The sequence below is a fragment of the Callospermophilus lateralis genome, unplaced genomic scaffold, assembly GCF_048772815.1.
Source record: "Callospermophilus lateralis isolate mCalLat2 unplaced genomic scaffold, mCalLat2.hap1 Scaffold_63, whole genome shotgun sequence".
NCBI lineage: Eukaryota > Metazoa > Chordata > Mammalia > Rodentia > Sciuridae > Callospermophilus > Callospermophilus lateralis.
In genome coordinates, this window is record NW_027514713.1 from 4,701,250 (window position 1) to 4,773,338 (window position 72,089).

The window sequence follows — 72,089 nt, forward strand, 5'->3', positions numbered from 1 at the left end:
CACCAGTAATCATACTATATAATTAAATTGAAATTAGATTTTATTTTAAATCAAACAAATTGGCTGAATTTGAAAAAGATTATGCTCATCTCTGTCATTATGACGGTCAGAATATTATACTCTGCATAACAAGTATAAATTTGCATTTCATATTTTAGAAAAACAATTGACTAGTATAGCAATAGCCTCAAAATATTCAAATTTTATCCAAGCTTTTTCTCTTAACAATTTTTTCCAAAGAAATAATCCATTTCATTAAAAGGCCTATGTTCATAGATATCCATTTAAAAAATATGAAATAATTCACAGAAAGGGCTGATAGTATTAGCCTAAATACTGTAGAGGGTATTAAGAAAAATTATTATGAAACTTGAAAATAAGGTAAATAAAAGACTGCATGTCCTTTCAATGATATAGTGGAGTGTTGTCTAACAATCCATCTCAGAAATTATCCAACACTCTAGAATAATACATTTATAAACTATTTATTGAATGATGTTAAGTTGTAAAACAAATAACCTTTTGTTGAATGAATAAGTTACAAATGGCTTTTTGTTCAGGAGCAATATGTATAGTTTTTGTGCAGTAAGAAAGATGACCCAAAATGTTTGGTTTTATTTTCATGTATAATATCAACTGATATCATAATATGTAAAAATTTTATCTCAGCAATCTGTCTTCATTATCTAACTATAATATCTCCTTTGGACTAGCTTTACAGTTGTTGGATCCTTCCTTAATAAGTTAATTTTTTGACACTTTTCTACTATATATTTGCATAAAATTCATACATGTGAGCTTTTTGGAAATTGCACATTGAAAACTATGAGAATATTTCCATCCTTTATGAGCCAATAGGAAGTCTTTCTAAAATGATAATGATAATTCAGCTATATAATTCCTACATTCCCTAAAACAAAATGTTTTTAAACGGGTTTGATGACAGAATATGATTAGAATGTCCTTTTGCTCGTCTCTGAGTATGAAGTTCATCCAAAGAGGTAGAAAATATATATTCCTTTACATATTTAGCTTAACATTTGAAAAATCAAAATGGAAGACAATAAATACTTAATAATGAAAAATGAACATTCTCCTTGATTAAATAAAGACTGTTTAATCTGTAGTTGAATTGGTATCAAAAACGAAATAATGTTAAAACATATTCTGACAGAAAATCCTTTAGAAGGACATACTGCCAAGAAAATAAATGTGTAAATTCTTAGACTAAGTTCATTTTTTAGAGCATATTTGTAACTTCTGTTCATATTAAGATTTGACTCCCTTTTTGACAACTAAATTTCAAAATTATTTGACCCAATCTTATGCATACACAACATGGAGCACACAATCTTAGCACAGGCTCTCACCAATTACATCATCATTTCATCCTCCTCCTTCTCTAATACATTATAAAACTAATCTTTTAACACCCCTCCTGATTACCAGTGGGATGAAATGAGGAGATGTAAACAAAGTACACAAGGCAGCCATTACATTGGTGTAGAGGTCTAATGTATAGCATGAGGACTACGGTCAGTGTATTATGTTTAGGACTTTGCCTACGAGTAGATTACATCTGCTCCTGCCACAGACCGAGAAATGGGTAACTATGAGAGATGATATGCATGTTATTTGTCCCACTTTAGTAATTGTTTTATTATATGTGTGTTAGGTGGTTGCTAGCAATGAGCAGTGAAATGCATGGCAAGGTCACAAGTGTTCTTTCAATTACTTTAGGGTCTTCTTTAAAGTAGATGAGAAAGCAAAGGATGGTAGCTAATTTGTAGAAAATAAACAGAAGTAAAGGAGCTAATGAGAAAATATGTCAAAAGCAAAGAATTAATGGGACTCACTCTTGACAAGGACTATTGATGTTGATGTGAAATTAGGCATTATGGCTATAGGTGTCTCCATTTGTCTGGGAGGGAAGATTCCTTTAGTAGCACAGGCACACTAAGGTAACATCTGAGCAGCTACTGACCCAGTGCCCACATTAACATGGGATTGACTTGTAGATGAAGCCCCCCACCTCACTAAATAGGATGGCCACTATGACAGTTCTGCAAAGAACCAATTATGCTCAAAAACTCCACCACCCAATGTGAAGGAGGAGTTGAATACGTGATTGGCAAAGACTACAGAAGGTGGTTCCAAACACCAAACAGTAATAAATTTGGAGACAGCATTGTTTCCTTTGCCTTTCTGTGCTCTGAGATGGCCCACTAGAGCGTGCTCTCTGCTTGAGCCTCCCTTTGCTATTTTTACTTTCACCTCATTTTCTCTTTCATTTATAATAAGTTCTCTTGTATGACTTTTGGTGTCTGACTTTAAATTTTATTTCATCAGAACACAAGACACGAGGTTTGGTGGTTTAGCTCCCTGCTTCGCTATAACATGTGTATCTTATGATAAAAATATTAAAGTGTCATTTTTTGTTCCCATATAAAATCCTTTTAGATTTTTTCCAAATTAAGTTACAAAGTAGTCTGGTATTCAAGGTTTTTCATTATATGGGTCTTACTGATTTTGACTGTGGCATGTACTACATCACTAAAAAAAATAATGGCACATATAGAACAGGAGTTAAAAGCAGGAGTACTGAAGCTATGTGGATGAAGGTCCACATCACAGCTCTGCCATTTCCTAGTAGAGACCTTGGGTAAATGATTTATCCTTCTGAGCCTCCACTTTCTTATCTGAGAAAGGCAGAAATAAAAAATATGAATCTTCCTTTTTTCATTAAATGTTTAAGAGGACCTTTTTTTTCAAACCTGTCTTATGTAGATATGATAATATGATGTATTCTTCTTATTAATTTCCTTTGCACATTTTAATGACTAAATTGGTTTACTAGTATATTTATCATACGCATCTGTGCTAATAGGAGCCAGTTTTCCCCAGGGCCTGCATAAAAAGAACAGCAGAGCTGCGACTCTGAGTCTTGGATTACATATGGTTACTTGACTGTGAGCCAGTTTGTCCCCAAATATGTGGTAATCTGTCAGGAAATAACAAACTAGAAAGTTTGTTAAAATCAATCGGTTTATCTGACTTACTCAAAACCCCATTTCCAATCAAAAAAAAAAATAACAAGATAAATGACCTCCTTTGTACAAAAGCGAACTCAGAAATCAGAACTGGCAAGAACGGTGGGTCCAAAACTTGTATGAAAATCTTTGAACAACCAGATGTTACAAAAGGAACAAACAGTTGTCTATATCAGAAGGTAGGGGAAAAAAAACAAAACTAAAGTTAGTGGTGAATGAATACTTCAGCTGAATCCAGAGCTCCCGATGCTGCTGCTATTACGATGTACAATGAGTATCTAACTTTTTCAGTTCCTTTTTATCTTAAATTTTCTCATGGCAAGAGAAACTGTGTCTAAAAGTTGTGATGGATGTGACTTTTAACAAAACCCTTTTAAATACTGTCTGTGTCCTGAGCTGTGAAATAACCCAAGAGATTTTAAGCATAGGAAAAATAAAGAACTTGAGTGGTCTGAGTAAAGCCCAGAAACAGAGATGCCATTTCAGTTCTAGGATTCTATGGTAGCAGTGTTTTTTTGATTCTCCATAAAGGTTTAGAATGACACTCCTAAGCTTTGTAGGACTTACATAGCCAGTGTGTCTAATTACTCATCCAGCTTCAATAGGCACTTCCACTAAAAAAGCTTCTAATTAATTAAACTCAGGATTCAAATAGCTTACTGGCTGGGTGTTGGTCAGATACCTGTGTCCTAAATAAAAGGCCATAAAAAGCCAAATTTCTTCACTTAGTAGCCACGGCTGTTATTAACTCTAATGAGATAAAAGTGACAAATCCATATAAGGCTGGCTTCTGCTAGGTTGCTCAACTACAAAGAAAGTTTTGAAAGCTGCGAAACATAGATACTTAATAAAATTAAATATGGGCATACAAGTATATAGATTCCTCTAAATATGCATTCACCTTCTGTAGTAAGTAATAAGTATGTCATGTTGTGTTTTACACAAGGCATTTCTATATGTGATATCTTATTTGATCCTGGTATGTCAGCAGGAAAGAAAATTTTATCAGAATTTTATGGTTGAGAAAATTGAGGTTGAGAGCCATGTGATGAATGAACAATTACCTAAGAAAAATCAGAGCAAAACTAGAATCAGTGGTGATTTTGCAGTTGGTAAGAAACATAGATATATTCCATGTAATTTCTTCATTATGTAAATAAAGGATGTGGGGCCCAGAGATACATGCAGTTCTTCAAGGACATGTGTTAGCATAGATGAGAACCAAGAACAGACCTGGCTGACTCCATTCATAAATCAGTTATAGTTTATTTTGAATTGAAATATAAAATAGAACAATATAAAAAACTACAGACTTGCAAGGCCTCATGTTTCTTCCAAGAACTCTGAATCCCGAAGGGAACAAATTAATTTCAAAATTTGACACAGTAATGGGTTTAGAATACAACCCTTCTGGGGCTATCCTCTCTTTTTTTTAAAAAAATTATATAACTCTCTAGGCTCAATTCATTTGTGATATTCAAATACCTGAGGTTCAAATCTCACCACTACATCATAGTTTCTAAGGAAACAATATATTTTTATTAATGTCAAGAAATTTTGATTATGGGGTAAAATATGATACCTTAATATATATGTATATAGTGTGTAATGATTTCATCAAGTTAATTAATATTCACCATATTCATCTATAATTTTTATAATCAGAATTGAAATTTACTGTTATTGTGAAATTATAATCTTTTAGTTAAAAATAGTGTTAATTAAAATGTTTATGAAACCATAAAGGACTATTTAATTTTTCTTGAACACATAGAATTCTTGAAGAGATATGTGGTATTTTATTACTAGAAATATATTTTTCTTAGTTTGTTTTATTGAAGACTAATTTTATGATTCAGGACTCTCCTTTAATAAATATACATGCATATAGAAAGCTAAAGAGATTCCATAGGTTTTCAGTCAAGATATTAAACACTATTTTAAGTAGTTCAAACTGAGAGAAATTTGCTGCACAGAATCAGAAACAAGGGTACTGGAAAGAATGTGTTGGAAACTAGAATCTATACAGTGCAGAAATAATCCAAACATTCTTCAATTCTGGACATTTAAAAGTATTACAAAGTGTTACAACCAGGACCTGTGATGCACACCTGTAATCCCAGCAGCTTGGGAGGCTGAGGCAGGAGAATTACAAATTCAAAACAAGCCTCAGCAAAATCGAGGCGCTAAGCAATTCAGTGAGATCATGTCTCTGAATAAAAATTAGAAATAGGGCTGGGGATGTGGCTCAGTGATGGAGTGCCCCTGAGTTCAATCCCTGGTACCTTCCTCCCCAACAAAAAATATTACAAAGGATTGATATTTATTGGTTTAAAACTCTAGGGGTTGCTTCTCTTATCAACACACACAAAAGAAAAACTTTACATGGAGTTTTCTTTTTTGAAATGCATCGTACAATTTGGAATTTGAAATAGGAATCTTCAGGAATTTGAAGAAAGTATGTAATGACAAATGATGATTGTTAACAAATGTTAAAGTAATTAAATTATTAGTGTTAACAAGATGCAAATAGAATCTTACTGAATTTGATGGGAAATCATTATTCTTCACCATTTATGTTTGATTCATGTTTAACAGACACATTGACTTGAGCTTAATTTATTCTTTAATACAAAAAATACTCAGTGAATATCTAGAATATGTGAGGCAATGAATTAAAAGACTGCTATTCAAAAAAGAAAAGGCACAGATCTGACTTGCAAAATCTCAGTATGAATGGGAAAAACAATTATAATATAAAATATCATTCTCTGAATCAAGCTATGTATAAAGTATAGCAGTGAGGAGGGGAGAGGGAGAAGAAATTAAACCTATCAAAGAGGGTTAAGGAAAATCACATCATTAGAAGTCATTGCCATTTTATAGATGTTAGCAATCATGTATCACATCACCTTTGAAAAACTTTTCTTTGATTATTTTGTAGGTTTGGAGAGTAAGTATGTTTGGAGTTGTTTCCCTTTTTAACCTTGTTAAAATATTTTGTGGATGTAATCCAAATTCACCACTATACCAGGTTTCTTATGATATGGAGAACATATTAGCTTCATGTGTATCAAAGCACTTAATACCATTGTTATGGACTGGATTGAGTTCTGGTCAAAATCAACATGAAGCCCTAACCCCCAGTGTGACTGCATTTGGAGAAAACAGACTTCAGGCAGTAATTATAGCTAAATAAAATCATAGGGATGAGTCTCTGATCAGATAGGGCTCTTATATCTGTGAAAAGAGAAACAGACACATGAATTCTCTTTCTCACCACTCGGACACAGATGAAAGTCCATGTAAGGATACAACCAGATGACTGCCTTCTATCTACAAGCCAGGAAGAGCGCCAGCATCACATACTGAAATTTTTAAACACTGTGATCATGGACTTCTAGCTTCCAGTACTCTAAGGAATTATTTTGTTTTAGCTACTCTGTTGTGATATTTTCTCATGATAGCCCAGGCAGACTAATACACCACCAATATGCAGCAGATGAACTTGGGCTGAGAAGTACCTTGGAGAAAGACACCAAAGTACTTTTTAACCTTTGGGAAAAGAAAAAAAAAAAGACTGACTGGCTTCTATTTTGCTCTGGGGGAAGTTATGAAGTTATACTCTGAACCACCCTCTGGAGAGGTGAAAATGGTGAGAAACTGATGTCAGTGAATACCTTAAAAAAAAAAGCTAGCTAAAGTCCTTTATGTTCCTGAAAAAATTGAACAAGTTTGTAATCAGATTTAAAATCCTTCTAAGAAATTCTGTGTCTCAGATACACCTTCCCTTGAGTTTCACTGTTATAGAATTGTGTAATAAATAGAAGTATCCTGCTAGACTGAAAAAATATATATATACTTACTAAAGATAATTCACATCACCTTTGAAAAAAATTTTTGTAGGTTTGGATGCTAAGAAAACTACAAGAATTCAAAGGTTCACAGCAAGACTCAACAGATTATTATATATATATATATATATATATATATATATATATAAATGAAATCATAGATATAAATCAATTAATATGTATATGAATTGTAGATGGACACAGGACCTTTATTTTATTTTTTTGAGACAGGTTCTTGCTGAGTTGCTGAGGATCTCACTAAGTTACTGAGGCTGGCCTTGAACTTGTGATCCTTCTGTCTCAGTCTCCGGAGTATCTCAGATTACAAACTGCTGCTACTGTGCCTGGCAAAATCTGAAAGTTTTGAGCATTATGTTGTTACAAAAAAAGTTAGGAATTCTGGAGCTTTTCAGATTTCAGCTTATCAGATTAAGGATACTCAATTTGTGTTACAATTAGGCTCACGAAATATCAAAGAAAGACAAATAAAACAACAACAAAAAAGCTCTTCTTAAACATTAATTTTTCACATTTTAAAAATGGAATAATCTCCAGTATTTACCAGTGTATATATTATTGATGGATATTGAGTTGAAAAATCTCTGTTTAGGAAACATACTGTCTTAAAAATTTAAAGCACATATGTTCTTCAATGCTTAACTTAATGCTTCCGCTAAATGAACAAAATGTATACTTTATTATTATTTGAAATGGTAAGAAAGAAATTATCTTACAAGCTCTCATTATATGTCAGGAATATTCTTAATGCTTATAGGAGACTATTAGATGGACTCATTTTTAAATCACTATTTTTTAAATAAGGCATTCTGGGAACAGGAAAGAGAATTTCCTTGAGGTCACAAATCTACTGGGAGGCTGAATAGAGATTTAAAGCTGTGCTCTTAACAATTATATAGGCTGCCTTATATATATATATATATATATATATATATATATATATATATATATATATATATAATTTTATATATATAAAATTTATAATAATATAATCTTATATATACCATGAAATCATGGATTGAACCCAGGGGTGCTTAACCACTGAGCCAAATCCCTAGCCATTTTTTACTTTTTATTTTGAGACTGGGTCTTGCTAATTTGCTTAGAGCCTCACTAAGTTGCTGAGACTGACTTTGAACTTGTGATCCTCCTGACTCAGCTTATCAAGTCACTGGGATGACAGACCTACAACACTGTGCCCAGCTAAACAAATAATTTGAATGTACTTTAATATGATAATTATTAAATAAATAATGTATTCCAATTATAGACTACTTGATATGAAGATTTAATAACATAGTTTAGACCTATGGCGAATTTAATGAATTGATAGCAGTGGTTATTTTTCTGCAAGTAAAACTATGCATCAAGAGTTGCTAACTGAAATGTCTGACAGGATAAAGCAAGTAATGCAAATGAATATGCAGACCTGGATAGCTTTAGCAGATTGTCTCTATGTGGAATGGATCTATTATTTCTAAAGATTCTTTTTTTAAAGAAAAACCCTAAAAATCTGATTTTTTAAAAAATGTGAAGACTTGATACATCAAATGAGTGGCATCAAATTACATTCCTTGAAATGGTAAAACCAAATTTAACGTTTTTTGAATGTGGAGCATCTACTGTGTTCTGGGCCAATATCTCCTTATAAATTAATAATAACTAAGGAGAGTTGTTCAAAGACACATGACAAACTTCACTGACATGATAGACAGCATTATCATATCTAAAGAAATAATGCCTTAGTCAAAGAGGCATTTGTCAGCTAGAGAAGCCTAGAAAAGTGAAGAGAAAGAGGAGACCTATCCAAGCAATTTCAGTGGAAGTATCACCCATCCTAAGAGTCATTCTGGACTATTCATATACTCCGAGAAGAATGGTTGGGAACAAGACTCTTTTTTTAATATTTATTTTTTAGTTGTAGTTAGACTCAATACCTTTATTTTATTTTTATGTGGTGCTCAGGATCAAACCCAGGGCTTCACACCTGCTAGGCAAGCACTCTAATCTACCACTGAGCCACAACTCCAGCCCCTGGGAACAGAATTCTTGAGTAGGACTCTTGTAGATTGCTCACACTTCTTCTCCACTTGAAATGCAGGCGTATAATTATACCTAATAGAGATATTTTAAGAAACTAATGGCTCAATAAATATTGGCTATCATGATTGTAAAGATAAAGCATTATGAAATTACCAGGGCCTTGTGCTAAAAACCCTTCTTACCATCTAACAGTCTTGGTGCTGATTTCATTCTCACAAAACAATTCCTGATTATAAAAAAAAAAAAACAGTAAAAGAAAACAATGTCCTGACCTAATAGTGTGAGAGCAGACACTGGGGGTTAAATATCTTAGTATAAATTAAGAAATTCCTATTATTTTTAATTTTTAAATGACAGATAAAATTTTGTGTATTCACTTCATAAAAACATACTGTTTGAGAGTATACATACATTGGGAGATGGTTAATCTAATTAATAAGCATATGCATTACTGCACATAGTTATCATATATATGGTGAGGACATTTTATATCTGCTCTTTCAGCATTTTTCAAAAATATCATGTTACTTACTATAGTCACCATGTTGTACAGTAGCTTTCTTGAACTTATTATTCCTCACTGTAATTTTGTATGCTTTGATCAGTATCTCCCAATACTACTCCCAATCCTGTAACTGCCATTTCACACATTTCTGTGAGTGATATTAACTGTTTTAGATGACACATATGAGTGAGCTCATGTAGTGAGTTCAGGTAACATAATGATGTCCAGTTCCATCCATATTGCTGCAAGTTAAGGACTTCATAGTTTTTATGACTGAATAGCATTCCATTTTGTATATACTTCACATTTTCTTTATCTATTAAACAGTTGATGGATATTTAGTTTGTTCCCATTTCTTGTAAATAGTTCTACAGTGAACATTGGAGTGCAGATATCTCTTCAACCTACTGATTTCATTTTGTTTAAATGTATCCCCTAGTGGAATTGCTGGGTCATGTGGTAGTCTTTTTTTAAGTTTTTGGTTATAGTTTTCCATAATGAGTGTGCTAATTTACATTCCCACCAACAATAGCATGCAGGGGTTCCCTTTATTCCACATCCTTCCAGCACTTATTATCTTTGATCTTTTAATGTTGGTTATTCTCACTTCAGTGAGAATAGCCAACATTAAAAGTGCTATCACATTGTGATTTTGATTTTCCTGATTTGTGATGTTTGGTAGAATTCAATAGCAAACTATCAGGTTCTGGGCTTTTCTTTGTTGGAAAAAATTTTTTTTAGTATTGATTCAATTGAATTAATCATTATTTGTACAAATGTTTTATCTCTTTCTCTTTAGTCTCTGTAGGTTTTTGTATTCCTAGGAATTTGTCCATTTCTCCTAGGCTCTCTAATCTGTTATGTATCATTGTTCATAGTAGTATAATGTCCTCTGTATTACTGTGGGATCATTTATAATGACTCCTTTTTATTTCATTTTAGTATGTGAATCTTCTCTCTTTTTTTGCCCTTAAACTCATTACAAGTTTGTTGATTTGTTTGTGTATATTTTTTAAAAAAATATTTCCTATTTTTCTAGTCTATATTCCATTTATTTCTGCTCTGATATTTATTTTTTTATCTTTCTTTCCTTCTGCTAGTATTGAGCTTAGTTTGCTCTTTTTCTCTGTTTTTGTGTGATATAATGTTAAGTTGATTATTTGGGATCTTTCTTTTTTGATCTAACTGTGTATTGCTGTGTTTTACACTTAGAAATGCTTTTCCTGTATGTCATAAGATTCCTTAGCCTTTGTCTTCATTTTTGTTAACCTCAATATTTTACAAATTTCTTTTTTAAATGACTTCTTTGGTCCATTTATTGTTAAATAGCATGTTATTTAATTAACATGCAATTTTTTATTTTCCAAAATTTCTCCTATTATTGATTTCTAGTTTCATAAAATTGTGGCTAGAAAATATCTTTGATATTATTTCAATCTGGAAATATTCTTAAATGAATGATAATGAAAGTGCAACTTAGAAATTCTAGTTGAAAACAACTATAACTATGATCTGGTAGAAATTTATTGATGTAAAGGTTAATTTTGAATAAAAAGAAAAGGTTTGTAATCCATGTTCTAAGTCTAACCTAAAGAAGAAGAAGAAAGAACAATAATTTCAATCAAAAACATTGAGGAGATAAATAATAATGATAAGAGTGAAACCAATAAAATAGATAAGAAATGATGAAGAAAATTAAGAAATACAAAAGTTGTTATTTTGAAAAGATAAATAAAACTGATATATTCCTAGCAAAAATGATCAAGAAAATAAAAAGAAAACTTAACAATATCATCAATAAAAAGAGAATGTTCTCTAAGTCCTAAAGAATTGCAGAAAATTGAAAAATATAAACAAATGCATGTTAACAAGTTTGGTTAACTTAGCTAACATAAGGAAATCATTAATAAACACTAATCACTCCAATAAGGAATACTTACTGAGACAGCATCTCCAACTGATAATTGTGACTAAATTGTCAAAATTACTAGAGAGTTTCATAGAATGGTCACACTGAAATACAAGTATTAAGATGTATGAGTTTTAACATTTTTAAAGTTTTAAACTATTCAACTTTTAAACTATTCATTACTCATGTTTTAAGTAATTTGTGGCATACCTTTACAACTTGTTTACCAACAAGGACAAAAACCATTCTCTAATTCTCCCCAAAAAACTAAAAGATCTTATGTTCCAGGTTTCTGTTTCTTTTTTTGTTATTAGTTGCTCATGACAATACAATGATCTTGACATATCATACATTTGATTCAAATGGGGTATGAATTCTCATTTTTCCAAGTGTACAGGTTGCAGAATCACATTGGTTATATGGCCACGTATTACATACATCAATACTAGTGTACATGGAGAAAGAACATCTAAAGTTTAGTAGCAAGGAGAGGGCCATCTTAAATCAGACTAAAGTGGGACTTGTTGCCTGCCTGGGTCTTATAAGTTTCTGAGTATGATTCTGTGACTTATAAACATGTTCTTCTGATTTCATAGCCAAAGAGGACAAAGAAGAAAGGAGATAATGAAGTAAAAGTTTATCTTAGATACATGATACAGAGGCCAAAAGACGTTTGTTTACTGGAAGATAGACAGCAACAGAACTTTTATGCCAAAAGCAAGATATTGCCTGGAATAAATACAACAAAGACAGACTTGTCCTAAAGGAAAGCCCCTTTTATGGTGACTAATACTTTTTGGATGTGTTCTAACTTGTTGTAAGAATGCTAGGTTAATACTACAAAAATTCACGAAGAATAAATTAAATTCTCAAAATAACGTTCTTCCCTTGGGAAGAGATGTGAGATCAGACCTATGCAGTCAGAATCAATCTGATTTAGAGTTGGAAGGTGAAGGAAATTTATAATGCACTTAAACTATGTGGACTATGTTTCTTTCTCTGGAATATGAAAGTATAAGACTAGTTTCATTAATTTCTTTTTAGTTTTAGTACCCTAGAAATAAATGGATTATAGCATTAAAAATGTAGACTAAGTCAAGAGTTCCTGTCTGCTCTTTCCATTCTGTACATACTGGTGCCTCCACCTAGAGTACAAACTGAGAAATGTTCTCCTTCCCAGGCCACTAGTTTCCAGTCCCCTTGGACAGCAACCTCACTCTCTCGCTGATTATTCTTTCCACACTTTCTAATATTGCACCTCAGTTAAAACAATACAGCCATACAGAGGCCACGTAGATTACCCATAGTTCATATAATAAAAAGGATTCTGATGAATGATCTTCATATTAATTTAAGATGTATAACACACTAAGCCTGCAAATGGAGAAAAACATTGTTTAAATGATAAATTAGAATAAAAATCACGTCTGAGTTTTTACTAAATGTACTTTTAAGTAAAAAGTACTTGCCTTTTATTTGATATAATGTTTCTGGCAGCATATTAATATAATCTTTTTTGAATTGCTGATTGGATATGATATTAATGTCAAAGATTAGCTGTTGCTTTGGAAATGAATGTATTTTTAGTCCTATCCACTCAACATAACAAGTCCACTTTTCCTTTTCAACTCTAGAATCTCTTTTTTTAATATATACATTGGGAATATAATCCTGTGAGCACTGTGTGCTATTTACATGAAGTCAAATTAACCTGGCATAGGGCCTATCATACTGTTATAAAGCAGCTTTCAATAAATGAACTTCAGGGTGAAGAGTTAGATTATTCTTCGGTCTATTATAGTAGTCCTTTCTAGGCTGAAAATGCCATCCTGCTCTCTTCACCATCTGTGAGAGCTTGTTGGTACTATTCTTTCTGTACAAATCCGAAGCACTGACATTGCTGTTACCATGATCATACATCCACTTACTCTCAATGACATCTCATGAAATGTCAATTGCAGTTTAAAACAATATTCAAGACTCTTTAAAGAAAAGCATTCTCTCATACTGTCTCATTTGGCTAGGAATCACTTCAAAAGGAGATTTGCTTCCTGGGTTTAATAACTCACAGAATTATTATTGAAGAATAAAAATGTCTTTATGACAGGTGAGAGGGAGATAGCTATCCTAAAACTACTAAGAAGGACTGTGTTCAATTTCTTTAATTCATGCAATTATCAATGTTTATTGAATGCCTACTACATAGAAGCATTTTGTTCTGAAAACTTAAGGAAGCAGGACAAAAAGTTACCTGCTTTTACTTATAAAATGCAAGAGTAAAAATTAATACCGCCAGAAATTCAGTGAAGTAGCAATAGAATGGGTTTTAAATAGAAAGTTGTATCAGCTATTTCCCAGAAATTCTGTATAACTAGTCAAACAATCAGTTACTCATAATTAATTATTTAAGCCTGTCTGTATGACTGTGTTAGCCCAGGTAACCCTGCTGTAAATTCAAGGATGTCTGCCTTACTGTGCAGGTTTGCAAGTCAGGTGGAAATGCTCTGCTTCCATAAGTTTCTACTCAAGTTGGAATAAAGTTCTTCTCCTGGCAATGGCAGAACAAGAAGGCAGGCATTATGCATCAAGCACATACACGGTCTTTGTTTTCCTTATATGTGCTGACATCCCATGCACCAAAGCAAGTCCCATAACCAAAGTCAAAGTCAAAGAGTAAGGAAATATATTCCATCCATTCCAGGAAGAGGCAAGGAAGGCATATTTGCCGAACAGTACTTGAATCAGTGTTCATTGAAAACCTCTAAGGAAAAAGCTTGACACGTTTGAAGAAAATCTGAAGGCAAATGTGCTTGAAACACAGGGACCGAAGGGGAGAATGATGGGATACGATGGCATTGGAACAGAGACTAGTGGGACAGCTGTTGTCTGGGAATGGTTCTAAGTATAAATTAAAACCTTCAGTGTTTTAAAAAGATTGATAAGAACTTGACTACTGGGGCCACTGTGTGGCAACAACATTGAAAGGGATCAAGACTACTTTAAGGAGAGTATTTGGGTGATGTCACTGTAGCTCAGGGGAAAGATGCTGGTAACATGAAGCTGGGTAATGAAAGTGAAGTAAGAGAACACAGTTGGATTTGGAATATATTTTGATAACAGATTTGCACCTCCACAGGTTCTTGATAGCTTGAAAGTGGTAGCAGGGGCTAGGAAAGAGAACAAAACAACCGTAACTGGATCCCAGTATTTTGATATTTGTCACTTCGTAAATCCTAGTTACAATAATTGAACTAGAGGAGGAGGGTATTTTTAGAAACTTGTTTAGATAAATCAAAAGTTTTACTGTGGACAGTAAGTTAATCCCATGACATTCCAAGTAGAGCCCCCAAGGATGGGATTTTAAATATACACTTTGGATAATCACAGACTCAAATTGGGAAATTATGAGGACAACAATAACAACAATAGGTTTTAAACTCACTGAACTCATCAAGATAACTGAGAAATGACCATCAATTAAAAAAAAATAGAATAAAGAAATACAATACAAAAATCACCATTTGCAAATTCAACATTTAATATGATCTTAATAAAAAGTGTTTCACTAAAGGCTGGAGTTTAGGCTTAGTGGTAAAATGCTTGTCCGGTTTGCACAAGCCCCTGGGTTTGATCCCTAGCACTGCAAATTACATAAAATGAAAATGAAACAAAAAAACCCACAAACATAAAATGTCACATTTCATTGAATCTACTATTGCTAAATGGTAGCTTAAGTACATCTGTTTAGTTTGGAGCAGTACAGGTAAAACAGAAATCTTCTTAGACTTTATAACAAATTTTAAAAATGGGCAAGTTAGAGAAATGATTTTCTTTCAATAAAATCTCTTCTCATTTCTTAGTTTGGATAATTACACTAATTTTTAAACCTAAAAACATAAAAGGAGATGATTGTCAGGAACACTTTTTTTTTCCTGTGATGCTTTTATTTTAGTCTTATGCAGAAAGGAAGCCAAGAACGATTACCTGAGAATTATCCATATGTAGTGGGTGATGAGTTTGTGGGTGTCTTTATTTTCTAAGATATGTGAAACAGAGTTATGGGTGAAATAAGCAATACTGCCATATGGAATATTCTTAGTTAAATATGGTGATTCATTAACATGTGGGTCCCAAGCAGGGAATGTATTGCAATTAGAATTTAAGTTGCAAAATATTCATTGACTACAGAAATCCACTATCAATTTTTCCAAGTTAATTGTCTATGAGGATGCAAGAACAGAGACAGGAAGAACCATAAGGAAACAAGCTGGGAATTTGTAGAGATTATAGATAAACTGTGGTTATACTTAGATTGGGAAATTGAACATTTGGTTTCCATTTACCTAAGTCTCCAAGGTCTGAATTATACATATTTAGTATATAATATAGTATGTGTGGGTGTGGGTGTGTGCATGCACATATCTATCTGTATATCTAGAAAATGGTCTTTAATTGAAGAGAAAAATCAATTTGGTTTACAAAGAGTTTGACATCTTTGTTTGTTCAGATGGATCAGAATTATAGCTTCAAACCAGGGATTCACTTACAGAAATAGAGTAAACCCATAATTTATCCTAAACATTCTACTGATAAATGCACATGATCCCAGGGTGATCTTCTCAAATGTTTTAGAGTTGATTTTTCAAATCAGGGAGGAAAAGAGTGGCTGAGAAAAAGCTGAGGAACTGGATAACTCAAAAGGCTTGTGTAAAATAAGATTAATGACAACACAGGAGTTCTGAGCGATACGGATGAAAGAAATGATAAAAACTGAAACATGACCCATCAGATATCTAAAATTATTAATATTTTAATTCAGTTTAGTAGTATGTTTTGAGCATTTATGGAGTGTAAACCTTGGAAGAAATGCAGTGGGTCCCTTTCTTTCAATGGTTCACCATAAACAGTGTGAGCAAACTATTGATGAGCATTTAGCAGAAACTAGGTAAAGTAGAAATGGACAAAAAATCTTTTCAGGATTTGAACACAAAGGTTTGTGTTGAATAGATCATAAAATATCAGTTTTACTTTTTGATATGCTGGGGATTCAACTCAGGGATTCTCTACTGCTGAGCTACAACCCCAGCCTTTGTATTTCTATTTTGGTTCAAGATCTTGCTAAGCTGCCCAGACTGGCCTCCAACTTGCAATCCTCTTGCCTCAACCTCCTGAGTAGCTGGGATTATAGGTGTGCACCACTGCTCCTGATGAAGATAGTCTTTTAAAAATAAGAGATAACATCACAGAGGGATAAACAGAATGGTCAAAGGGAGACAGACCACAGATTCCAGATAGTAGAAATGCCACAGGACAAGCCATAGACTATTTAGGTGTGTGTAAGAGGGACCAGGGAGCTCTAATGAGGTGAGAAAATCTTCAAAGATGGTGGAAGGATCACACGGAATGGAAGGAGTGCCATTCATCAAGCGATTCTGGAGCTTCCCCATCTCCAAATTAAATTAGCTTATAGATCACACCTTCTAATTTGTCAATTCTTCAGGGATCTCCATTGATTTTTTTAGCCAGTATTTAATAAATATCTGACAAATCACAGTAGAAACATAGAAACCCACATACTGTAGAAATCTTGAAATCGACAAGTACCCAGATAAGTTGCATCCTCTTGAAACTAATGACCTCACACTGGAAGATAAATACAGGAAGATCTTTAAATGACAGTGCTAACATTCTTTATTATTACTTTAAAAACTTAATAAAAATTAGAAGAATTTCAGGTGAAAAGTGTTCAGAATAAAAATAGTTCAATCATCTCTACAGAAAGATGCCTAAAGTCCTGAATTCATCATTTGGGCACTTTTTAGGATTCTTTTTAAATGTTAATATCCACACTTAATCTTCTTTCCTAAAATAAAATAAAATAAAAAGAAAGAAAGAAAAAAAAGAAAAAAAATGTCTAATTGGTTGTTCTGTAGCTTGAAGATACTAAAAAGGAAAAGGGTTGCCTATTTTAAAAATACCTATTAGAGGTCAGATATTGTTTATCTACATCATAACTTTAACAGAAAAAATTAGGTATCTCTTTTCCCCCAAAGTTAAATTGCATATAAAATCTATTTAGTTTTTAATCATTTGTTATTAGTTAATATATATTCTCCAATTCTTTTAGATTTGTCATATACGTAAAAAAAAATTCTCACATTAACAACTAATAGTCATGTTGTGTACATAAAATGAATTTCCATCATTCCTTCTCCTTTGTTTCCTAATTAATTAGAAATAATTTTGTCAGCATTTCCCTAAGCTTCGCTTAGTGAAGAATCACTTGAGGAAAATAGGAATCACACTTCCTTTTTACTATTAGACTGTTATCACACATTTTAAAAAAGTATTCTTTGCATTTGCAATTCAAAAGCAGGGAAAACTAATTTAAATACTATGCAAAGTATATAATTTATGGATTTCTTCATCAAAGTGGCTTTAAGGATTCTATCAAAAAGATTCTTTAGATAATAAAGGAAAAGTAAACACAGTTCTCAGAACAAGTGAAAATAAAAAGGCTTTTAAACTTCCACTATGCCCCCTAATGGTAGGAAAAAAAAAAATCTAGACATAGATTTCATGTTTCTTTTCCAGTTAATTATTCTTTATAGAAAACTTCCTCCAGGTCAGTAATTTTCAATATGTGTTTTATACAAGTTAAAATATAGAAAGTAATAAAAACACTAGCTATTGTTAAATTTTAGGTCATTAAATTTTAGGAATGATTCCTTGCTATTTGAAATAATCATTAGATGTTTGGGATTAATTCCTTTTCTAAGGTTTAATATAAAAATGAAGCAGTTAATCTCATAATATATATTGTACAAAATAATTCAACTCTATGGGAATCAATCCATATTTTCCTCTCAATTATGTCTGTATTATTGTTTAAAAATCAAACAAATCAGACAATTTTAACTTTATTCACATTCCAAATAGCAGTGTTTGTTCAACTCATTCCATGGACCCTCATTATTTAGGATTTGCCTTTCAGTGATAGAAATCTCTAATGCAAGAAGAAAGCTTCATTCCAAAAGACAATTTGAACAATTTTCTTTTGATAACCCGGAGGAGGGAATAAGTGTCATTTAAGTTCACCAAATACATGAAGATTCTGTCTTAGACATGTGACTCTGGGTGGGGGAGGGTGGATATATAGAATTTTCTTCTTTCTGAAAGTACAGTATCCTTTTTTGGGGAGGGGGTAAAAGGAAGACTACATCAGGGAAATAAATTTGATGCAATGGTGAAACATAATAAGAAAAGGAATATAAAAAGAATGAGAAATAACAGCAGGAATGAATCGAAATGAGCTGATCAATGCAAACACCAAAAGAATAAAGAATCAGAAAAAAAATATTAATAATAGTGATACACATTTACACCTTCTAGCACATGAACAATTTATAGCTTCATTTTATAAACATGAAATTGGTTTTCTACAACATTGAACCACAAGTCAACATATATAATTCATCCATTATCTCAGTTACTTGTAATAAAAACTTTACAGTTTAACAGGAAATCATTTCTATTCCTTGGAGCCACTATTCTTTCTTCTTTACTGATTTCCTTCCTTTTCTCTAAACTCTCTGACTTAATCTCTATATTATAATTGACTCTATGATGACCTTCCTTTTTCTTTTAGCCTGTACTATCTAAAACTTATATTCATTTTGAAACCACGAAACATTTGCTCAGAAGTTTAGACTATACAAAAAATACTCTGATTCTTTTAGGAACTTCCAAACCAAAGAAACCCTTGATTTCCTGCATTCATCCTGGACACATTACTTAAATACTAGAAATAATAGACTTTATGTTTCACAAAATCAGAATGACAAATTCCTGGAGTGGGAACATGAAAGAAAATGGGGAGGGGGTGGGAGAAGGGGTGCTGGGGTTCTTTTCCAGGATGCTGTATATGGCAGTGCTTTTGGATGACTCCTTCTGTGTATCAGAAATCCGGAGCAATAGCAGCAATTAGGGAATATCATGACTTACAGTCAAGGTTCAGAAGTGGGGAAGAGATGAGGGACAAAGGAAAAAGGGAGGAGAAAGTGGGGGGAGAAAGAGAGGGATAGAAATGAGGACAGGAACACCCCTAATCCCTGTACAGTCATGACATCATCCTCCTGCTTAAATATATATAGGGAATGGCCAGAGCATCTCTTATAGTTCTCTCACTTTCAGAGTCAGCTGAAGGCTAGAGAAAGCTCCACAGAAAGCCTTTCAGTGTCTGACTTCTGTGAACTTGGCTTGAGAGAAAGCAGAGAGAGATGATGGCAGGCATGAAAATCCACATGGTGTGCATGATACTCCTGGCTTGCATCTCCTGGAGTCTGTGCTCAGGTAAGCCGAACAACATTTCACAAAACCCTTCAGTGATTTCTTTGCAATGTGTTGCTACTTATGTTAATGTATCCAGGGAGAAGAGTTTTTCCTCTTTATTCAGGATTTGCCTTTTCCTTGATATAAACTGTGAATATCATCTTATTCTGTTTCTGTGTATAAGAAAAGAGATTTATTTTTCCCTTTTTAAAATCTGCAAAGCAATAAAAAAGATTTAAGGTAACACTGCATGCCCCCTCTATAATACAATGATGAGAGAAAAGCAAACAAGTAAGCAAAAGTTTGAATTAGGTTGGGCATTATATAATGAGAAGTACAGGGAAAGTGTCTGTCGATGTGCAAGCTCATCATTAAAACTCATTCCATTCAAAATGCTTTATTCTGATCATCAGAAATTCTCCTGGAAAGTGGTGACTTCCCCTCACTTATCTTTGTAATTGACTTCAAATAATTTTTTTAAAAAGTCACTGTGTTAGGCAAAAACAAAATAAAATTTGATGAATAAGTAAATAGAGCATTATTTGCAAAAAAAATATTTCTAGAAAATATAAAATCCTCCAAGTTCTTTACAAAAAATATATTTTATGGTATATTTATATGATACAGCATGCTATTCATATAATTGCTTTTAATTGCATGTCATTTAAGTTGATGCAAAACATAGTTGGAAAATTGGTATTCTAATGTTAATGGAAATATTTAGTTTTAGAGTGTTTTACATGTGACAGTTAAGTAGAAGGCATATATTATCAAATATTTATAAATAACACATCTTGAGAATAAGTTTTAAATTTAAAGAAGTAACATGAAATATTATAATGATTACAATATGCTTCAGCTAATGCTTGAAAAATAATTGAATAATCACATCAAAGTGAAAATGAGAAAAATACATTAAAATCATTTAACCTGCTTTTATAGCTTTGATACCTCATATGTAACATTGATGTTCAATTCAAACTTATGATTTTTAAGCATAAAATTAAGATCTAGTAGAACATAAAATATAATTTATACAAAGTTTTTCTTTGTTAATAGTTAAAAAAGAATTTTGCAAAATTTTATTAGAAAATACCAACTTTTCTACAATTGTGATTTTATTTAACACATGAGATTAAAGATATAATTAGACTATGTAGAAAAAATTAATTGAACATTGTATCTATTAACTTGAAGTTGCTTGCTGTGATAAACCTAAATTTACAGGGGTTTGGTGAACAGTGTTCATACATGAATAGTAGAATTTGTCTTTCCTTTTCAAAAGCATATTGCATCTTTAACAAATTGAGTTAAAAGTTCTATGGTATAATTTAGTTCCTAGATATGAGTTTTAAGAATGGATTCTCTAAGTGTGATACTTTTTATAAAAGTACACCGTAAAAGGAAGATAGAACCACTTTTAATATATGCTTTGTTTTATCACAAAAGACCAGAAAGTATTAACTGTCATGTTACTATCGTGTTCTACAACTTGTTATTATTACTTGTAGAATTTTCAAAGTTTTTATTTTCCATAATATGTTTATAAGTGGAAACTTAGGATATTCTAAAAAATTCAGATTCATTTTCAACACTACTTTACATATGTTGATGGACAGATCCACTTTTCCTTACTCATCTTGATAAAATTGTAAAGTAATCATAATTCAAATTCTTGTTTAAAGTAGAAAACAATTCTTTCAAGGAGTGTTTTGTAAAATGACATCTCATGAGAAATAAATCTCAGTATCTTTTCTATCCTAAAGTTATCAGTCATCAATTCCATTTGGTTTTGTGTTGAAAAAGTCTCTTCTACTCATATTTTCATTATGTTGACTATGAAATATCAATATGCATACTTTCTATATGTGTGAACTATTTCTGGTAAAAATAAGCTACTCCAGCATATTTGATGAAATCCATGTTATACCATACAATAAAAAATGTTACTGAGATTCAGAGATTAAACAGCTACAAATCACAAATAATCATGGCTTATTTTCTTAGAAGTGCTTCTATTCTTCTGGTCTCCTTCTAGCCTAAAATTAAATTATCATTTATTTATTCTGAATATATTTTTAAAGAAAATAAATGCATAAAAGACACTAAGCCTCTAAGACTAAATTTTTAAGATTAATTTAAAATATGTAGGTTAAGTTATAATTATATAGTGCATGATTACATAGTAAACATATGGTTTTGATTTTTTCTCAGATTCTGAAGAGGAAATGAAAGCATTAGAAGCAGATTTAGTGGCCAATATACATACGTCAAAGGTAACTTTCTTTTCTTTAACTTGGGGGAGAAGAATATATAAATTTTCACTGTACATATGGTGTCCTTTTCTTATAGTAATAACTTCCCATCAAGACTGAAAAGTTCCTTGGGAGGCATTTCCTTTTGGGGTAAACTTTGAGCTCTAAGGAGTTAAGAGTGTTAATGTGACAGGGAAAGAAACTACAGTAACTCAATCAGCATTGTGGAACTTTTACTAAGTAGCCACATATGATTTATGTGGTCATGCAAATGTATTTAAAGAAACTGACTTCTATCCTTAGTGCATCATGTATGATGAAAGGTATATTGGCCTCTAGTGTAGCACTTAAATGAACTTTTCGCCTTTTTCATTACATTGCAGAAAATAAAATAGGTTTCCTAAATTGAAAATGACAGAGTATGACAACCTGTGAAAGAAATGTGTTCAAGAGGAAATAGTACTAGACAGGCAAACAGTAACCTTGAGGTTTACTCCTGAAATCATGAAAGAAATGTGCTCAAGAAGAAATAGTACTAGACAGGCAAACAGTAGCCTTGAGGTTTACTCCTGAAATCATGACTTACAAACTATTTGATCTTAAACAATTCAGTTAAGTAGCCTGGCTTTTCCTTTGTTTCCTTTTTATTAAATGCAGTGATTGAAGCTTACGATCATCTAGAAATTTATAGTTCTGTAATGTTTTCAAAAGTTATAAGCTGTACTCTTTATTGTATGGCAACATTTAAATTGTCCCTCTAATGGAAGAGTCATCTGTACCTGATAATTGTTTTTATTGAACCAAGTAAAACTTTGTATCCTGAGCCTTATTAATCCTTACTTGGGATGTTAAAAGCAAACTTTTTAGTTTCCAACCTTTACCTAGAAAGAAAAAAAAAAAAACTCAACTAATTTATGTCTGATAATCATGCTACCATACTACATTGATACTACATTGATAATTCAGAGTTAGTCAATCAATGGGGATCTAAATATGTGGTCAGAGCATAGGTTTTCAATCAAAAGATTTCTTCTGTAGGAAAAATTTCCAGCTGAGGCAATCACTTGGTACCATGATAGTTGTAACACTGCTGTACCAAAGTTGAAGAGACTATAACCATAATGGTATCAAGTTAATGTTTTACTAACTCAAGTATTTAACCTTATGATAATAGACCCTTTGCTACCATTTATTCAGAATCACAGTAGTTTTATGGTTTCTCCTACACAAAAGTAGGACAATAACTGAAATCATTAGTCTGTTTTGAAAAATAGATTAGATTTCAAAGCCTGGTGAAATGTTATAGATTTTATTTGTCAAATTTCAAGTCTACATTAGCACAGAAAGGTCCTAAATAATCCCCCCAAATATGATATAGTTTGGGGAGTGGGAGCTATTTGAGAACCTATTGAGAGTAGAGTTGTGATTATTTTTCTGACCAAGATATTATAAAGATAAACTAATCCTAGTATATGGACTGATTTAATTTTTTCTCTTAAGAGAAATGCACTGCAAACATATAGGATGAATAATTTTTTCCCATTTCTCCCTTAAATTCATTAAGTGGGAAAAAATTGAATTTCAATGCCTCTTTTTAATCAAGAGATAGAGTCTAAGATAAGTAGGTCACATAATTTTAATTGTTCTAATTTCATTGCTTATTTCTTATTTTTAAAAAATTATTTTATCATTCATTTATAAGAAAGATTATTCAATCATTTATGCTGTGTTTATAGCACTATGCAAGTGGGAACTCTAGATTTACAACCATTTTAAACAAATTGCTACATTTAAACATTGGATAAGAATAGTATTTGTGGTTGGAATGAATACAACTCTATTATTAAATTCTCTAGAAAGCTTTAGTTTTCCTTTTTTCTACTTCATAGGTAAGATAAGTGAGAAATTTCAACTTTATAGTAAAGTTGTTTAGATATTGGAATATTATTGCTGAAATACACCTAGGCAACAGAAAGTGAAGAGAGATTCTAATGGAAAAGAAATGGAATGTAGAGAAGAATTTTTTTCTTCTCATAAACAGTTGTCTTTATTATCAATGATAGTGTTTTGATATAGTCTTATTAAGAAAGAGAACCTGATATAGTATATCTTTAGACTATCAAAAAGCTAATTGAATATTCTAATTTTCTGTGATCAAACTCAATGCCTTTCATATAGAAGGTGTTCAACAATGCTTATGAACTAATAATTGGAATGCAGGATTTGTTAATAAACTCATATTTTATATCCAAATGTAAAAACTTCGATGACAGACAAATGACTTTGATTATTTTCAATTTGGTGCTGTCTTTCAATTTATCCATCTGCTCGGTTCATCTGAGTTCAGTGAATAACATGTAGTGACAGTTTGTCGTACCACTTAGGTCACATTTAATACAGGAAAGAAATTTGAGAAGCATCATGAGCAATATTAGAAAGTTAGACCTTTGTAGTTCAAACCTTCTACAAATATGTTTCCAAATACATGTCCCATGGTTGTCCTTTGGTCAAGATGGCTCTTCCTGCTGTGCTTCCTCAGTGGGACAGGGGCTTGGTGACTTTTTACTCTATGTATTCTGCTTAGTAATAGATATTTGCTTAATGACATCTTTCCAGATTTATAAAAGCAAATTTGTTTATGTGTTTTCATGGTACTTTGTTTTTCTTCATATTTTAAAAATCAATATTTATCATTTGGCTATAATATGTCAAGAAAAGTTATAACTAGATCTGCATCTAGATTTCCCCATAGCTAACTGTTTAAAAGTATTTGAACTGCTACTTTTGTTGTATACTACTTACTCATTTGCAACTGATTCAGTTTTTTAACACTGCCTTCTCTTCTGGTAGATTTCATGTTTATTGCTATTCTATTAATCTATCCCATTGATTACTCAGCTTTAAAATGCATTTTAATAATGGGCATGGTAAGACTTTCCTTATTACTATTTAATTTTTCTAAATCTTCTATTACTATTTAATTTTTCCAAATCTTCTTGGTTATTCTTGACACAGTCATCCTTTGAATTTACCTTCTTTTGCCAAATCCTCATACAACTTCTAGTCTCCCCACATTTTTTTCCAGTTGAGACATTGATTTGCAAATTGCATTATATTTGGATAGTATTTCAGAGAAAATGGTTACCTGATATTGTTATCAAGCCTGTCCATCATGTCTTTGTCATCATTTAAATCTGTAGCTTTTATAAGTCCTTCAGGAGAAGTTTACACTTTCCTTTATCTGTGCTCTTATACATTTTTGCTAATTTTAATTAATTTTTAATAGGTTCTCCTACTTCTTTATATGTTTCCTTATTGGTGACTCTTGAAATTGAAGGATAGCTGATTATATTAATTATGGTTTCAGACAAAATATTATTAAAAAAAGACAATTTCAGAAAATATTAAAATTTGCAAATAACTTGGTCAGTTGTGGTATTGGCCATGACAACTATTAATGTGTGAAATATTCAATGACCTCGCATTATTGTGATTGTCAAAATTTATTAATAAAAATTTATTCCATGCTTCCTTTCACATTAAGCTAAAGTATAACAGAGAATAGTATTTTTGAATTTTGAATTTTTTCATCTGATTATATACACACATATTTATAGATTTATACTGTTATTTTCATTTTCTTTCTTAATTTCCTCTGTGTGTATCTGCATCTGTATGTGTGTATAACTTCATCCCATTCTATTACATAGGTAATATGAGGTGCTGGCACCATGCAACTTTGTGACATGAAGGTACTCAATTGATAGTACTGTATTTATTAGAGTAACTATTAGACTCTAAAGTATAATTGTGTAACACAACAGAAGTTCATGTATTTATTTGTATATGTTTGGTTGCAATATCTTTTCTTTTTTCTATATTTCAGATCAGTAAAACAAGTGTTCCTTCATGGAAAATGACCCTGCTAAATGTTTGCAGTTTCATTAATAACTTGAACGGCCACTGAGGAAACAGGAGAGGTTCATGAGGAAGAGCTTGTTACAAGAAGGAAACTCCCTGTTGTTCTAGATGGCTTTAGCCTGGAAGCAATGCTGACAATCTACCAGCTCCAAAAAATCTGTCACAGCTGAGCCTTTCAACACTGGGAGGTAAAATGAAAACAAAATATGAGTATAATTATATTTATACTAGTTAGCTTTCATTTGTATTGATTTTTATATCCTGGCCAGATCATAACCGGAAGACTTACAAATGTTAAAGAAGAATAAACCAGGTGTTGAGGTCAACATTGCTTCAGATCTTCAAAGTGTCCTTCAAATATTTGGAGTTTAGCAAAAACAGTTTTTCTTCAGTCTTAAAAAGGAGGATATATCTTTAGGCAGATTTGATCCATATGCTTTTACTGTACATAAATGGAAGGCATACTTAGGCAATCTTTGTTGGTGGTGGTACTGGTGGCATGTCTAAGAAATTTAAGAAACTCAAAATGTTTTCTTAAAAACACATGTATGTGTATTTATCTATAAACAAACAGTGAACACAAAAAGTGTCCAAATGAAATGGGAATAAAGACACAAAATGTTCCTTTTGAATATATTAGTCAAATAAAAAGTATATTTGCAGAGTAAAAGTGTAAAATCAGGATCTGTATCTCTTTTATTCCAGTTTTATTTGGAACTCCCAGGTTTGTCTGTTCATAAAGGGTTTGGGGAGCTTTTGTATTTGAATATGATAGGTAAATAAATTTGTTTAGGTTATAAAAATATATATAAAATAGGAATCTATATCTGCATCATTCTGGTTTTAAGAACCATTGTGGTCTGTGCTTATTTATAGATAAACACATGTGACTTTGTGTGTGTATCTACCTTCCTATTATAATTGAGTGGTGGATTTCAGGTATTCTGAGCAGCTGAATTCGGTCTATCACAGACAAAATAGCCAATTGCCATAATACAGATTTAAAACAAAGGACTAGACTGGTGACTTCCTGACTTTGGTTTACAAATATTAATTTGTTTGCAAAATTTAAAAATGCTTTAATAATGAAATTTGACTTATATTTAGTAAATGTGCAGAGCTAGCCATTTAGAACCAGAAGATAGTTTGAAAGTAACTAATACTTCTTTCTTGGGTTTGCACAATCTAAATGTATAACATTAAATCTGTGAAGGAAGAGAGTAATAATACTAGTCAAAACATTCTACATTCATCAAAGTTATGTTCATCCATATTTCAGTGTAGCTGCCAATTAAATATTCTGAAACAATTCCAACAATTTTTTTTCTTTGGACAGGCAACTTAAATGCCAACATTTAAGCTACCATCACTTAGGTATAACCACAATTATCTTCAGTTCCCTACATATTAATTCTAGTTCCACCCCTTCTCTCCTACTGAATAAATAAGCAAATATGAGAGCATTAAAGGAAAAATTATTTGTAAAATTTAATAGTTTGACAATTATTAAAGATAATGTTTTGGAGCTCGGGTTGTAGCTCAGTGGTAGAGTGCTTATCTGGCACATATGAGGCCCTGCGTTTGATCCTTAGCACCACATAAAGATAAATAAATAAAATATAGGTATTGTATCCATCTAAAACAACAAATTTTTTAAAAAGATAATGTATCGCAAAACACTATGATTTTTTGACTTAATTGATATAAGTTGCTGTAAAAGATAAATTAGAGTTTTGGAAACATGAAAAAAAATATTGAGGTTAAACAAGAGAAGAGATAAATATATGCTTTAAAAAAAGGAATATTTAACAATTTTCCCAACAGGAGAAACATTTTTTTCAGATTAACCTCCATGAAAAATTTGCTTAATGTTTTATGTACTGAGTTTACACCAACACCGAAGATCTGAGGGTGCCTTCCTTGCTGTTATAACTAACTTGTGACTTGTGCCATGGAGATGCTTGCAGGAAAGGCAAATACAAGCAGAATAGCTAGTGCTTATTCTAACCAGTAAACAAAAAGATGCTTTCCAGATGAAAATCCAAAAAAGACTAGTTTTAATTTTACTTGCTGTACTATTCATTCTTTAATTTTAATTCTGGCTAAATGGTTTATTCTTCAAAATATTGTTTAGGTCAATAAAACTTGAAAATACAAATCTAAACATGGGAAAATGTCAATTATATGTTATTTATCCAGAAAAAAAACCCTGAATAAACTATTATGTAGACAAGTCAAGTGCACATAAGATTGGAACTTTTGCTATTTTAAATGTTATTGAGTGATTTAAAAATAAAATTATAATGTCATTCTGAGTATAGTACAAGTAATTACAGACTATGCACAGAGAAACGAAAGATTAAGGAACTAGATTGTCTGACAGTAGCTGGTTTTCCTTCTCTGAAACTGAATAGCTGTGGGTTGAAATAAAATACATGATGATATGATGTTATGCATGTTCATTATAATTTAAATGTCAGTATTAGTTATAGTGACCTCGAAGTTTAGAAAATAACCACAACTAAAGAGATCTTAGTGAGTTAAACAGAGCTTTCCTAAATGCTGATGTATATAACAACTAAGGCAGAGCAGGCATTCTTGTATGACTAAGAAATGAATTTTAGAATGGCCTTCAAGTCACCTTGGAAATTGACTTAATTGAATATAAAATCCTGTTAACTTTTCAGATAAAGTTGATTTACCAGATTCAAAACTATTTTTGTTTTGACAAATGATGTGTTTCATACAATTTTGGTCTCCTCATCGTAAATTCAAGCATGAAAAATATTCAAGTGTGTATTTGGTGTGTTCTTTTCTCTGGAGAGATTAGTGTCAGACCTCTAAAAGTACAGAGATTTTTACAGAACTTTCCTGTGTTTACAGCCTGATGAACTAGGAAGGACACTGAACAGAGAATCAGAAAGATCAGGTTAGGTCCCATCTCGGGCATTTGACAGTCATATATCCTTTAATAAAACAATTTCTTTGATGTTACATGTTTTGCTCCAGACAGAAAATAGGATAAAATATACAAAAATGCTCCAAAATAGAGATTTTGTGCATATAAGTTTCATTTGTGTCCTATTTTTCAGATAATTCAGGAAGACATTCTTGATAATGGAAATGAAAAAAATGAGAAGAAAGAAGTCATAAAGAGAAAAATTCCTTACATTCTGAAAAGGCAACTGTATGAGAATAAACCAAGAAGACCCTACATACTTAAAAGGGGTTCTTACTACTACTGAGGAGATATACATTTTCTTTACATTTGATTGTGATTTATCATCCTTGTTTGAATACTAATTATATATGTGTGAAAATGTGACAAAATGTGCTTATTTTGACTCTTCCACAATTGTGATTTATTGGGTGTGATTTATCTGCATACATATAAATTGGACTAAATGTTTTCAAATAAATCTACATCTTGAGCATGATGTGTTATGTATAATTGGAATAAACAGTTATCACGTTACATATAGCGTGTTTTGTAGTTTTGCAAAACACATTATGGGTTGTTTAAACAGTCAGAATATTTGACATTTTATGTGAAATTATGAGAAATTCTAACAAAGTAGGACAGCAAAGTCTAGCCTATATTATCATTAATGCAAAACAAAGTAATGGCACATCTTCTGTTACTTGACTGATTATTTTATCAAATTGAGAGGAATACTTTCTTTTTTCAAGACTCACTCATGTATCTCATATACAAGGATAGTTATTGGGGGCCCATCAGAAAGACTGATTAGTGGCCTGTTGTTAATTTTGCCTGCTGTAGTGAATAGTTTTCAAGTGAAATTTTGTCTGTGCAATTTGATAGCTAATAAAAAGACAATAAGCCATCAAAATTATATGCTTCTCTGCAGATTACTTCCATTGGAAGAGTTAGTTTATATTGACTTTTTTCCCACTTTTCACATTTTGACCCAGGATGTGACACCTTTATTTTTTAGTTTACGGAGTTATCTGTGACTAGTATTTTTTTTTCTCTTTTGGGGGGCATATTTGAGCCAAAAGCTATACTTCAAAAATTCCTCTTGCATAGCCTTTACATTTTATCATGAATAGTGAATTTCAGAGTCTCTCTTACCAAGAAAGAGTCTGTCTAGGAAGACTCTTCTTATAGAATTGTAGCCTCATCATTGTCATCTATGAAAGGTGAAATCAGGGCTTAAGTTGTTACATATGCTTTAGAAATCCAGTTCTTTTGATGAGATTATCTTTCTCCTTGGTTTAATCCACTCACAGTATGATTTAAGAGCAGCTACAGATAGCTGGGATTTTCTCATAAAACCCTTACTTTTCACAACCTGTGTCCCACTATCTTTTGACATCTCATCAAATTCAACACCAGTAAACACCCAAGAGATCAATTATAAGGAAACTACTTCATATTGATTAAGAATGTGTTCTCTGTAGTTCGATTGCTCAGATTCAGCTCGTCTGCTCACTAGCAACCTTGGATAACTTATTTAACATCTGTGTTTCTTTATTGTACAATATGGATAATGATAGGGATTGGAAGGATTGAATGTACTGATATGTATATATAAAATGCTTAGAATTGTCCCTAAAATTGTACTAAATTTGGCAGTTATTATTAATAACAGTTTCTGTTAAGGAAACAGCCATCACAAAGCATATTTCCTTCTTAACTTAATTAGCCAACAATAGTTCAGCCCTCCTAGATCATATATTATCATCAGAATTCTGTTTTAAGCCAATATTTATCATCTTCCATCCCTTACATGCTTTCACTGATTTGCTCTGGAACTCATAGTCATTGCTTCCCAAATAGCCTTCTCTGATATTAACTGATTTTTCCTTCACATTGCACAATATAGGGTCTGGAAGTGAGATGTGTGTTATGGAAAATTCCATACCATTTTTTCTTTCCAATTCAAAATCTATTATTAGAAATGAAGAGCATAAGACAAGTCCATTTTTTATGTTTTGAACAGCTATTCTCCCTAGTTACTTGCTTTATGCACTATCCTTTAGAATGTGCATACATGTAGAAGATCCATCTAGACATCTCCCTTCTCGGTTTTTGAACATCTTTACTTTACAATAAATATTTACCATTCCATCTCAACCAATCACTTCCTTGGTCATTACATAGAATTTTTCACTGCTAATATTGTCAGTCTTTCCAAAATCTCAACTTTATGCCTTCTGTTCTATAATTATCATCTTTTCTTTCCAGTTCACATACACCTAGTACTTGCATTTACAATTATGATGCAGTACAATCAATTAAACCCAACTCTTTTTTGTTTTTTACCTTCTAATAATGCCTCAAGTTTCATTTTATTTGGCTTGGATTTTACGTTCCAAAAGTGAAATCACTCTTACCCTTAACTCCTTGCCCTATCTCAATTGAGCATGTCAAAAGACAACTGGTTAAACACAAATTTCTCCTGATTCTAACCTCACATGAAAGGTTTAATATACTTGGAGAAAAGTGCCTAACCTTGCTGAACTAATGCCTAAAATTTTTGTTTACAGCTCTCAAGCCCTTATTTATGTCCAGAATTTCTTCTACACTTTCCTAATAATTTTTGCACCTGATTCTCACTGATGTTTGTTTCAAGTCTTCTCTTCTTTCACCTCCTTTCCTTGTAATGACTTTCTAACTATTTTACCAAGTTTTTTTTTTAAAGAAGAAAATTGAATCATTCCTCTCTCTTTCAACTATAACAACAAACCTGTATCTATCCCCTGCTTTCTTCCTCCCCTTCCATTTCATTGAGGAAATGTCCTTCTCTTCTCAGGGTCATTTCTTTTTTTTTTAATTTTAAAAAAATATCTAATTTATTTCACTGGATGGTTTCCAACATTAAAACATCTCCATAGCTAGTCTTTTTTCCATCTGTTTCTTTAAAAATATTATTATTGTTATTATGGTTTGGATATGATCATAGTGGCACAATTCACAATAGCTAGACTGTGGAACCAGCCTAGATGCCCTTCAATAGATGAATGGATAAAAAAAATGTGGCATCTATACACAATGGAGTACTACGCAGCACTAAAAAAATGATAAAATCATAGAATTTGCAGGGAAATGGATGGCATTAGAGCAGATTATGCTAAACGAAGCTAGCCAATTCTTAAAAAACAAATGCCAAATGTCTTCTTTGATATAAAGAGAGCAACTAAGAACAGAACAGGGAGGAAGAGCATGAGGAAAATATTAACATTAAACAAAGATGATAGGGGGGAGAGAGAAGGAGAGAGAAGGGAAAACATATGAAAATGGTAGGAGACCCTCAAAGTTACACAAAATACATAGAAGAGGTTGTGAGGGGAAAGGGGGGGAAACAAGGGAGAGAATTGAACAACAGCACAAGAGGTAGAGAGGGAAGATGGGAGGGGAGGGGAGGGGGGATAGTAGGGGATAGGAAAGATAGCAGAATACAACAGTCACTAATATGCCATTATGTAAAAAAGAAAGTGTGTAACCGATGTGATTCTGCAATATGTATTTGGGGTAAAAATGGGAGTTCATAATCCAATTGAGTCAAATGTATGAAAGATGATTTATCATGAGCTTTGTAATGTTTTGAAGAACGAATAAAAAAATAAATAAATAAATCACTGATTGGGACAAGATTCTTACAACCCAGTCATTTCTCCTCTGAACCTTCTTGCATGGTCGCACACATGAGCTTTTGGGGGAATCATATCAGGGTCATTTCTTTACTTCCCCATCTCAGTAAATGGTCTAAAACCTTGTTCAGGTTAAAACACTAGCAATCATTCTTAACTCCTTTCTTTATCAGATACCCTCCATGTAGTCCATTAAGAAGTTTGTTGACTTTGTATTCAAACTACACCTCAAATTTATGTACTTCTTGCCACATCCACAAGTATCTAAGTCATTTCCCCCCTGGAGCTTTGGTAATATCTTCCTAGCCTCTTTCCCTTGTGGGGGTGGGGGTGGGGGTGGGGAAGACTGATACAGCAGGAGTGGGACAGGAGGGGTATATATACATTACACATAGCTTATCTTAATTAACATAAACTAGATACAGCAGTCAACCAATAAGGAATCCCCACACTTAATGGCTCACTGGCATTACTTCACAAACCACTCCCTCTGGCAAAATGCCAGGCGCCATCTTGACTTGTTTACAGACCCTAACATTCCCTGATATCATTTTCATCCATTCACATGGCATAGCACCATTTTTAAAAGAAATGATAAATTTGATACCTCTCTCCAAATCCTAGAATGGGTATTCAACTTCTGGTTCACCATGTGAGAAGCTTAGAAGTCTTCTCTCCATCCCATCAATAATAAAGAGATGAACAAACTGGAAAATGAATGAATCTTTAGATCCATAAGAGAAGCCATGGGGCAAACCACTGTCCCTGAAATTGAGAGTGAAGCAGGTAAGTACAGTAACTCCAACATAATGAAATGGAAATTCCCAAGTACTAATGTTTATTTGAACCATTGACTGAGTAGTAGGTCTGAAATAATAATAGGAAAATCCCTGGAGGTTCACTGTGAATATGTCTAGGAGGAAAAACATACAGGATGACCCAGTCCTCAGAAGGCCCTCATGCTTTTTGAATTACACCTAGGTTAGTTCAACCTATTTTATACAGTGAATACTGGGCAAACTCCTATTTTTTTTTCTGAGAGAGATAGGGAAAAAGGAATCATTTAAAAATATACCTGAGTATTTCATTATTTTTTTTAAAAAAGGTCTGTCCTCAGTAGAAACTATTTAACTATAGCATAACTTGTTAGGATTTTATCAGAGCCTCAATGACCTTGGGGAAGGTGGTGGGAACAGGTGAGCCATGAGTAGTGGCAACATGGAGATTACAGGGTTAATTCTATAGATTCAGCCCGTGTGCTTCTACTCAACAATTTTTTAAAGATACAATTTACACAAGGTCATCCTGGCCCTTTTGTGATTTAAGATAATAGCCCACAATAAATAACATGTTATTCTCAGGACTAAGAGACATCTACCCAAAATTTCTCCTTTGATAAGAGGAAGACAGACTGCCCTCTTCTCAGACTACCACAAAATCTATTTTTTAGAAAATATTCTTTGGGGTTGTGGCTCAGCAGAAGAGCACTCACCTAGCATGTACAAGGTGTTAGGTTCTATCCTCAGCACCACATGAAAATATATAAATAAAATAAAGGTATTGTGTCCAACTACAACAATAACAACAACAACCAAAATTAAAAAAACAAAAAAACAAAAAAGCAAAAATTGTAGATAAAACCAGTCAGCACAATGACAAACAAACTTGCACAAGGTCCTTGTCATATTATTTAATTTTATTGTAGTTACACATTTTTACCCTCACCCCATAGATTTTGCTTGGACCTTCATGAGTAAGACATGTGCAATAGACATTTAGAAGTCTGCTACAATCCAACTGTCAATCAAGAAGTAGGAGCAATGCTTGAATGCCTTTTAACTCCAATAAACACTAGGACACAAAGAAGGCAGCTGTTGATTTCCTATGTGAAATGACTTACTTTCTCCCTTGAGAGTGTCTTTTTCCTCTTCTTTCTCATCTAATAAATTTTGCCATACTTGTACTAGGCCTTGTGTCTTGCTTGAGCAACTTTTCTCTTACAAAGACCCAAGAGATGAGAAACCTAGCTTCTGATAACAAGGAGAAATACCCAACTGCAGCTCTCTATAACCATTCTGTTCTGATTACAGTAGTGCAGGGGGTGAATGCAGAAGCATGTGTGATGTTTACAATACAGAGATACAGCATCACTAAAAGAACAAAACCCAATTAGAGGCCTATATTATGCACTTTCTCGCACACACTCCCCTCATTCCTCAGCACCACAATAATCAAGGAATTCTTAAAACAATTTCTTTTACTTAGTATATCATGTTGGGCTACCAAGAAAAAATTATAAAGTATACTAAGAGGTTTTATTAAAAAAACAACTTAAAGAAACAGAGCAAATATTTGAACTTGACTCAGAGCTGGTCAGGTTGTTGAATTAAGAGACCAGGGGTCTGATATTTAAAATGTTCTATTAGTCTGACCAAAACACTTGACAAGAACAACTTAAAGGAGAAAAATCTTGTTTTGGACTCAAAGTTTCAGAGGTTCAGTCCATGATTGGCTGATTTCCTTGTTTTGGGCCTGAAGTAAGACAGAATAAAAAAGGGTGTGGTGGCAGAAAGCTGCTTAGCTTATGGCTGCCAGGAAGCAGAGAGAGTAAGAAAGGAGCCAGGGACAAGCTGCATTCAGGGACCTCCTTCCTCCAGACATGCTTCACCTGCCTACAATGCCCACCTACCAATTAATCCAGCAAATAGATTAACCCACTGGTGAGGTTATAGCTCTTAATCTAATCATTTCACTTTTAATATTTCCACATTGTCCAACACATAAACTGTTTGGGAGACACCTTATATCCAAACCTTAACAAGTTCTGTCAAAGTTAGGAACTGAAATGTCCCCCAAAAGGTCATGTGCTGAATGTTTGAAACTTAAGTCAGCAATGTTCATTAAGTCAGCAATGAATATGATGAACTTTCATCATATTCAGTTGTCCAGAAGTGTTTGGGGGATGTAATTTGATCATGAGAGCTCTACCTTCCCGAATGGATTAACCCAGTGATGAATCCATAATCTGAATTATTATTGAGAGTTAGCAGAAGGTGGAACCAGTTGAAGTGATTTGGTCCTTTCAGGTGTGCCCTTGAGGACTATATCTAACTTCTACCCCTTCTCACCTTCTCTCTTCCCTTCCCAACCACATGAGGTGAGTAGCTTTGCTCTGGTCACATGCTTCCTACCTATGAGGCTCTGTCTTATCTCAGGCCCAAAACAATGGAGTTGGCTGACCTTAGACTGAAACCTCTAAATCTGTGATCCAAAATAAATCTTTCTTCCCCTAAGTTCATTTGGTAAAAAACTTTTGTCACGGTGACAAAAAGTTGACTTACAGAAAATCAATACATGTAATAGGTTAGTTGCTATGATCATAACCAACCATGTGGTTCAGAAATTTTATAAATGGTTTGTGGAGGAAATTTGGAAATGCAGTCTAGAGAAGCACTGGAATTTTATATGCAGAGTTTAAAGGGTGATTTTTGTGTGAGCTCAGCCACCTTAAATGATGTTAAGAGTGCAGAGAATCAAGACTGTGCTCATGAAGTGTCAAGTGGGGACTGAAATAGACACCAATCCTGACACATTCTAGTGAAGAACATACCTATATTTTGTTTGCCTATGTCCTGAGATTTTTGTGTATGACTGAATTTTAAGGTGATTTTAATTAATTTGGTAGAGGAAATTTCAAGGTATCCCAGCATTCAGATAGTAGCATGGTTATTGCTGGAAGCATTTAACCAGATTTAGAGTGAGAATCAAGAGCAATAAGCAGAGTAAATAATTTGGTCCAAAAAGTACACGTAAAATCAGGGCCAAGAAAGATGCAATTGCAGATAACAAGTCAAGTATTTTACACTAAAAAAAATCTGATAGATGCTTTGAGGGCATCTCTGGAAATAGCCAGGACTCACTCATCAGTGGTATAACATTTAAGCTCCCTAGAAAGACTGTCCTTTTAGAGCAGAGCACCCTGAACTTTCATGGATGACTAAGAAGTTGTATCCTCAGGATCACTTTCATCATATCCAGTTGTCCACCGACTCAGAGACCACCGAAATCATGTCCTAAGGGGATCTGGCTATTGGCCTTGCTGGTGGTAGCCCTTGTGTCATCCAGGCAATAATGGTTTTATAGATATAAATATATGAAAGAGTTTGGCATCATATAGGTTTCAAAGGAAATCTAAGAGGCTAGGCAATATGTGGCAGGGTCAGAACCTCTGTAGTCAGCCTTGAGAGGGTAATACGTGAAGCTGTGAGAATGAAATTGAAGCTGACGTGGAGATCCCAGGAAGTTAGAGTTGCCAGAAACGTGGAAGTCTGCTGTGGAAAGCTACAGGCAGTAACCAGAAACTGATAGAGGCCATGTGACCTGTAATAGGCAGGGCTAAAAAGGCAGCCTTCTCTCCAAGAACTCTGGGGCTCACATCTTGACACAATCTGCACTGATTACTTGACATGGAATTGCAGAAGTTCATGTTTGTTCTACTAAGTTTCACTCTTGCTTTTGTTCCATCCTTCACTTCTGTTTTAATCAGCTTTGCATTGCCATAACCTAAGGAACTGGCAAAACCAACCTAGAGAGCAAAAGGTTATTTTGGCTCGTGGTTTCAGAGGTTCAGTCCATGATCAACTGACCCCATAGCTCTGAGTCTGAGATGAGGCAGAATATCATGGTAGAAGAGTGTGACAGAGGAAAGAAACTTAGGACATGGCAACCAGGAAGCAGAGAGAAAGTTCTACTCACTGGGGACAAAATATAAATCTCACAGTCATGCCCCCAGTGACCTACTTCCTCCAGCCAAACCCTACCTGCCTACATTTACCATCTAGTTAATTCATATCAGTGGATTAATTCACCAATTTAGTTACAACTCTGATAATCTAATCATTTTACCTCTAAATATTCTTGCATTCTCACACACAATGAGTTTTTGGGGATACTTCATTTCTAAATCATAACACTTTCCATGCCCCCTCCTTTCTTACATGACAGTAGAATGCATTTTGACTCATTGTACACAAATGGAATACAACTTCTCATTCCTCTGACTGTACATGGTGCAGAGTCACATTAATAATGTAATCATACACGTATATAGGGTGATGTCTATTTCATTCTATTGTTCTTCCTATCCCCACAGCCCCAACAGCCCCACCTGTCCCCTAAATCCCCTCTGCACAATCCAGAATTTTTCATTCCTCCCTCCTATTTTTCCCTTTTAATATGGCAATGTTTACCCTGTTATGTTGTATGTTGGAAGAGTGTAACTTGCTTTTTGACTTTTATAAGGTCTCACAGCTAAGTTTTGCTTTGAGTCTGAGAGAAAGAATTAAGATTGAACTTTGAAAGCAATGCTAGAACTGTTGAGACCCTAGGAACTCCTGGAGATGAACTGAATGCATTTTATATTATGAGATGGTCATGAACATTTGGGGACCAGCAGCAGAATATTATAGTTTGAATCTGGAATTCCCCCAAAGACTCATATGTTGAAAGTTTGGTACCCAAATCAACAATGTTCAAAATTGGTGTTTTGGGGAAATGATTAAATCATGAAAACTCTTAATCTCTTCAATGGATTAATGCTATCATGGATTCATAATCTGAATTTTTATTGTACTATTGGAAAGTAGTAGAATCTTTAGAAGGTAAGACCTAGCTGAAGTGAATGCATCCTTAGAGATGTGTCCTTGGGGACTATATCTGGTCTTGAGTGACTTCCTCCCACCTCTTCCTTTCCCAACCACTATGAAATGAACAGCTTTGTTCTGCAACACCCTCCCACTCTGTCTCACCTCAGGTTCAAATCAATGGAGCTGACTGACCTTAGACTGAAACCTCTGAATCTGTGATCCAAACTAAATCTTCCTTCTTCTAAGTTGATTTTCTAAGGTGTTTCATCACAGTTATGAAAATCTGAGCAACACAAATACCTATGATAAATATATTATGAATTTTAATGGATAAAGTAGACAAAATGCAAGTATAGATGGGCAATATAATCAGAGAGATGGAAATTCTGGGAAGCAAAAATAAATACTGAAAATTATAACAGTAATGAAGAATTTCTTTGATGGGCTCATTAATAGATTAGATGTTATTAAGGAATGGATCTATGAATGGAATATGTACCAGGAAAACTTCCAAACCTTACAAAGAAAAAAACCAAAGACTCTTCTAAAAATAAAAAAGGAAAATAAAACAAGAGTAGAACATTCATAAATTGTGGGGCAGCTATAATACATAAACAGTGGAAACGCTTCTAACAGAAGAAGAAATATTTGAAGTGAATAATTGAAAATGTCCCCAAATTATTGTCAGACTTGAAACCACAGATCCAAGATTATCAGAAAATACAAGAAGTATACATATCAGAAAAATTTTAACTTAGCATTTCACTTTGAAACTAGAAAATCAGATTTTAAAAAATTCAAAAGAATCCAAAGGAAGAAAACTTCCTTCCATGGAGGAGCAAAAATAAGAATTGCATCTGAAATCTCCTCAGAAACTTTGTAAACAAGAATTGAGTGAAGTGAAATATTTTAAATGTTGGGAGAAAGAAAAGAAAACAACCACCAGCCAAGAAAACTCTACTTTGTGAAATTATTATTTAAAAGTGAAGGAGAAATAAAGATCTTCTCAAATACACAAAATTTGAGGAAATTTTTGCGAACAGACTCCCTTTATAAGAAGTGGTAAAAGTTTATAGACACAGATAAACAAATAAAATAGTTCAGAAACTCAACTCTACAAAAGAATAGCATGTGAGAGTGAATAAATATACATGAATAAAAAACATTATTTTCTTATTGTTAATTGAAATATCAGACAAACTTTGTTCCAAATCATAGTAGTAACAAAGAATTCAAATGTGAGTATATGTCTATTTACATACAGTTATCACTTCATACTGACATTTCAGTCAATGGTGGGACACATACACAACAGTGACCCTGAAAGATTATATCACCTAGTAATTTCATTGCACTCTTTGTTTATGTAAGCATACTTTATGGTTTTTCCAGAGTGATAAAATTCCCTAAAATGCATTTCTTTCAACATAGTGCTGTCATTAAATGATAACATGTATATGTATATAGTATACATATACATATTTGTAATGTGAGTATATATATATATGCATGCTTTTATATGCTTATGTATAATTTCTGAAATGAATGACATCAGTGATACACAGGGTGTGGAGGAGAAATTAGGATTATTTTGGTATTACAAAATACACACACCACACATGAAGCAATATGGTTCTATTTTAAAAACAGAGTTGGATTAATTGTAAATATATATTTCAAACTCTAAAGCAACCAATAAAAATAGAGTTAAAAAGGTCACAACTCATATACTAAAACTGAGAGCCAATATAATCATATAAAATGTTCAATTAAAACTAAAAACAGAAAGTAAAGAAGTTGAACATGAACATAAAAAGAACAGGCTGAAAATAGAAAATGGTAAAATATATGGAAAATATTAAGAACTACATTAGTAATGATTTTGGTCTGAATGCATCAATTGAAAACCAAATATTTTAAGAGTGGATCAATAAACAGGACCCAACTAGAAGAAATATGTTTTAAATATAAAGACACATAGATAAAGATCAATTGGTAGAGAAAGATATTACATCTTAACACTAATAGAAATAAGGAAAGAGTAGCTATAGCAATTTCAGACAGAGCAAAGTTCAGAGCAGGTAAAGTGGACAGGGCAAAGATAGAATAATAAAGGGATCAATTCCCTTAGAAGACATAAAACTCCAGGTGTGTGTGTCTAAAAAAAGAGGGTCAAATATTGAAAAACAAAATCTGATAGAACTACAAGGAGAATAAGAAAAATCCACAATTATTAATAGAGAAGTCAACATCCTTCCATCAGAAATTGACATATGCTGCAGGCTGAAAATCAGTGAGAGCATATTTAAACTCAATAATACCATCACTCAACCATATATAATTAATATGGAGAGAGTATTTTATCCATCTCAGCAGAAAAGATATTCTTCTTAAATTCACCTAAAACATTTATCAAGGTAGATTACATTCCAGATCAAAAGACACATCTTAACAAATTTAAAATAATAGATCATAATGGAGTTATACTAGAAATATTAGATTCCCTGGAATTAAACTGAAAATAACAATAAAAAGATAGCTGGAAAATCCCTTAGTAAATGTAATCCACTTCTAAGTAAAACATGGGTCAGGAAGCAATCACTAGGGAAATTTAAATATATTTTGAATTAAATAAAAACAAAGCACAGTTATCAAAATTTGTGGGATGTAGCACAAAACATTGCCCAGAGACAAATTTATAGCACTGAATGCATATATTGGAAAAGAATAAGGATCTATAATTCATCATCTAAATTTTCATATTAAGAAACTAGGAAAACAATAAACTAAATCCAAGATAAGCAGAAAAAAAGAAATAATAAAAAAATAGAGCAGAAATAGAAAAGAATATTATTATCAAGGTATCAGCTCTCCCAAACATTATCTGAAATTTAAATGTAATCCAGTAAAAATCTCAACAGATTATTTAGGGTATATAAACATTTTGTAAAGTTTAAATTTGAAGACAAAATACTCAGAATACACATATCTAAAGGAGGGAACAAATTTAGAGGGCTGACATTCTCTTATCTTATTATTATACAGATATATTAATCAAGACAGTGTGGACTTGAGAAAAGAACAGACAAGCAAATCAGTGGAACACAACAGAGTACAGAAACAGATTACAGAAATCAAAGTCCATTGATATTTGACAAAGGTATAAAAGCAAATTATGGGGAAGAGAAAATCTTTCCAATGAGTGGTAGTGTTGCAACAGACAGAGTTTTTTAAAAATCAAGACAGAGACCCTGCATGCCCCTCACAAAAAATAATGTAAGATGAATCAAAGACCAAAATATAAACACATAACTATAGAACTTCTAGAAGATGATACAAGATTAAATCTAGATGACTTTGGACTGACAATGAATTTTAAATTCATTATTAAAGGAATAAAATGTGAAATAGGCAGCCAAATAATGGGTAAGCAGTTTTCATTACAAATAAAATTATCTGCTCCTTGTTTTTGAGGTTCATCAAAGTTATATCATTTCATTCCTGTTTATGTCTGAGTAATATACCATTGTGAGAGTATGTGTATGTGTGTGTGCTAATATCACAATTTGTTTATTCATTCATCCATGGATGGACATTTGAGTTGTTTCCACCTTTTGGTTATTGTGAACACTGCTGCTGTGAACATTCAATGTACAAATATTGATTGCTGTTTGCCGTAGTCTGACTGGGCAAAATAACGGGGGGGGGGGGCGGGGGGACGACTTGACTAGCAACTTGTGAATATTGATACAGTGGGAGCTGCTTTATTGCAAGACAGCAGAGGTATATGTACTTAACTAATTACACACAGCTTATCTTAATTAACATAAACTAGATACAGCAGTCAACCAATAAGGAATCCTCATCATCTTAATGATTACACACAGCTTAACTTAATTGACATAATCTAGACACAGCAGTCAGTCATTAAGGAATCTCTATCATCTTAATGGCTCGCTGGCATTATTTCTCAAACCACTCCTCTTGGCAAAGTGCCAGGTGCTATCCCTACTAGTTTACGGACCCTAACAGCTGTTTTCAATTTTTTGGGGGGGGTAGTCGTCTACCTGCTGTATTTTTTAACTATTAAGGTATAATTGACCTACAACAAAGTTTACCAATTGAAACAAAATTTTGACAACAACAACAAATATATATATATGCAGATATATATCTGCTCCATGAAAAGCAATGTTAAGAGAATGATAAGTACAGAGTGGGAGAAAATATTTGCAAAAGACATAGCTGATAAATAACTTGCGTCCAAAATATACAAAAAATGCTTAAAACACAACAAGAAAACAAACACCCCTACAAAATGGGCCAAGAATCTTATCACTTCACCAAAGATACATCTGATGACAAATAAGCATATGAAAAGATGTTCCACTGCTTAAGTCATTATGGAAATCCAAACTAAAACAACAATGAGAGATGCCACTTCATACTTATTAAAATGGCCAGAATCCAAGCTCAGGCAATATCAAATGCAGGTGAGGATGTGGAACAGCAGCTAATTCACTGCTAATGGGAATGCAAAATTGTACAGCCATTCTGAAAGAGTTTGATGACTTCTTGCAAAACTAAATACAATCTTGCCATGTGATCTAACGATCATATTCATTTTTTTAAAAAAAGCAAAAATTTGAAAACTTATGTCCGCATAAAAAATGCACACAGCTATGTATAACAGCTTTATTCATAATTGCCAAAACCCCAAATGTTTACCCTGGGTTAACAGATAAATAGACTGTGGTATATCCAGACAACAGACTATCACTCAATGCTAAAAATGAATTATATAGCCATAAAAAAACTAGAAAAAATCTAAATCCACACTGCTAAATAAGTGAAATAAGCCAATCTGAAAAAGTTGCCTACTGTGTGATTCCAACTCCATAACATTCTGTAAAAGGCAATACCAGAAAGATTAAAAAGATCAGAGTTTGTCAGAACTTTTGGTAGGAGGAATGATTAAATAGGCTAAGCCAGGAAGTATTTCCGTCAATGAAAATCCCACGTATGATAATATAACAGTGGACACGTCATACATTTGTTCAAGTGCACCGCATGTACAACACCAGGAAGGACTCTATTGTAAACTTTGGACTTTGGGGATTGATGTATCCATTTAGATTCATGAGTTGTAATAAATACACCATTCTGGTGGGGGATGTTGTTAATGGAGGAGGCAATGTATGTTTGAGGGAAAGGGTTATAAAATGAATCTCTGTCCCTTCCTCTTAATTTTGCTTTGAACCTACAACTACTGTGAAAATAAAGTGTATTTTAAAAACTCACAATGGTATTCTGCCGCAGTCTCTGGCTGGGCACAAATCACGAGTCTCCACACAGCTTGTAGATTCACAAACAGCAATTCTTTATTCCCGAACTCACACCGGCCGTCTACAAACACGTTCTGGGGGAATCCACGTTCTCTGCCCAAATTCACTTCTCCCAAATCCACTCCTGCCTAAATCCACTCCACATGGGCTTCTGTCTCCCAAAATATACTGTCTGACCCTAAGCACTCAAGAGGAACTCAGCAGCAGGATACGCCCTATTCTAAAGGGGGAACACCCTACTCTCCTATTATGCTAAACTTCCCTATTCTAAAGGGGGAACACCCTAATCTCCTATTATGCTAAACTGCCCTATTCTAAAGGGGGAACACCCTAAACACGATCCTGCCCTGGTCCTTGAGCAAGGTCACCTTTCAGAAGTCCTTCCACAGACAGCATGGAAGTAAGCTGGCAAGGAGATTGTCATACCTACTTGGCTGATGGCTCCCAGCAGTATTCTATTGCTTTCTGAATAAAACCCAAATTCTGTCTTAGAAGGCCATAAATGCTCTAGAATTTACCTACTTCAATATTCATTTCCATTAATTTTATATTCACACTGACCTTGTTATTCCTTTAATGTTGCTGATTTGTTTCTGCTTCAGAGCTTTTGCAGTTGCTGAAATCCCCTTTCTGGAGCCCTCTTCTGGCAGAAAATCCTTTTTGTAAGCATATAAAACACCCAGCTAGTGACTACATTTTCCGCACCCCTTTCCACCCAGAGTTGCTAAGGAATCAGAACAAATGAATATGGAGTGAAAAGTTGTGTACAAGTTGTCGGTCTTTTATAACTAAAGAAAAATCTTAGTCCTTGAACTTTTTTCCTTGTCTTTGTCTTGAACATGGATTTATTTATTTTAACCACACAATGCCAGTCTGTAGAGGGTGGCATTGATTGACAGATTGGACCCACTTAACAACCTTGTACAAGGAGCAAACCTGCCTCACTAGCTTGGGCTGACCAGATCAGGACTTGAAAGAGAAAACACATTTCTAACTGATTTATGGCACTATATTTTTTTCAGCCTCACTGTCATAACATCTCAGCCATTATTTTAGCTGTTATGCCTTCTTCCAGGCCCTCTCATGGTTTGTCTTTACATATTCTTTAGGTTTCTGCCAAATGATCTTTGTACAACATGGCCTTTTTTAACCACCCCATCTTAAATAGCCTTCATTTCTGAGTCCGTATCTATTCATTCACTTATTTATTTTATTTCATATTTGAAAGGAGAAAAAGAGAAAAAAAGAAACAGTCTCTGATAGCTAGAGGCTGGAAGCTGGCCTGTCACCATCAGCTAGGCCATGGTTAAACTTCATATAACTGAATTATCAGACAGAGTCACTGTCACCATCATGGTCAAAGCATATACAAAACAACTCTGTAAGAATGAATCATGTCTTAGCACAAACAAAAACAAGAACACTGAAAACCAAAACAATAATCCAACATCCTCTTTGCCCACCTAGATTTGAGTGAGTGTTGCTTTTTTAATAATGACAATCTTAACTCTGCTCCATTCTTCTCATTTTCTGGATAAAGACTGTCATAATACTCAATTGCGATACTTTGGATGTTGAAAGACTGCCAAAGGGCCACGTGGTAAAAGCTTGAACCTAGTGGTGCTATTAGGAGAAAACGGAACTGTTAGGAGGTGGGACCTGGTAGATAGTCCTCAGGTCTTTGGAGTATTGCCTCAAGGGGGATTAGGTTGGCCCTTCCTTGTTTTCTTTGCTTTGTGGCCGTCAGGTGTAGCACACATTCGCTGCCATATACTCTCTGGCACTGCCATGTGGTACCTCCACTCCATCAGAAACCCAAAGGTCCACCTGATCTTGGACTGGAAACTTTAGAATTACAATCCAAAATAAGCCTTATTTCTTTATAAGTTAATTATCTCAGGTATTTTGCTACTTCATGTGACTCTGACTACTAATACACAATCAAAGAATTGTCCTCACTTTCTGAAAATATCCAAGTCAGAGCAAACCATACTTCTCTGAACACCTGCAAATAATTTAATACAGCCAAAAACTTATAAAATGCACCTGCTTATCTTCAAAGCCCTACACAGAAATGTCAACAAAATTCTAATTCCATTTTACATTTGTAGACATGTAAAATAACAAGTATGGAAATCATTTAACAACTGAAAAGGTTAGTAACTATTCATTTCCATTGATTTGCATATGAAACCATAATTTAGCTTTTTATTGAATGCCAAAAAACAAGACTTTTTAAAACAAAAGCCATCTACTTTCCCCAAAGTATGAATACTTTGTTTTACTAAAAATAACATAAAATTGCACTGTCTGACCCTCTGTTATCTTTTTGCTATTTGTGAAATCTAACAAGTAGTATTATAAAATACATCTCTTTCAAAATCTTGGCTTTTAAAATATTTTCAAAAATTGGAATACTCTTACCTTTCTTATATTTCCTTTTAGGATATGTCTTGCAAATAAACAAACTTGATTCTCCTAAAAAACTACCAGATCACCATAGAATACAAAACACATGTAAACACCTGGTTTGACACTAGGCCAAATTGGAAAGAAGTGTCATGACCGCCCAGCAGATACAGCCCTGTGCCCAGGGCCACAGCCAAGTTATCTTCTTATGGTTGTGGTCAAGATTTTATTCCCATCTGCCCTCTTTATGGAAAACCCTTGTGCAGAACACATCTTATACAAATAGAGACACTGACACTGGCCAATCTAAAGAATTGAAAAGTGATTATAAACTCAAATTTCAACCAGATACTAATTTCAGTCTTTACTTACATTAGCAGGGGAGAGAGGGGGGGGGGCATTCTGTAAGTCTGATGTTTAGTATTTAATAAATATCAACTTATTTTTTACTGAAATGACAAAAAAGATTTTAGGAAAGAACCTTAATTCCAATTCGCTATATGCTATGCTATGATTATTTTGGGAAATCAAAATCAGTCCTGAGCAAAACAACAAATAAACAATTTTTTCCTTGTTTCCTTCCCCCATTTATTTTTCATCATTTTTTCCTTTTCTGGGTGACAAGTTTATCATAAGGACCTCATACCTTTTCAATTCCCAAAGTGAATTTATTAACATGAATATTTATTAACATGAATTTCCCCAAGGTGAATTAATTAACAGGAATGTTTATTAACACGAATTTAATTACTTCCTATTGGAATTAAATCTTTATTCATTTTTTTCTTTTTAGTTGTAGATGGACACAATACCTTCATTTTTATGTGGTGATGAGGATCAAACCCAGTGCCTCACACATGATAGGCAAGTGATCTACCACTGAGCTACAGCCCTAGCTTTGGAATCAAATCTTAATCTGCAGGAAAGAATTTTAGAACAAACTTTTCTTGTTTAATGATTTATCCAACAAAGATTTCCTGAACTAATGCTGTAGACTAGGGTAGTGCTGTGAATAAAACTACATCCGGGACAGGGAACTTGTAACCTCTTGTACACTGGGCTCCTTCCCCTACCTTTTAAGTTTTGATTTCTCTTACCTCTTGTTGATTCTGCATTACAGATCCCCAGATGAACAATTCCTTCTGAATTAGTTTTACTGGTAATTGCCATGTTCAATTGAGTGGCCAGAGAGGAGGAAGATTCATAACTGTTTCTGTATAACATATTTAACTTTGTCTCAGACATAGTGTGGTGCAGAAAAGTAAAGTGGCATGTATTAGGGTTGCACAGCTAATTTATTATACAGGTAGGGTGAGAAGCAAAGTCTATTTATTCGTTCGTGTACATACTTTCCTCATTAGAAAGGCCTTCTGATGCAAATAAATCTGGTGCATTACAAATTATCAAATTACTGTGCCAAGTTGAGCTGACTTAAAAATGGAGAGCAAAAGTCCGAATTTGGGGCACAGAACTTAAACAAGAATTTCTGTTATTGTGAAACACAGACTCTAAACTAAGTGACTCTTAAATGAAGGTTGGTTTCTCTCCACCTGAGTTAAAAAATACACATTCTATGACTCTCTTATAGACTTAATAAATCAAGATTTCTGAGAGTAAAGCTTGACCCTTTTATTAAAAAATAAGCTACTACTTATTAAAAAATAAGCTACTACTCCAGCAATTTGAATAGCTATTAGCTGTTTTCAGAGATCTATGTTTAATTTGCATAGATAATCTGTGTATTAAGTTCAAAGCTAAAAAAAAAAAAGAACCAGTATTGACTCATCTAGCGAAACAGATAAAGAAAACTTAAATTTATTTAACTTTTTAACTATGTTATAAACAGGAATATATGAAAGCATGGAAATGCTGAAATTGCTCAGTAAAGTTTTATTATTTTACCCTCCATTACTATCACAAGCAGAAATATAATGATAATGGAATGGAGACTATTTTGTGTTTTTAAAAAACTTCATTGTTCAAGAGTAGTTTAAATGTATATTAAAACTAAGATAAAGATAAAGAGATTTCTCATGTATGTCCTTCTTCTATACAAGCAACCATCCTTATTAACATCCCCCTACAGAATATTATATTGTGTAACCGACGAATCCAAAAGTCTTTATCATCCAAAGTAGTAGTTGGGTTTCACTCTTGGTGTTGTACATTCTGTGTGTTTTGACAAATATAATGGCATGTATCCATCATGATGTTATATACAGTATTTTCATTGTCCTAAAAATCTGTGCTCTACCTGTTCAATCCTCTTCTCACTCCAAAACAGGCAACTGCTGAACTATTGTCTCCAAAGTTGTCCCTTTTCTAAGAATGTCAAAATGTTACATCACACAAGTTTCCTTATTTCAATTACCCATAAGAATTTGTTTCCTGCATATGTTTTGATGGCAGGTAGCTCATTTCTTTTTAGTAATGAGTAATATTTTATCTAGATGTACCACAACTTATTTGACCATTCACTTACTGAAGGACATCTTGGTTCTTTCCAAGTTTATGCTGCATTGACAAATTTCAGTTTCTTTGGGTAAATATCAAGGGGCATGATTGCTAGGTCATATGGTTTCAGAGTATGTTTAGAGACTATATCATTTTGCATTCTCATCAGCAATAAATGAAAATTTCTCTTGCTCCATATTCTAGTGGGAATTTGTTATACAGTTTTGTATTTTAACTCATGTCTTCTGATTTCTTACACCACAAATCCTTTACCCAGCACTGAGATGATAAGGCAGCTAATTTCTTCCTAGAACTGATTTTACAGTTTGGGTTTGATGGTTGTTAATGGTATAGAAGTACTCTTGAATCAGAGGAACTTGATGCAATGAACCATTTTGATATTTCATTTCACAGGGTCAGAATAGTACAAGGTTTTTTCAAGTTGTGTTTGCTGCTGAGACTTAAAACTATAGACAATCACCTAAATATGCAATATGCTCTGAGTTTGTTTAAATACAAAAACACATCTGAATAAGCTACCTGACTTCTAGTACTGCACATACAAACATTTATCATATGACTGTCTCTCCATTTCCTGTTCCCATTTTCAAAATCTGAGCATTTACAGTGTTGTATATGCTCTTTGTTCCATGCATCTTCTCATGCCATTTCTTCTGCTAAACATTATTTTTCTTATCTAATTGATAATCTCCATTTTCTTGCAGCTAAGATGAAATGTCAGTACTTGGAAGTATTTCTCATCTATAATTCACCATCCATAGCTCAGTTAGGTCTACCTTTTGGCTCTGAAATAATATCTTACTCTTTTAGAAAATGAACTATTAGAAAAATTCATTGATGATATAGTAATACACTGTATGCTTCTCTGAAGAAACTTTGAACTTTTTAAAGTTAGATATTATACCTTGTTCATTTCTTCATTTTTTTGCACAGTTTTTGGCATATAGTATAGATTCATAGAAATATTTGTTGAATAAATAAATCATTGTTTATCTGAGGTGGACAACAATTGCAGTCACTCACTCTCTCACTAGTCCCTTTTGGATAACTGTCCAAAAAGATGCCCTCTATAAAGAACCATATCTTCCCTTTGTAGACTCAGCTGAATAATCCCCTATGAGATTCTTCTATGTAGCAATTCTTACATTCCTACTTCATAATGCTGATGGAACTCTCCCCATAAATCGGGTGCCATTAGTATCTTATGAAGCGACATCAAAAATTTACTAATTAATTCAGTTTGTGGTAACAAACATAAGTAACGAGGTTGTAGAGGGTGAACTGCTTTAGCTCTATGATATCCCCAAAGCTTAATCTCTTATAAAGCCCAGGTAACCTGGTGCACAACTTTGTTCCCTCTACTAGGCACTGCCACTCTGACAAATACCAATTCAAACCAGTTTTCCTCTTGCCTAAAAACGATAGCCTAAATGCAGTTAGGGTTTCTGTGACAGAAAATCTTTCAGTGCGTTCAAGCATTTCACAAACAATTGCATCTGATTTTTACCTTGTTCTAATTTAAATTACTTAAGACAGTTATAGGGCATTCAATATATGGACTTTCACTTTAGGAGAACAATCCACATGGTACTGAAACACTAGCAGCTGGAAATATGTTACAAATGAATCCAAACAAGAGCTTTGCTCTCAGCAGGGTTATGGAAGAAAAGAAGTGAAGGAATTTAAATCATTTCTAGCAAGATTATTAGTAGTAACTTTTAAAGGACATGTGAATTCATATAATGCATGGTAGCATTTACCCAGGGACAGCTTAATTGAATACAAGGCATTTAATATTTGCAAGGAAAGACTTCATGTCCCTGAATTTAAATTCAGTGTCAAAATGTCCTCACTGTCATGCCTGTAGAGCTAATTCCTGTGCACTTAAGAACTTTTCTAGTAAACAGAAGCCTGCTGTTTAACAGTCTTTAGGGAAGCAATCTAAGTCATTTGCTATTCCTCACCAATTTTTAATCAAGAGAAAGCTGCCTGCAGACAGAGGAGTTTAGACATCTTCAATTTATGTCTTCCTGAAATGTCATCCTGATAGCTAAAATGTGCCCAGATGAAACTGATGAAGAGCTGCCAAAATATTTTCAGGAAATTCTGGGAAATGATCATGCAGACAGCAGGGAGAGTCCAAGGCTAGGTTAGTTTTCTAAGAGCATCATACTTTTTGAGTTTAAAGTCTAGAAGTTTTTTTTTCTTTTTTTTTTAATTTTTGCAGTTTCTCTGATCTCCATTTCATCAAGACAAAAAATGGTATATAGTTATTAAAATTAATTTCATGGAAAAAGCACTTCTCTCTGAAAGTCACTGTTAAGAGAATCTCAGGTCTTCAGGGTGAGGGGATTTGGGGTCAGGGTATTTTTACTTTGGACTTCCTCAAAGTTACATTTCACAAGCAAAAAATTGGAGAAAATTTTATCTAACTTAATATCTGTCTTATTTAATAATGGGGAACATAGTAGTGATTGCTTTATAAAATTTGAACTGGAAAGAAATAGACGTGTGATGCAGTTACACGTGTAATGTAAACAGAAGACCACTGATCTGCATGAGAATAAGAAACAGATCGGGATTATGTTTAAAACAGATGCTAAGATTATTTTAAAAATATACTCCCCTTTCCTTACTGGATAGATTATTCTAAAGAGAAGCACAAATTTCTCAATTGAAATTGAAGATTTAACACTTTACATCACTTTTTCTTCTGAAGTATTCTCCATATGGACTCATTTATTTCCTACCATATATGACTGTCAGGTCTATCAGTGAAGTGTTTTTCTTCAATCTGATGAAAATAATAATAAGAAAAAATTATTTATGTATGTTTGCAGTCAAATTTATGAATGTGAGTGATAGGCAGGTGCTACTGCTTTTTCTTTGGTACAGTTTTTTTTTCAGCCTCACAATTAATGTAATGAGTCAGTTGTAGGATCAAAAACCTAACTGCTTAATTTCTGTGTGCAGATAGTACTGTATAATCTTGAGATTTATTTATTTATTTATGGAGCTTAAAAGTAAAATAATATTTGTGCTGTAGAAAAAAAATTAATTTCATGGTTTTAATTATTAAATAGTTCTTGGGAACCTATTCTCTGAGGCTTGGTGAACACTGAGATAAAGCCATGCTTCGTATTATAAGTAAATAATACCTTTCCAAATTACATGTTGTGTTCATACTACTACATTTGGACCAGTGCTTAGAAAAGAACATTTTGTGACAACTTCTTAGAATCTCTGTGCACAGGTTGCTGACAAAAACTCTTTGTACTTTGGTTTGCTATTTCCTCCATCCTGTCTCTGGAAACACAGGTACCATCTTGGTCATAATGTCTAGGAAAGCAAAGAAAGTATGACTCAACAGTGACCCAGAAGAACCTTGTGTTCCTGAGGTTCAAAACCAACTTACTAGCTCTAGAGGATATACCTCTGGATTTTTACATGAAGATGAAACAAACATTTCTGTTTTGTGAAGGTACTGGTATATTTAAGGTATTCATTTTGTTTATATAGTCAGAATCAACTTCTAATCTCCTTTTGCCTTATAAATTCTTCACCAAGTAGACCACAAATAATTTCTCCAGGAAGTTATCTCGCACAACAACCAATCAAAGCAACTAAAATGTAAAGTGAAATAAATTACTAATTATGCAGCATGAACAGAAAGAAAACATGACAAAGGCATTTTGAAACATGGAAGTTTGAAAAAATGGAAACATGCAGAAATATTTGAACAGACATCTGAGAATTTAAAGTAAGTTTAAGGATTTCCAAACAGAATAAATAAAATGATAATTAAAAATTATAGGTGAAATTTTAAACACAAAGAGACAATCTTAGAAATAGCAGAGCATTATATTTTCACAAAATCAACTCACATACAAAGGAAATTCAAATAGACTGAATTTTCAATAACAACAAGAGAAGTTAGAAAATAGAAACTAATGTCTTCCATGTGCCAAGAGACACAACTAGAATTAGATTTCTATGCCCAAAAATAATCTTTCAAAGTAGGCATGAAATAACAACTTCTTTAGAGGATTTGATATCATGAAAATTAATTTTAGAAAAAATTCCTTTAAAAAGGTTTGCAATAAAGAAGTAGTGAGTAAAGATATTGATAAATCTAAATATTAATTAAATCACTAATAATCACATTAATGAGAATAAAATAGCACTTTAAGGGATTAAAAAAAAGAAAACCCTTCATAAAATAATACTGGAAATACTGGTCAGCACTATAATATTAGAAGTATAAGTAAAGAAGACTAAATTATTCAAGGTCCTTAAATTAATTAAGATAATATCGATATAATGATAAATGTATGATTTTATTTAATAAAATATCAAACTAATAGGTACAGAGTGGGTAGCTTCGTAACTGGAAAAAGAAATGAGGGAAAGACAGAATAAAGGGAGAGAATCAGTTCAGTAAATTCTGAAGGTGGCTTAAAAAGTAAAAAAAAAAAAAAATAGGGGGTGGGGGAATAGGAAATGTAAAATAATTTAATCATCGGTGCCTTCTTGGACCCATGATTGGAAGTGTTTGTGAAACCTCTTCCCTGGAGAAAGAGCTTGTAAAATTTATCAATAATTTTTAAAATATTAAAAAATATTGAATACCTACACTAATTGATCAAAGGTATTTTAATATTGAATGGAATTTATTCAGCACATCTACAGATCTTAGTGGGAACAGGAGGAGGTAATATCACTGAAATTCAGATCTGTACCCAGTTTCGTATTGTAGAGTAGCCATTTTGCTGGGCTCCACAGAGTGGCAACTCCCTTTCCAACCATCACCACCATTGTCTCCTGTGGAACTGCATTTTGAGTGGTCTCTGCAGCAGATCAAGCATGGCCAGATGTCATCTTACCTGGTTCTGTGCTGCACAAGAACTACAATGGCCAGGGGTGGCAGCCAGATGCTGGCTGCAGTTCCTCCCTGTTGGCATACTCATTAGGAAGGATCAATATGGGACAGCTGAGAAAGAGGTTTATAATTCTACAGTTAGGTATATACACCCAAGAGAAATGAAAATGTGTTCACATAAAACTTGCACACAAATGTTCACAAGCTAGCATTTACAATGACTCAAATGGAAACAATATACATTTTAATAGATGAATACGTAAAGCAAAATATATTATATCTCAAAAACATTATACTATATGAGAGATGTCAGTCACCTATAACTATATATTCTGAAACTTCATTATATGAATTATGTGTAATAGGTAAATCAACAGAGAAATGTAGTAGATTAATGATTACTTAGAATCTAGACTCAATATAAAAAATAAAAGTGCTATATATTAGTATCTATATGTTCCCACACATGAAAAAGTAGAATACATTATAAAATTGTTATATAATATAATGCACATAGAACATATATACACCTATTATATATATGTATATATATATATACATATATGTATATATATATATATATATATATATATATATATATATAATGAAACACACACTTATATATGTATTTTTCTTACTGTGTAACCCTTTGAGATCCCAGTTTACTGAAGGACCCCATGTAGATTCTATTCTTGAATGGGCATTATATTTTAGTTTATAGCTCATAGTTTTTGACAACAATTTAAACAGATGTCTTATGTCAAAATACCACAATAGTGTGGTGAAAATTGTTGTCAGCTATTATTTTATTATTCTCATTTTGATGTTTTATATCCTTTATTAGGAAAGCCAGTTAGCCATACTGTCAGAAATGAAAGTTCATGAATTTAAGCTGCATAATATATTGTGACAACGAACTTTGACATCCTCATATAGCCGTTTCTCATAATATTTGGTAATTTTTATTTTTATTTTTCACTGACTCATGTATAAATATTATATTGTTGATTTCAAGGATTTCCCCAGTTACATCTTTGCTATTTATCGCTAACAATTTGACTTTGAGAATACAAGGACTTCTATGTGTCTCTAAATCTTTGAAATTTTGCAATAGTTTTTTTACGGTCAAGTATGAGTTAAATTTTATAGATAGTCACCTTCACCTTGTGTTTTTACATGACCTTTTCTCTCTTCCAGAAAGACAGCTTATAACACACTTCGAAAATATAATATTAAAATATGTGTTTCAACATGACCTCTTTAGATAACCCCACAAAACTGTAATTTGAGCTGATAACAAAAAAGCCAAAGATGGACACCTGTTGAAATACTAGTCTTCTTAATGTCAAGAGGGTCATTAACTGCACCATAAACATTGCCAATTTCCCCATAATTCAGAATTAATATTCCACTTGTTTGAGTTGATATTACTTTCAAATACATTTATTATGGCCATTGTCATGTTTGGCTTGGACCAAATTCAGAACTTTTAAGAGCCAAAGAATATGCAAACGATAGAGATAAAAATAATAATTTGTTTTTTTAAAAATCTTCCATAAGGAACTGGGAATACATAACCTTTGCAAAATGCAATTTTAAATGGTACATGGAGAATTTTACATAAAATAGAATTATTTTTTGAGTCTCCAGAGGGAATAATCAGAAAAAAAGCAGTACAAATTATAAGCTCATTTTAATTGCTCCAAATGAAAATCATTTGCATTATGTGATGAATTATCATTTGTGACACACAATGGGCCACTATTTGACAGCATGTGTGTGGGGGTATCATAAGAAAACTGCAGAGAGGGAATGGGATCAGATTGCTTATAAAGTCATGTCCAAAATAATGATTTCAAATTTAGGTTCAAACTTTAATTTATTTTTAAAATAGTTATCTAATGAATAGACACAAAATGTGAAGCATAATGCCAATCGTTAGGGGTGCAAAGGTTGAAGATTAACACCAAATGTAACTGCATTCAGCAAGTTTCTTCTAATTGGAGGATCAGGAAAAACTCACAGAGATAACACTGTGAAGAATATAATCAGAAGACCATGAACATAGTGTTGAGTACCTGGAGTAAAGCACCTAATTTATCACAGTGATGTTAACCAAGAACTCCTAGGCTTGGTAGATCCTGCCTTGAATTACATAGAGAAACACGGAGTTAGATAGAAAAGGGTTCCGTCATGAAATGAAGTAATTATGGCACATCTGATGAAACTGGAGGCATTTAATGTATTGATCCAGTCATGAAATAGCATGAGATAATAGAAAACTATCAGTTTCAAGGAATGAAATAAAATTTACTATATGTTAAAGATTTGTCTAAGCTTCTCCCCTACTTCAAAGTAACCAAGCAACATTCAATAATTTGAAGCAGCAAAGTGCCATGAGCTCATTTTTTGGGGAAGGACTCAATTATAAACAAAAAAGAAACAAACAATGAATTGGATGGAGGTGTGAAAATGTAACTGGAAACAAGGAAAACAGGAGTCACCAGTGACACACAAAGAGGGAAGGATCCAAATGTGGTGACAATGGGTTTGAAATGAGACAGAAGACTTGTGAGAAGTTAGGAGAGACTATAATTTGCCAGAAGTAGAAGTAAAGAAGAGATGGAGGAGCGTGAAAGATTAATCTAGAACATAACCTAGGTATTTTAACTTGAACTGAAATGATGATGCCATTTGATTAGACATGCCTAAATAGCAATAACAGGTGTTGAAACATTTGTATTGCTGACATCTCTGTGATATTGAGGTGGAAAAGTTCAGCTGGGTCTGGAGTTTGTTATATATATGGTCCAAACATAGTCTCTGTATATTGATCCCCAAACTATTGCTCCCTGTCAGAGCTCCCTAGAGACTCATCACTTGTTGCTGTGCATTAATTACACAGTCAAACTCTCTAATTTCTCTACTCACTGGAAGTTTTATTGCCTTGTTCACTAAATGAGATGATGGCTGGAAGGTCTTCTAGGAGGGACTTCTCCACTCATGCAACACTATCCAAGCACTGCCCAATGAATGTCCTGTATGTCATTGCCCTCTGTGGTCCTGTCTCTTTCTTTATCATCTCCCAAAGCCTCTCAATATGGAGCACTGAAGAAGTTTAGAACTAGAGTTGTAGGATTTGAGAAAAATCCTAATAGATGCTACTGAGAATCATGGAAGTAGATGAGAAAACCTAAGAGGACTGAACGTAATGAAAAAAAAAATAACTGAAGATGGAAATATTAAGCACAAATATATAAAAGCACATAGAAAAGGAGATAGTGAATGAAAGTGAAGAGGAATAGTAAAAACACCAGAGATTGGTATTCTGTGTGCAAAATAAGACAAGAGGTAATTCTAAGAGGAAGAAAATCAGAGAGCTTTAAAAGTCCTACCTTTTTCCCCCCTTTTAATCCATTCATGTTTTTAGTGGAGATTTCACTCACTGATGGAGTAGACTGAGTAAAACATGAAGTAGAGGAGTGTGAGTTGTGAGAAAGTAGGATTGTCAGCCAAAAGTTAAGCTGTCATATATTGGACACTTAATAGGTGCCAAGTACTGAACTAATAACTTTTATAATCATAATTACTTAATTTCTCAAAAATCACTCCATGAATTGCCTGAGGAAAATGAGACAGACAGAGATTAGGTAAACTTTTCAGGTTAACATTTATGGTTAGTTGTAGAACCTGGATTCAACACAAGCTGACCACTAGACAAGTCTATGAATTTGTCCAGGAAAGGGATATGAAGCTTTGACCCCATCCACTTCCAGCTAAAGTTACATTCCTTTATGCTAAGAATAATAGGTTTGCCTTGGCTGAGATACACAATACCTTGCATGTAGTTGACATGTAGTCAACTGATCATTAAATGTGTTATCTTTATTCTACATTCTAATCTAGGCGATGCAGACATTATAGTTAGCTAATCAGATGCAGGCACTATCCTGATAGACTTACTGAGAACAGGAGACAACAATAATCTCAGCATAAAACTTAAAATGAACTATAAACTGTAATTTATACCATGCAAATAGTTAAACAGTGTTGTAAGAGTTTATAACAGAGAGTCTCAAAACAGATTGGATAGTTTAGCAGAGATATGATAAATTATTTAACAAATCATATATAATATAATGTGTATAGCAATATATATTATATACAAGTCATATAAGTTAAGTACAACATGGAAATGAACAGATGGAAAGTAGAAAGAGGAAGAGAAAATTTTTCAGTTAGAACAGCATTTTAGCATCCCCAAAGCAGAAAGAAATAAGACCTATTCATGGTGCTGAAAATATACATAAAAAATAGACAGGATGGCAAAAATCTAAAATTTCTTGTTGGTTAAAGATAGTTCTGTTTCTTAATCACAAAAATAATGAGTGCAATGAGGTAAGGGTAGGTGTGGTTTTGCAAATCTGCATTTTAAAATATTTCTATCTGTAGATGGGTGAAGAGATAAGAAAAAGTCCATGGACAATCAGACTTTTTATAATATTCCAGGCAGAGATCATGTGAATTGGGCTTATTGTATGAAGACAGATGATAATGGGCTGTTTTGGAAATGAAGACAACGATCTTGGTGTTTGGATAAAGCATGTTCAGAATGACTCCTAAGATTCCAAGCTATGTGGTGGACAGTTCCCTGACAAAGTAAGGAATACTAAATATGATGATGTTGTTTGATTTTGTATTTTGTTTTTAGTGGTGGTTGTTTCTTCACTTAGGTGGATAGATGTGTTCATTTCCTAAGGCTGCCAGAACGAAGTGTCACAGTTTGAGTGGCTTGAATCACAGAATTTATGGTCTCATTCTTGGAGGCTTAAAGTCCACTATCAAGGTATAAATAGGGTTGGCTTCTTCTAAGGACTGTAAGGAAGAATGTGCTTGTGCATTTCTTCCAACTTCTGGCAGTTTGTAGAAGGAATCTTTTCCATTCTTTGGCTTTAGAAGTGACAACCTGATCTCTTCTTTAATCTTCCTGTGGCATTCAGTGTGCGTGTGTATGTGTGTCTGTGTTCAAATTTCCCTCTATTAAAAGACACTAGTCATATTGGATTAAGGGTCTGTCCTATTCTGTTAAGACCTCACTTTAACCAATTACATCTACAAAGACCTAATTACAAATAATTTCACATTTTGAGTTACTGGAAGTTGAGGCTTCAATACATGATTTTTAGGGGGACATAATTCAACCCATAATAGCAGGGAGAAATTTACTACTTCCGGAATTTACACTGATTCATATTGAATTTCACATGTTTGTTCCATACTTTGATAATCCCAAATGGGAACTGTTTGATAAATGGTGGGATATAGTAGATAGTGCTTAAATCAGAGATCAAGGTGGAGGTGAAAATTATAAAATTAAGAATAACAAACATTTGTTACCATATGCATTGCAGATATTAGGTAGAAACATAATAAAGAGAACTTAAGACTGTACATTGAGCTTTAAAGAAGAAAAATGATTAGAATTGCTTACAAGCATATTTCTTCAATGCTTTAAGGATATACAAAAAGTATAGTATGGAAGACAGAAACGTGAAACTCATGAATTAAAGAAACATTAAAACATTATCACATGTCAGAACAAACAAGAAGGTAATATAGTCTGAACTTCACCCCACTATATTGTCACATTATTCTCTCTTATTATGATAATAATTTAAAAATCCATTTTCTACATAAAGTGTGTACATATTACTGTGCCAGATAATTAGAGTTATGGAGGTGAAAATTTGGAAATGAGGGTATTTTGAATAGAAAAAATGTAAAAAGCTTTAAGTTGGAAAATTGCTGGTTAGGCAAAACTAATTTTATTTCTACCAATCACCAAAGACCTTTTCACTCTTAGTTGTTTTTCATCCTAGTTTGAAAAATAATATAATAAATAGACATGCTGAGATCAGAGTCAGAATCTCTATGTACTTATGGACAAATATATATATATATATATTTATATATATATGACATTTATATGAACTACAAAGAAGCATGACAACTTCAATAAATAAAATCTATGATTTGATAGAAGGAGCCTGTTTGAATCCTGTTTTTCCCTCTCTCAAGCAAACCAAAACAGTCTTTGAAATAAGAATATAGTTCTACTTGGATCCTTCAGCAAGAGGGAAAGATGAAAAGTGCCCAGAACACTGTCATCTGCTTCTTTGAAAGAAATATCTTCATCTCTTTGTGTCAGGCTACACTGCAACCTAGGTCATCTCTCTGCTTTTGGCAATAGGTGATTTCTGAGAAGCACTTATTGGAGCAATCAGCCAGCATGCTGCTTCCATCCAGAGGAGTAGTCAGTGATGTTGCAAAACCACCCCTTCCATCACTGTAATTAAAAGCTGGAACAAACAGCTCCTAGAAGCATCTTGCCTCCGTAAGGAGGTCACCCTCCTTAAGAATGAAAAAAGTAGAATCACACATTCAAGGGAATGATCCAGTCTGTGGGTCAGAAAGGTGGCCATGAATATGTAAGGGGAAAAGACTGTGATTTTATAAAGGAGTGGGAATATTTATGCCAATTTGAAAGTAGAGGAAGAAAAGGACTTTTCTACTTTATTTCTATAGTTTAGTGACAGAAAGTGAGACAAGTTCAATTCTGCTGTATCAAAAGAAAAATTGAATGAAATGTGAAATTTGGTAGTTTTTGCTGATATTTTTTCCCAAAAAATACAAACAGGTGATCCAATTTTTACCTCTAGGTTGGAATGGCCTGACAAATATCAAGTTAATGGACATTAGCTATATTTACATGATAGCAAAATACATATGTGAAAAAATGAAACATTGTCCATGTGTTTTTAGCCAGGGTTTAAAGAAATTCAGTAAAAAAAATTGAAAAAAAATATATGTATACACACACACATACACACACATTTATTATATTGCCTGGTACATTGGTGCTCAAATATTTACATGTGATACTAATTATTTGAATTTTAATGATTTAAAAAAAAAAACAACTGGTTTCCTTGATGGAATAGTAATAGTCCCACCGAGCCTGTTGGTCACTGCTTTAAGACATTGCATATAACCATTGTACATGTCTGGGAACTGCTCATCACATTGTATGTTTAATGTAACATCACAAGTTTGATGCTTGGTCATGAGCATAAGCAATAGTTTATGATTGGGGATAGAAATCTATTATAACTTGAACACAAATATAAAATACAGAAGATAGCTCTTGAAAAAATAAGTTTTTTGTAAAACCTATAAAAGAATTATGCTCATATTTCATGGAATGTGTTTAAGAATGCAAGAGGCTTGAAAATCCCCAATCTCAGTTTTCAGTGACCTGAGGGAGCTCTTCCAGGGAAGGCAGAATATCATTACCAGTTACACCACTGTATCTCCTATGAAGAATTTGAAACCTAGGAAGCCACGTTTGCCATACAGTCCCACAGTCTGATAACTCCTGTATCCTTTTCTGAGTCTGCTGTAACTTCCTTGGGATTTATTTTGTCAGACTGCTTGTTTTTGGCAAGCTTCTGACCCATTGCCCTGAAAAAAAAAATTTGATGCAAAATTTAGCAATGTTCTGTGCTGGAAGCCACCCGTGAAATGTGCATGGACTAGATTAGTATTGAAGCCATTGAGTGGGAAGATCTGGTATCTGGGAACTCACAGTAGCACTCCAGCTGGTGAGAAGACCCATACATGTCAACTCCCACCCAGCTCTGTCAAATGTCCCATGCCAACACTGGAGATGGGAATTACCCACGAAGAGCCAAACAGCCTCGCTGCCTCCACTGTATTCTGTTTTTCATGAAGAAACAAGCACTGAGTCAAGACTCCTCCCACACTGAAGTTTTATGGCTACCAATCTCCTTTGATCTGTACTGCCATAAATAAGCAAGTGGGGCTCCTTTCTTTGTTAGAAGCTGCACCCCTCTGGTCAGCTTGGCCCGTTGCTGCCACAGCTCTCAAACTATATTTCTGTATCCTGTGGTTATTTCATAGTACTATTTTCTTAGCTGTTATTTCTCAGCCAGCCCATCCCCCCTAACAGGAATCCTTTCCCTCACCCATGTAGGATGTGTGCAAGAGTTCTGATCTCAGCAAAGTTAAACAATTTACTCGAGGGTCATTTATAGTCCTTAATAAACTAATATACTTTGAAGGTCATTCAATGTAAGATGCAGTATTTCTTAAACTAGTTAAACCCGGAACTCCCTTTAATGACATATTTCTTGAAAATGTTCATGTGTGCATTTGCAAAATATCACCTGCCAAAACATTATATTATTTTCTGCACTCTTTTTACATTCAAATACTGTTATAGATACTAGGAACACAAGAACAATGTTTGCTCTGATGGCATTTCTTTTCTAGATTTAAGAACAGAGATAATAATAAAGAAAAAAGGAGTTAACAATAGAATTTTACTTGATAAGTAGATTTACAAAAAAACATTAAATGATACAGAAAATTATGAAGGCAACTTTAGTTTGCGTTGTCAAATCCTTACACAAAAAAATTCTACTTCCTGGAATTAAAATTTTAAGTTTAAAAATCTCTTTATTTAAATTAAATTTTAATATTTTTCTAAATCTTTGGAAAAGTGATTTCTCAATTTCCCTTTTCCATAGTGAACTAAAAAAACACTATCAAGTGAGAATAAATGTATGTTTTTATCCCTGATTTCTTCTGCTATCCATTTTTCATTCATTAGCATATTATTTTATCTCCAGCTGTTGGAGTAGCTTCTATTTTTTATTTTACTATTGATTTCTAATTTCATTCCATTATAATCTGATAGAATACAAAGTATTAACTCTATTTTTTTTAATTTTCTAAGAGTTCCTTTGTGGCCTAAGATATGATCTATTTTAGATAAGGACTCATGTGCTGCCAAGAATAAAGTGTATTCTATCCTTGATGGATGCAATATTCTACACATGTCTATTAAGTCTAAATTATTAATTGTATTCATTCATTCAATAGCTTCTTTATTTAGTATTTTTTAGGAGTATCTATCTAGTGATGAGAGAGGCATGTTAAAGTCACTCAGTATTATAGTGTTGTAGTCTATTTGATTCTTGAAATTGATAAGAGTTTGTTTGATGTACATAGGTGCTCAACTTTTTAGAGAATAAATATTTACCATTGTTGTTTTGTTGATATATAATTCCCTTAAGCATTATAAAATTATCTTCTTAGTCCCTTCTGATTAACTTTGGCTTGAAGTCCACTTTATCTGATATGAGGATAGAAACCCTTGCTTTTTAAGGGATCTATGTGAATGATATGTTTTTTCCCATGCCTTTACCTTCAGTTTGTTGAGGTCTTTGTCTATGAGGTGAGTCTCTTGGAGATAGCATATTGTTGGTTCTAATTTTTTAATTTAATCTCTCATTCTATGTCTTTTGATTGATGAGTTTAGGCCATTTGCATTCAATGTTATTATTGAGATATAATTTTTATTCCCTATCACTTTGATTTATTTATTGTTTTTAATTTCAATTAGTTTCTCCTTTGATTGATTATTTCTCTACCTCCTCCCTTTGCTGCATTTCACTTTTTTTAATTTCTTCTTCATGGAATATTTTACTGAGTATGTTTTTTAGTGCAGTATTTCTAGTTGTGCATTCTTTTAGCTTTTGTTTGTAGTGGAAGGTTTTTATTTCATCATCAATTCTGAAGCTTAATTTTACCAGGCATAGTATTCTTGACTGTCATCCATTTTTTTAACTTGGTGTATATTACTTCAAGACCTCCTAGCTTTGAGGGTCAAGGTTGAGAAATCAGGTGAGATCAGGAATAATTTAACTCTAAATATTACCTATCACTTTTCTCTGGTAGCCTTTAACATTCTATCCTTATTCTGTATGTTAGGCATTTTCATAATACTGTGCCTTGATGTGAATCTGTTGTAATTTTGTATATTTAGAGTCTTGTAAGCCTCCTGTATTTAGTTTTCCTTTTCATTCTTAAAGTTTGGAAAATTTTCTAATGAATTTATTGAAAAGATTGTGCATTCCTTTGTATCTTCCAGCCTTCACCAATCCTGAAAAATCTTAAATTTGGTCTTTTTATGTTATAACATATTTCTGGGAAGTTCTGTTCATGGTTTCTTTATATCTTTTTTCCATGGTCAACTGATTTCTAGATTATAGTTTTGTCTTCATTACCTGAAACTCTATTTTCAAGTGGTCTAATGTATCAGTGATGCTTTAAATTGAAATTTTAATTTTGTTAATTGACTTTTTTTTATTTTGAGGGTTTCTGGCTGATTCTTCTTCAGCATCTCTATCTCCTTGTTGAAATAATCTTTTATTTCTTGAATTCTTTCTCTGATTTTATTCCTTACATGATCTTTTACATTGTAGATCAGTTTAACCATGACTTTCTGAGTTCTATCTCTGACATTTCCTCCACTGTCGTGTCAATAGAGTCTACTGTTGAGGTGGTTTGGGTTATTTGGGATAGTTCAATCCCTTGATTTTTCATATTGTTTATGTGTCTAATCATCTATCTGGATGGATCTGATTCTGCAGAATTTGTACCTTATAGGTTTATAGAATCCCTCTCTATGTTACTAGTACCTCACAGATTGGGATGCACAACCCAATCATAGCAATAATATATGCAAACAATATATAACAGTAGAATAGGTCCTTAATTCCTATTTTGGCATCTAGAATTAATTGGTATGATATTTAGGGATAGTATGATCAGCAATTTCCATCAGTAAAAATAGTACATAATCATGTATTATGTCTGGCTCAAAATCAAACACTAGGTGTTATCTATTCCTTCTCTGTATTAATTATTGCTGTGACATTGGTGTTAGGGGTTGATGTTCTATACCTCAACTAGTATAAAGAAGTGTTAAGTATAGTCAAATTACATAAAGCAGAATAAATAGGAGGGTGGAAAAGTGTTTGAAATTTCAAAGGGTGAGTAGGACAGATGCAGTGGTAACTTAGGATATGTTGTTAGCTTGAAAAGGAACAAAAAGAAGAAGTATATAAAGGAGGAGAGAGAGAATGGAATTTGGGTGTCAGGAATATAGAAATGAGAGAGGGAGATAGAGTAGTGATAAATATTATACAAAACAAAATTAAAATAACTTAATCATAAATCATAACCTACAAAATACAGAGCATATGAAAGTAACATCTTCAAAACAAAACAAAACAAACTAGAAAAAAAAGAATAAAGAAAGAAAAAGAAAAGAAAGAAGAATAAAAGAAAAACAAGGCAAAAAGTGAGAAGAGAGAAACAAATATGAATATGTGTAGGACTCTTTAAATCAGTCTGTACACATTCAAGTAAAACAAGATCCAATATGGAAATTCAAAATCAAAAGGCTGAACAGAACTACTGCTCCAACAAAAAAACCACCACCACCACCACAACGAAATCTTGGTAAAATGTTAAGAAATTAAAGAGTTGTATCCTCTATGGTGGACAAAATAATAAGGCCGAACTCATGGTGCACACTTATAAATCCAGTGGTTCTGAAAGCTGATGCAGGAGGATCCCAAGTTCAAAGCTATCCCCAGCAAAAGCAAGGTGCTAAGCAAGTCAGTGAGATCCTGCCTCTAAATAATATAGAAAGTAAGACTGGGGATGTGGCTTAGTGGTGGAGTGCCCCTGAGTTCAATTGCCAGTACACCCCCCACAAGAAAAGTCAGTGAGTGTGTATGTTCACTGTGCCCATCTGGTGTTCTTTCTGTTTCTTCCTGAAGTATGATCTTAGCTTGTGGGTATGGGCCATGGGTTATGTGTTCTTTCTGTTATTGTGTTGCTCATTATGTTGAAGGTTGGGGTTAAATTTCCTTTCCTAATTTCCCTTCTTGAGATATTAGTGTGGGCTGACTGTGCTGCAGACTTGGAGGTGATGTGGCATTCAGGGGAGGTTGGGTTGCAGGGAAGCAGCAAAGTAGCTGACCACATCCTGGTGACAGGTACATCTGGGCCTAGCACTGGATCCTGGGGGCTGGTGAGGGGAGGCTCTATGCTGGATCAGGAAGGTTAAGGTGAATTTGTGTGGGAGGCCCAGCCAGGTCAGGGGCCCAGCTGGTCTGTGCCAGGTAAATCAAGAACAGGCTTTGAGACCTGTGGGCTGACCACAAAGCTGTGAGGGATGGGCCACATCAGGGAGCCAGAGGACCATGTTTCATGCTGGACTGATGCCAGACCTCGTGGGTACCTGCGGGTGCTGGACTGGGGAGGGAGTTGGGGACCAGCTGATGCCAGGACCTGGTAAGTACCAGCCTGGGTGGGTACCAGACCAGCTGGCTGAGTGGGCCAAGAGCAAAATGCCCTCACACTCTCTTCTATCCTTCCAACCCACTGTAGCTGGCCCTATTGGTCCCTGTAGGCCTTAGGACTCACAGGGCTGGGGAGAGCCTGGCTCTCTCCAGCCTCTCTAACCTGTATTACCCTGGGTGAAATGCTCCCAGTTTCTAACTTTCCACAGGTTTGCTAGACTCAGACAGGCTCATGCAGACCTGGGTGCAAACTCTTGGATCTATGTTTCCAGTTTCTTTAAGTTCTGGACATGCTGCAGTCCCAAGATGATTCTGCATTAGATTTTGAATTTAGAAAATCTGAGTCCTCCAAATTTGTCTTATTCAAGGTTATTTTGGGTATTTCATATCCTCTGCTATTGCATATGAATTTTTGTGTGGATTTTTCTATTTTATTGTAAACATTGAGATATTGATAGGAATTTCAATAGAGATTTCAATTGAATCTATAGATCACTTTTGGGTAGTATTGATATTTTAACCTTATCATGTCTTCTAACCCACAAATATGGAATAGCTTTCACTTATTCATGTTTTCTTTAATATCTATCAGAAATAGTTTATAGTTTTTATTGTACATTTTTTTTATCTCCTTTGTTAAGTATTTTATTCTTTTTTTGTACCATTGCAAATAGAATTGTCTTCTTAATTTACTTTTCAGATTGTTCATTATTCTTGCATAGAACTACAACTATTTCTCTGAGTTGATTTTTTTTAATCATGCTACCTTTCTGATTGTTTTTATTAGCTTTAAATGTGTGTGTGTGGGTGGGTGGGTGCAGGAAGCCATCTATCCATGGATTACATGAGGGTATTCTCTTGGTATGGTAGCCAGGGAAATTTACATTTGTCATTGTGAACTATCTGTGGCTCTCTCACAACAATAGATTGCCAATGCATCTAACTTTTATCTCTACTGTTCTAGGAAGATACCTCACAGTAGCTCTGGAGATGGGAGTAACCTGTTGGGAACTGAACAGCCCACCTTTAACCTTTTCCACTGAAGCACATTCTAGGAAGGCCTTTGATGTTTCCCGAAAGAAATAATGCAGGCGTGGGATCCATTTTGCCCTTTAGTCTAGAAGCTCGATCCGCCTCATGGCTTGCCCATCCTGCCCTCGCTTTTGAAATTATTTTCTATGTCCTGTGTTTTCTTCATCATTCTATTTTTCTTAGCTTTTATTTCTCAGCCAGTGCATTCCACTGAGGGGAACCCCATTTCCACCACCTGCACGGGATGTCTTCTAACCCACAAATATGGAACAGCTTTAACTTATTCATGTTTTCTTTAATATCTATCATAAATAGTTATAGATTTTATTGTACATTTTTAAAATCTACTTTGTTAAGTATTTTATTCTTTTTTGTACCATTGCAAATAGAATTGTCTTCTTAATTTACTTTTCAGATTGTTCATTATTCTTGCAGGAGATGGGGGTGTGTTTATAATATTTAGGGTTCTCTCTATATAAAATTATATCTTTTGCAAAAGAATGCAAAGATGTGTCTATTTATCCTGAGTATGTCTATTTTCTTCAATAATTTTATAGTACTGAAAATGAATAAAATGAATACTTATGGGAATTTTAAAGAGATAATAAATAGAGGTAGCATAGTGAATGTTGATGGAACTCTGTTTCTACTTAAACATCTCTGCTATAAGTTAAGGAGCTTGATGTCAGCATGATAAAAGCTCTGATTCCCGAAAGGTGGGGTTGATTTTGATTCTTCAGTTGGCTTTTGTTGAGGTCTTATAACTCCTGGGGCCTGGTTCTTTGGCATTTTAGAAAATCTCCAAGATACTTCTTTGGTATAAACAAAGTTGAGTTAAAAGAGACTACACTTAATGTGTAGAGACTACAAATTTCCTGATCTTACCAGAAAAGAGAACCTACAAACTATCTTAACACATTCTAGTGTTCTTTCTTATATCAGTTTATATTCTGTTTTAAAGTTACTATTATTACAACCTTCTGTTTCAATTGTGCATTGTCAAATAATCTCATATTCCACTATATAAGACTTGGTTTTTCTTACTCATGTCATGATTTTCATGGCACAGATGGAAAGGAAACAGATTCAAACATAAGACAGCTAATAGGATCTCATTCATGGATTAATGATAAATATTAGAGAAACAAAAAAACATTAAATTCATAAAATTGTATGAGTAAAACCCATTCTAGAGCCTTTTGAAAGCTGTTCTTTATATTTTGCATTAGGCTGCCACCTAATGGTTGCAACTGATATGAAAAACAAAGGTATTGTAACATCTTGATGTCAGAAAGCCTTGTAGTCAAAAAATGCTTGTCTAAAGATTTAAAAACCAGAAGATTGGCTTAACACCTAAAACTATGAAATAGTAGGGAAAAAAAGTCAGGAAACACTTCAGGGCACTGGAAAGTGCAAGGATATTTTGGACAAAGCTATAAAAGCACAGGAAACAAAAAATACACAGACAGATGGAATTATATCAAATTTAAAAACTGCTGCACAGGAAAGGAACAATCAACAAAGTGAACAGAAAACCTACAAAATATTTGCAAACTATATATATGGCAAGTGGTATATTTCCAAAATATATGATGAACTAAAAATGTTAATAACAACAAGCCAAATACATCAATGAAAAATGGGCAATAGATAGAATGCTCTAATTTAGATATTAAATATTGCCAAAGTTTATGTGTGAAACAACACAAGAAAGTTCAGAGGTAATATGACTGGGTTATAAGAAAAATAACATAATCAGCATTGATCTTCTGATAAGGATTAATTTGGTGGTAACTGCAGGCAGATAGCCCATGGCTGGTGGAGGTGGGCCATTTGGGTAATGCCTTTGGGGTATATATTTTTTCCTTGTTGATTGGGGCTCTCTCACTCCACATTTTGTGGCCATATTCTGGCCTGTTTTCCTTCACCACACTCTTCTTTCCTGAGCAATGGAGCTGGGTGTCTATGGACTGAAATCAGGAGCCCAAGAATAAATTTTTCCTCCTCTAATTGTTCTTATCAAGTCTTTTTGTCAGTGAAAAAGCTGATTAAAATACATAGCCAGATATTTCTCTAAATGAGACATGAAATCAGTTAATAAGTTCATTAAAAAGTGCTCAACGTCACTAATTATCAGACAAAAAGAGATCAAAACCATAGTAAGATATTACCTTAATCCAGTAAAGAATGGCTATTATCAAAAAGATTTAAGACAGTACACTGGAGAGGATGTAAAGAAAGGGGAAACTTTGAACACCATAGGTGGGAATATAAATTAGTTCAGCCATTATGGGAAACAGCATGGAGTTCCTAAAAAAAGACTTATGATTAAGCACTGATATTGCTATTATACAACCAAAGAAAATGACATTGATATGTCTAAGAAACAACTTCACTCCTATTTGTACCAGTGATGAGAATCAGGATGAAGTCCTGCTTCCCTTATGTTTAGGACTGAACCCTGAGAAATGCCTAGGCAAGCTTAGAAAGCCAGTGAGAAACTAATGTAGCTCCATTTTTAAAAATAAATAAATAAATAACAGCAGCTTCTACCTCAAGGCCTGTCCTAAGGGAGGGGGCATGACCCTTGTCCTTGGAAAAACCCACAGAGCACTCCTAAGCACATACCCACCCTGCTGAGTTGTTTGTCTGTAAATAACAGGAGACCCCCAAAAGACCACCAGAGACCCAAGATCGATGTAAGCAGCAAAGAGGTGTTTATTGCGAGCTAGCTTGGTCCTCCGCGTGCACACACAGCAACTGGTGATGCTGAGAGGCCCCGAGCCCAGGGTTTGCAGCAGTTTTATACGTTGTTTGGAGAAGGCAGGGACTTCACATACATCATAGCATCTCTTAGCAAATCATCACACACTGCGGGAAAATCAAATAACAACTCTAAAACATGATTAGCACATTCACTTGCGAGAACAAGTTGGGTAGGGGTGATTGGTCAGTACAAAGGGGTGTTCATTTGAACTGATTGGTTTAAGCCAAGAGGGGTGTACATGCTGAACTACATGGTTTCCCAACATGTTATCAACCACCATTAAACTACTGGGAGGGTCATCTGGCATCCCAGGTATTTCCCTGTCTCATGCTGATTGGTGGCTGTTAGGGGGCTGCTATGGATCCCCACCTAGCCTGACTGAGTCAGGGACACCTGGCGCAGCAGATCTCTCCTGTTATTTGTAGAAAAACAACTTAGCAGGGTGGGAATGTGCCTTGGAGTGCTCTGTGGGTTTTTCCAAGGACAAAGGTGATGTTCCTTCCTTGGATAGGCTTTGCTCTGAGGTAGAAGCTGGTTTTTCAAGGACCCATAGCAACCCCCCTAGCAACCTCCAATCAGCATGAGACAGGGAAAATACCTGGGATGCCAGATGACTCCCCAGTAGTTTATGGTGGTTGATAACATGTTGGGAAACCATGTAGTTCAGCACATATACCCCTCATGGCCTAAACCAATCAGTTCAAAGGAATCCCCCTCTTGTACTAACCAATCACCCCTACTCAACTTGTTCCCGCCAGTGAATGTGCTAATCAATGTTAAGAGTTGTTGTTTGATTTTCCCGTGGTATGGAATGATTTGCTGTGTGATGTTGTGATGCATAGAATATCCCCCCAAAACCTATAAAATCTCACTGAACAAAGGACCAGGACTCACTCCCTGGGACCACTGCATCGGGAACAGTTGTGAGTCCAGGCTCCAGCTTGCAATAAAGACTCTTGTGTGATTGCATCGGATTTGGCTCCTGGAGGTCTATTGGGGTCCCACGAATCTGGCATAACACAAGTTTTATTTAAAGGATAGAACAGAGACTACTCTGAATAGAAGGGACCCCAGAGGTGAGTGTCAGGGGAAGTGGGTGTTTCCTGCCCCTTTCATACATTTTAAATTTCCTTTGTTCTCATGCTCTCTTCTCATCCAGCTTACAGAACCCAAAAGGTAGAGTGATCCAAGGGTGGGAATGAAGCTGCCCAGGGCTGCAGGCGGGAAGGGAGTCACCTAGGGCTACTCATTAACTCTTTGCTGAAAGGATAAATTCCCTGGAGGCAGGTAACCTTGGCAACAGGTTCAGGATGGGGAGGAGTACTAAAGGAAGTAGCATTTTATTTCCTTTCCTTTTAAGTGAGCCCCCATCTTCCCAGTCTGACCCAATTATTTCTTACCTACGTTAACTGTCCTTTTGCCTCCTGGCCTCACTATGTTCACTGAAGCACTATTCATAACAGCAAAGAAATGGGGGGAAAAACTACCAAAATATTTATCAACTGATGAGTGAATAAGCAAAATGTGGTACCTACATACAGTGGATTATTATTCAGCCATAAAAAATATAAAATTCTGTTAACATGAATGGAATTGGAGATAATTAATTTAAGTGCAAAAAGCAAGGCACCTAGAGGCCCTTCAGTAGATGAATGGATAAAGAAAATGTGATATACACACACAATGAAATATTATTCAGCAATAAAAGAGAATAAAATCATGGCATTTGAAGGTAAATGGGTGGATTTGGATGATATAAGTAGGGCTAAGTAAAGTTAGCCAAACCCCCAAAACCAAATGCCAAATGTTTTCTCTCCTATAAGCAGGATGATTCACAGAGGGGTTGGGAGGATTACATAAACTCTAGATAGGGCAGCAAAGGAGTGGGAGAGAAGGAGAGGGGGCATGAGGGTAAAAAAGATGGTTGAATGAGATGAATATCATTACCCTAAGTACATGTATGAAGACAGGCATGGCATTACTACTCTGTGTACAACCAGAGATATAAAAAATTGTGCTCTAAATGTGTAATATGAATTGTAAAGCATTCAGAATAAAAAATTTTAAGAAAAGAATATAAGGAACAATAAATGCTGGTGAGGATATGGGGGAAAAGGTATACTCATACATTGCTGGTGCGGCTGCAAATTGTTGCAACCATTATGGAAAGCAGTATGGAGATTCCTCAGAAAACTTAGAATGGAACCATGATTTGACCCAGCTACCAACTCCTTGGTATATACCCCAAAGATTTTAAATTGACATACTAGAATGACACAGCCACATCAATGTTTATAGCAGCTCAACTCACAATAGCTGAACTATGGAACCAGCCTAGGTGCCCTTTTACAGATGAATAGATAAGAAAAAATGTGGTGTATATTCACAGTGGAATATTACTCAGCCTTAAAGAATGAAATGATGGCATTTGCTGGTAAATGGATGGAGCTGGGAATATCATGCTAAAAGTGAAATAAGCCAATTTCAAAAAAGAAAACAAAGGCTGGATGTTGTCTCTGATATGCAAATGCTAATTCACAGTAAGGGAGGGGGAGCTAGGAAAGAATGAAATTACTTTGATTTAGGCAGAGGAGACTATAGGGAAGGGAGGGGGAATAGAGATAGGAAGGATAGTAGAATAAATTGGACATTAATATCCTATATGCATATATAACAACATGAACAGTGTGATTCCACGTCGTACACAACCAGAAGAATGAGAAGTTGTACTTCATTTATGTGTCAAAGTGCATCGCACTGTCATGTATAACTAATTAGAACAAAAAAAAAAAGTTTT

The 72,089-nt window shown here is 33.9% G+C and overlaps 1 pseudogene; it reads left to right on the forward strand.

Moving 5' to 3' along the window:
- Positions 1–19,658: 19,658 nt before the first annotated feature.
- On the forward strand, positions 19,659–29,131 carry LOC143389715 (neurotensin/neuromedin N-like; annotated as a pseudogene).
- The last annotated feature ends 42,958 nt before the right edge of the window (positions 29,132–72,089 follow it).